Source organism: Phyllopteryx taeniolatus, chromosome 12 (assembly GCF_024500385.1).
Source record: "Phyllopteryx taeniolatus isolate TA_2022b chromosome 12, UOR_Ptae_1.2, whole genome shotgun sequence".
In the NCBI taxonomy this organism is placed as follows: Eukaryota; Metazoa; Chordata; class Actinopteri; order Syngnathiformes; family Syngnathidae; genus Phyllopteryx; species Phyllopteryx taeniolatus.
Window position 1 is genome coordinate 23222973 of NC_084513.1, and position 72089 is coordinate 23295061.

The window sequence follows — 72089 nt, forward strand, 5'->3', positions numbered from 1 at the left end:
TCTCAGTGTGGCACAGTGAAGTTGTGCACCACAAACTGAAGTGTCTGCTGAGTGTCATGGTCATAAAATTCTCCCACTGAGTTTATAATGAGCTCATCAACGTGTAGTTCTGCAGTTTGTTTCACTGGAGGATGCTGACTTTGCACTTATTCATCATCATTATTATTGGAATATGTCATCTCGTAGGACAACCATTTTGGCTCTTTAAGTGATGGTTTGTGCGCTCCTGCCTGCTGCGTCTCCCCTCATTAATGCCAGCTATTCGCCATCTTCCTGGGCTGTGAAGGCCGCCACGCCGCAACTCCGAGCGGGACCAAACGACTTGTTCACTTTCACGGCTCATTAACGAGCGGGCGGCTCACACCCTTCGCTCGAGCTGACCGCAGCGGACAAGTCGTCTCCCTTTCGGCGCCGTGCGGCTCACGTGAACGAATGTTACGCCAGCGGCTGTCATTGCGCTTGCACTACGTGTAACATCAGCTAAGTGACAGCACTGGTGTTGAAATGATAGTAACAAGAATCATCATCACCTTTTCACAAAATCAAAACTGCGGCATGTTCAAAGCATGACGGTTTCGAATATGGCTGGGCGGAAGTGATAGAAAAGGGCCGGAATAAAAACAAAATTCAAAACTGCAGCTTGAATGCTGATTGGATGCGGGTTGATTCACTGGAAAAAGTACAACAAAGCTGTCACTCGTTTCGAAAAAGTTTGACTTGAAATAGTTGAACATTTTTTGCTTGTGATTCAAATATATGTATATATATATATATATATATATATTTTTTTTTTTTGTTTGTTTGTTTGTTTTTTTGATGTTGGTAAGAAAGATGAGTAAACTTTGCATTTTGGTCATGTGACACTTAAAAGTCATTTCTGTTTTTAAACATAGCTGTCCTTGACTGGACACATTCTACACTGACCGTGATTGGCGTAATGACATTAAGTGAATGTTTAACAAGAAAAAGAAACGATACATACTGTATCCTTAACCGACTTTGAAGTTTAACACGGCAACAACTTCATGCAAAACCCAGTGGATCGCCTCACGAGGGCCTGGAGACTTATGCATATTCCATTAATTCTTTTGTATCTAAAAGTGCACAATCAAAGGGATTTGTTCTCTATGGGCAACTAGAGTATCTTTGTCTATGTTTGGGGACTCGAGTCACTCCAAAAACAGATTGAAGCGCGCCGCCAAATATGAACTGCGTTTTTATTAACAAACAATTGTATTAATAAACAACACAATGGAGAATATCCGATTATGACACCTGCTGTGATCAGAGACAAGAAAGTTGAGATTAAAAGTTTCATTCTTCATCTTTTGCTTTCAAGTTTTCTGCAAAGCAGCTCACAACTAAATATGTAATGTTCATTAGAAACCTAAATTAAGGCACTGACATTTCCCCGTACATTTGTAGACATTTCCAGAAGCTTTCCGTTTTGTTCAGTTGTAACAACATGAGAAATAATGTCAGCAAATGTAATTTTCCTGTGTGAAGTTTGTATGTTCTCCCAATGCCTGTGTGGGTTTTCTCCAGGTTTCCTCCCAGATCCCCCCAAAACATGCACGTTAGGTTCATTGAAGACTCTAAATTTAAAAAAAAACAAAAAACGTGAGTGTAAATGGTTGTTTGTCTATATGTGACCTGTATTGGCAAACAAAGCTCACCCTCGACCTATAAAAAGGACGGATTGATGTACCTCTGTATGTTAAGGCTGCAAGTTTTTTTGTGTGTTCAGTGAGTATGTGTATAATAAATCCATCTAATTGAAGTTATTATTATTTTTTTAAACATTGCATTTTGTACGTTTCCATTTTGTCCATGTTAATTCCTCTAAATACCCTTATATTCCTGGTATTTACTATGAAATTGTTTTCCATAATTTTGACTATTGCATTTTTATTTACTCATACAGTATAGTGTACAACCAGTGACTGTCCAAAAAATATTCATGTATTGTTTTGTTTGTAACTTCACAGTGAAAGTTTTGAACCTGTCTTTTCTTTTCTCTTTACAGTGCTGGCAGGGCAGCGCCACAGCTAAGCCAGCTATTGGTTGAAAACAGCCACGTGACGCTAACGTATCCGGAAGTAACTCAAGCCGGAGCGTGTCCGTTTGTTTACATCCCCCAGTGTTCCGTCTGCACCTCGACGACGAACCCATTGGCGTTAAAACTGCTTCTCAGTTTTCAAATCAAATATTTGTATAATTTCCCTGCAATATTAACGCGTTTCCGTTGCGTTTGTCTCCTGACCAATATTAGGGTTAGAATCGTCCGAAGAAACATGCTAATGCTAAAAAGCTCGACACTTGCACGTGAGTAACCCTTCCTAAAAGACGAATTATTTCATTTTTTTCCCTCAATAGCCAGTTTTGATGCAATGTGTTTGCATAACTGCTGAGTTCAAGGGCGTTTTATGTTCGACTTTAGCTTACTGCCAACGAAGCTAACGCAAAGCTGTTACCTGTCACGAAGCACCATAAAAGATAGGTGAGAATTTAACCGTGCATTTTTTTGCCTGAAACTCGTACATTATAATTTTGTTTTTGTTTTTATACTAATAGATGATTTAGTCCGTTGACCAATATGCGCCCGACAATGTTCTCCTCAGGGTTCTGGACGATGTTAAGGAATGAAGGAGGTGCCGGTGCATCATGGCGTTTTCTGAGGTGGATTGGGATGAGGAAGTCCCGCTCCCCAGGCTCGGTCGGGTCCAGGCCCGGATCTCCGTGGGCCTGCTGGCACTGCTCTGCTTCATCAACAGTTACGATGGGGACTTTGTGTTTGACGATTCAGAGGCCATCCTCAACAACAAGGTGTTTTCTCGCACTTCTTGAACTATTGTAGTAATTATAATCAATATTATTATTAATAGGCTTTCAATTGTAAAATATGTTCCTTGGCTCCATAAAGGTTGGAAATCACTGCTCTAGTCACATCGTATATTCTAATCAGTCAGGTCAAACCAGCATTACAACATGACAGAAATAATGGGTGCTAACTTACTGTAATTAAATTACTTTATTGTAATTAAATGACTTCGCCCACACCGAAACTTTAGAGCATGATTCGACAGAACGGCGGCATGTTCCCGCACAACCGTTCGTGCTAGCACTCGCTTGCTAGGCTACATAACGTTTTTGTTGGCTGCTTGCGAGCCGTATCGTATTCAAAGTACGGGAACATACCTCAAGCGAGCCTTAAACCGACGTCCTCTCCTGTCCTGAGCACCAACTCACGTTTTTCCCCATTTTGTACTCATAATACAGTGGGCGCGATCCACTCTTGTTGTCGTCGCCGCCACGGTAACGAGTGTATACTGTCGCATATGAGTTGACAAGATAGAGCCCAATGATGGTAAAAAAACGGGATGCGGTGGTATCGGAATACAAGATTAGATTGCAGTAGTCTGCAATCGTGAAAGAGCAAATTTGTCTTGTAGTCTGATCCGGGCATTACGTGTTAGCTGTCTCAGACGTGTTGTCCGTTCCACACCGCCGACATGTTTTTTTTTTTTTTTTTTTTTTTTTTTAATAACTTTATTGGCCGTCAGATATTTACAGTCCTACGTCAAAAGACACGCGACAACGCTAAAAATAAACTAGCTTTTGGATTCAAATATACTGTGCACGATGGCGACGCGGAGTAAATGTCTTTTGCGCAGCCGATCAATGAATTATGACATTAAAGCCAATCAGCATAAAATGCTAATTATCGGCCGATACCGATCAGGCCGACAAAATCGGTGTAAAGTCCAACTATTAATAATTATACTCTCTGTAAACGACCTTGAGATGCAAAATTTTATGGGCAGCGATGTCTATAATTCTTGTTACTTCAAGTAATTTAATAAAGGAAGTCCACAACCGGCATTGTAAAAATCAAATAAAATATGAATAATGTCTCCTTTAACCCTTATTAAGTGTATACGTAAGTTTGCTATATCATTAAAGCTTTACATTGTGTACTTGCTATAACTGTATGTGCCTGGGAGGCGCGTCTCCTCACATTAACAATAAAGGCAGTCACTGAGCAGCCTGCAACAGCTACAGATGATAACCATCATCACGTTGGAGGGCATTTGTTACATTGAATGCACACGTTAAAGACCAAGACGTAAATGTGTGTTGTTCTTTTCATTTGTGTGTGTCAGGACTTGAAGCCAACAACACCCTTGAGCAACATCTGGAGCAACGACTTCTGGGGAAGCAACCTGAGTAGCAACTCCAGTCACAAATCCTACAGACCGCTCACTGTCTTTACTTTTAGGTTTGTACTCTTCTGCTGCTTCAGCATTAGTGAGTTTAAGCAAATAGAAAATATGCTTAGTTCTGATTGGCTAGGCGACGTCTGATAATATCAGTCAGCTTGCCGCATGTTTTGAAAGCCACATTGATTGCACTGTTCGGACATCTGATGTCATCTTTAAACACAAATTCTGCATTTCTTCGTAGTCCCCCCCAGAAAATAAAAATAAAATCTAGAAAAATGTGTCAATGGTAATAATGTATATGGTATAATACATTTATTATATCTATTTGTTTTCTATTACGCTTATGCTCACACGGGTCGCGGGCGTGCTGGAGCCTATCCTAGCTGACTCCGGGCGACTTATCAAAAATATGTATAATAAAAATAAAGCAAAAAAAAATGATGCAAAGTAACACCAATTTATTTGTTGCTCTGACCGAACACTGCTAAAAAAGCATGTATGGTATCTAAAAAAATTGTGAGTTTCATCTGAATATCAACAAAAAATAGCTTTTTTTTCTGGGCAAAAGGTAGGAAAAAAACACTAATTAATAGATGCAGTGCATAACATTTTTGGAGCATTTCAGCAGTTCTGCAGTTGGGGAATAATATTTCCATGTAATTATTTTGCACTTGATTCTGAATTGGAAATTAGGACATCTTCTCTTATAGAATAAAGCTTTTTTATGTAAATTGTTATTCCATTGTTTAAAATTAGGATTAAAATGATCTTCAGTTTTTGAATAACAGTATGTAGTTAATATAAAACTAATTGTATGCACAATAAATTCCAACTACATAATTATACATGCAGTACGTCTAAATGTATTTAAAAAAAAAAATATATATATATATATGATAATGGTCTATCTGAACGCGTATTTGACTTCTTCAAAGTTTCCTTAAAAGAAATGAAATACATTAATCCATGTATTAATTGTTTCTAACCTGGTTGGCAAACTCCAGTTGTGTTTTACCAGTGGCCAATCAACCATCAGCTATCCTCTATCCACCTCTATCGCATCACATTCTACTTTAACACGGCTGCTTGCAGGTTGAACTACATGTTGGCAGGCGGCCTGCATCCTGCGGGCTTCCACGTGCTGAACGTCGCCCTCCATGTCGTCATTTCCGTCCTGATGGTGGACATGTTCGCGCTGCTGATTGTCGGACTGGCCTCCGACGACAGGACTCGCATAGTGCGGCGTGCTCCCAAGACCTCCCTGCTGGCCGCGCTCTTCTTCGCCGCGCACCCCGTCCACACGGAAAGCGTAAGTAACAAACTGGAGTAAGTTGACTTTTTTCCCCGAATGGGGGCCTACACTCTAATTACCAGGCACTCCGGCTTCCTCCCACATGCCAAAAACGTGTTTGCTAAGTTGATGGAAGACTCTAAATTGTGTGCCCTGCGATTGGCTGGCGACCAGTTCAGGGTGTACCCCGCCTCTCGCCCGAAGATAGCTGGGATCGGCTCCAGCACGCCCTCGAAACTAGTTCGGAAAATATGGATGGATAGATTTATATTTGTTTTATGACCTTCAACATTAAAGTGGGGAATCTATGCAAAAATATATCAATTTGAGAAGGGGGCCAATACTTTTTCACAGCACTGTAAACTGGTAAAGTACAACGGTTTCAATTTGTATGTTAGAGCTCCACGGTCTGGCCGTCTGCTAACCCGCCACATTAATTGTCGCCAACGGAGCGAGCTCCCATTCGCCGCTTTGAAGTCAACCAGGAAACGGTCACCTATGGAGACGCTGTGCCGCGTTGCTTTTCTATTTTGTGGCTGTAAACTAACAAGACGGATCGCCTGCAACAGCGCCACGGTGTCCTCCCGAGCTTTTCCACACTAAACAGTGCAGTGGTTCCATGCCAAGAACAAACGGGCCGTCTCAGCTGGGCGCGTCAGGCCCAAGGTGCGTGCGGACACCGCCAACGCCTCGCTATAGGATGCTTATTGACCTGCCGCATGTGCGCGTGCGTGTGTGTGTGTGTGTGCGTGTGTCGGCTGGGAAGCGTAGCAGGAAGGCGCCGGCTTCCTCTCCCGTTTTCTCTTTAATCATGCAGGGCGAGGATGGTGTGACGGGCACACGGTTGGCTCGGGCCTGCTGCACGTATCAAAGCAGGCGACCCCACGATGCTCACCATACTATACCCACACGCTGTATGGACTCACACACTAACAATAATGAGAGAGCATTTCCTCCTTTTGTGAGAGCATTTCCTCCTTTTCAGTTGGAACTCAAATCAAAAGCATACATGGAAATGGCCAAGGCAGTTATTGGCAAAAACAAAACAGAATGACACTTGTAGCCCCTTTTACACTGTCCGTGTTGCATTTCTGATCACTGTGGAAAGGGAGTACGGAGTCGACGTGGCAATTTTCCAGCGTTGCCGGTAGTAACAGAGCCATAACAGTGACGGTTCCGCGCCTGTAGCCCTTTCTGTTTTCTTTTTTTGCATTTTTCTGCCTTTTCCCCCATGTTGCTGTTCTGCGGGGGACGAAATTGATCCCGCAATTATCCGACTTCATAAGTAGTATTAGGGTCATAGCGGAGGTGAACTAGCATCAATACCCGGTCTCTTCTCTTATGTTGTCTGTAAAAAAACGGCTTTTCTTCACCAGCCCATTTCCACGCGTCTGTTATTTCTTTCAAAGTCACTGACACAAAATGGTGAGGGATGAAGTTGATCCAGCAATTTTCCTGCTTTGTCGGTTGTATCAGAGCTGTAACAATGGTGGGCTAGTGCCCTCCTTTCAAAGCCAGTACTGTTCTGTATAAAGAGCACTGACACAGAAGGCGGGTGAGGGGACTAAGTTGAGTGCAATTTTCCAGCTCGTATTAATCGTAACAGAGGTGGTCCAGCTCCTGGAGCCCTTTGTACATTTCCTGTAAAAGCCGGCTTTCTTTCCACCTGATCCTTCCGTTTTCTGTATGAACTGCACCGAATAGAGGTGAACCCTGCAGAGGTGGGGTGGGCGTTTTTTTTTCCCACATCTGTATTTTCTATATAAGGCACCGACACAGAACAGGGGGCCGGCATGAAGTCGACCCGGGTCCCTGCCGCAGAGTAGCTTTGGAACTATCTCAGCGACTTCAACCCCAGAAAATCTGCCTCGTCGGTGGAATTGAGGAGTTTTGGGAGGTTTTTATATCAGTGCCGACTCTTGCCAAAATGAAAAAACAATAAAACCACGTAAGAAGAAACATGATTTTTTTTTTTTTTGCTCCAGTTAGACCACATCAAATGACGTGGATTTTGCAGAGTTTTGTGTCAACGGGATTTTGGCCAATCCTTGGCGGAGGTAATGAGATCTGTCTGCTCCTTTGCATTTCCTCCACAAAAGGTGGCGGGCATCGTGGGTCGGGCGGACCTGTTGTGTGCGCTGTTTTTTCAGCTGTCCTTCCTCACATACTGCAAAGCCTTCAACAGAGGTGAGTTTGTTCAACCGGACCTCACTCATTCCGTTTGACCAAACACGCCTTTGTCTTGTTTTGTTTTGCTTTGCCGTCCTCAGGTGTGGACAAAGATGGCGGCTTCTCTGTGTGGTGGATTGCGGTGAGCCTCTCCCTGTGCGGCGCCGCCATGCTTTGTAAAGAACAAGGCATCACCGTCTTGGTACGAAATTTGTACATCTTCAAGAAAGTTTGCAGCCGTGTGATACATCATTTTTATATAAGTAGTCATCAGTAAATAGCCATGTTCTATTCCAAACAGTCACAAGTCAATTTCAAAAGATGATCTATTTCTGAGAAATTCATTTATTTACATTGCACCAAATCACAATGTAGTTGATATGGTGTTGTGTGATTTCAACTTTCCGAACATGACGAGGAGAAACAAAAGTCATAATTCGTTGCTGATAAATGTGAAAATTCCAACACAAAAGTCAAGGCGACAAACAATTTAAGAATTGTTACAAATACATTGAAAACATTATCAAAAAAGGTAGTAATGATATATCAAAAATTGCAGAGTTACAAGAATAAAATCCCATTTTTCTCTTGAAGAAGTCGCATTCTGAGGGGGGGAAAAAAGTCATTTTCACCTCATTTCCAAATTCATACATGAACAAAAACGTAACAGTCTGGGACCAGAAGCTCTTTGTCTTGGGACTGTATAACCTTCAGGGAATATTGTATCATAATTATTAGGGCTGCACAATTAATCAAATTTTAATCGTGATCACAATTTTGGATGCCGCGATTGAATTATCCTGAGCGTCAGCAATATTTACATTTAAAATACGGGCTCTGCTAATTAAGCATTTTCTCAACCAGTAGTCAACCAACCACCAGGGGGCGAATGCATGCTTACGGCTTCATTAACCTGCCTAAATAACAAGCGAGTAAAAGGGATCCAACGGAGTTGTCTGCACTTACTTATGTTTGGGATTCAGGGTAAGCGATGTTAAACAAGATAATTGAGATTTTTTAAATTGTTGGCTCAATTATATTTTTGGAAATTCTTCATGAATTTTGAATTTATAATTACATTTGTTTGAAAGTTTCATGAAAACTGTTTACATATTGTTTGTTGAACAATAGTGCAATAAGAAAAGTTGTTTTCCCAAACATGATGAATAATTGTGACTAATGATCATGATTTCAATATTGATCAAAATAATCACGATTCTCATTTTGACCATAATCGTGCCACCCTAATGATTATTATTAAAAGCGATCGTAATAATCAGACTCTCTTCTCCTTGGTGTGGAAGACGTTAACGTCAAGCCCATCAAACACCTTTGGGATGAACTAGAATGAAGATGGCGACGTGGTCCGACATCCGTTTTCACGTCCGATATGCGTAACCCAATACTGTAATTGGAGCTAATGTGCTCTTTGTCACTGACCTATATAATGAGTTTTAAATGTCCCTCTTGCATGTCTTTGCGTTTTCCCTCCAGGGTGTAAATGCAGCTTTTGATGTCCTCCTTATCTGTAATGTTGACGTGTATGAACTGAGCCAGAGGCTACTCCTCAGGAAGACCCCTCGTAATGTGAGTTACAGTGCCCACCCTGCTCTGTCATAAATAATGCTTCCACTCGTATGATTAACGTCACATTGCATACATTGCGTATGCAAAGCTGCGTTAATTAGAGCCCATCGATCTGGGCAGGCTCACACGTGCACACATGCGTTATGTATGTACGTGTGTACCGTATAGGATTTACGTAATGGTTTGTGACAGGCACGCGAGATGCTGCGGACGGGCCTGCCGACGCGATTGGCCCTCATGGCTCTGGGCGGCTTCTTCATGCTCTACGCCCGCTGGAAGATCATGGGAACTGGGCCGCCGGCGTTCACTGAAGTGGACAATCCCGCCTCATTTGCGGAGAACGTGTTTCTTAGAGTGAGTGTGTCAGACTAGAGCTGGCTAGCCATAATCGTGTCCGCATTGATTTAAAGTTCTTGGAAAGTGAAAATAAATGACTTCTAAATGTGACACACCACAAAGAAGAGTGTTAACATCCCTGACACATTTGAATGATGAATATAATCGCCAAGTATGTAAATGGGGCTGTAAAATTGTGACAAATCAAGTCTCCACTCTCAGAGACTGTGGGCGTGTCTGCTGAAAACAGGCCCCGCTCAACTGTCCACTGTCAATCAACTACCACACTTTCTTTCTTATGCCTGCACACCCCGACGTGTTTGAGTCGCTAATATATATATCTACTTAAAGCCCCGGTGGCTGGAATTTAGCCCATCGGGTCGTCACGGGGCTTTTCCTTGTCAAGACAAAAGGTGCTAGCCACCAGCGAGCTCTTGAGCTAACCTGAGCGCCTCCCGACTGACGGATGGGCAGCGGGCTCGTCCGCGGCGTCACCTCCAACTTGGTTCTGTGTGGATGTGTGGGTCCACATAAGAGTGACATTTCAGGGAAAGTCACCTGTTTGTTTAACTCAGCGGCACACACGCTACACGACTTTGCATTGCGACATATTACGGTAGCCTCCAACAAAATACAAAACACTCTGTACAATGGTGGCATCCAGAATAAATGCATTATTCTGGCCTAAGCATAGCGAACTAGTTAACTGCACACTGTAGTGGTAGAAATGGGCCAAATAATTACAACTAAGTGGGGGAGGGGCGGCTCATGCCAGGGCCAAAGGATGTCACTTAGTCCCGTTTTGGCCACGCACAAAAAAGAAAAAAAAAAATAGTAAAGCTGAAATATATGTCCCCCATTGAGTACTATAGATCCATTTTCTTCCGCTTAGCCGAGGTCGGGTCGCGGGGGGCAGTAGCTTTAGCAGGGACACCCAGACTTCCCTCTCCCCGGCCACTTCATCCAGCTCTTCCGAGGCGTTCCCGGGTCAGCCGAGAGACTACGTCGTCCCCGGGGTCTCCTCCCGGTGGGACGTGCCCGGAACACCTCACCGGGAAGGCGTCCGGGAGGCATCCGAATCAGATGCCCGAGCCACCTCATCTGGCTCCTCTCAATGTGGAGGAGCAGCGGCTCTACTCTGAGCCCCTTCTCACTCGTTCTCTACTATATAGTTCTGTCTTTGCAGGTTTTCAGCAATTATCTTCAAACCTGTATAATGTATTTCGAAACAAATCCCTGAATTCACATTAGCCTCTGTTGCTGTTCACAAGCATACCAAGGTTTGAACATGGACTTGCATCCATGTTCGCCATTGTCCATTAATATGCACAAGAAATTACCAAACCATGCAATCAAACATCTAAGTTCATGTACCCCCATAGTTTTCAATTCATTTTTCCTCCTCCTTTCCCATTGTGGTGATTGACAGGTGGTGAACTATAATTACTACTACGCCCTGAATGGCTGGCTGCTGCTGTGTCCCTGGTGGCTGTGTTTTGATTGGTCCATGGGCTGCGTGCCGCTCATTAAGTCGACCAGCGATTGGAGGGTGGTGTGTCCGCTGCTGCTCTGGTGCGTCCTGATAGGCTTGGTAGGCCAAGCCTTGTGCTCAACAGACAGCCAGCAGCGAAGGTAAGCGAGCGGAACCGTATCCACCTCGAGAAGCGCGCTTGATTATGAAGACTGTGCCTTCACATCCTTGTTCTCACTAGACAAGATTTACTCGATGAAACTTGGCCTCTCTTTAGCGATCGAGATCCTTGATGGGATTTTTCTTGTATGTTGATTATGCTTTGACATTTGTCTTTTCTCTCCTAACCAGGACCCTGAGCCTGGCCCTGGTGCTGCTGGTGGTCCCATTTCTGCCGGCCTGCAACATCTTCTTCCGGGTGGGCTTCGTCATTGCCGAGCGCGTGCTCTACTTGCCCTCTTCCGGATACTGCCTGTTGTTGGCCTGCGCCATGGCACGCTCCTGCCACCGCTGGGTCAAGTACAAGGTGGGAGCATGTCGTGCCCAAATAAAGCGTATCAACATGATGTGGGTGAAGCGTCAATGTCTATCTGACTGAGCTCTTTCTCTTCCGTCACTTATGAAAACCTCTATTGGCTTACTTTGCCAGTTTAATCACTTTTAAAGTTTTTAGGGTTGGATTTTTGTCTGCGTCGTTTTGATCAAATAGTGTTCAAGCAGTTGGATCATTACTAAAAAGTCTCAAACAGCAGGCAAAGTGATATTTTACATATTGCGTCGATGTCCATAGGGCGGTCCAGGTAGTTAGTGCATAGCAGGTGTATTTTTTCAGGCAAGGATGGGCATTTTAATAAATCTTTAATCGATCATCTGGGAAATTAGCTGTCAGTAATTCATCATTATTTTTAGTTGCTGAAAACACCTGGTAAAAATGTTCCAAGATAAAGGGCTGCAGAATGTTTGAGCATGCTAACTTTTCCTGCCTGCAGAGCCTCACCCCGTTCACTTGACTTCATATCGTTATGTATTGCTCAAGGACGACACAATGGTAGTGTATCCTCCAAGGTCGAACATCATCTCGTCTGTGACATCCGTAACTGTCGTACAAGGCCACTGTATAACCAAAATAAAATCAAGTAAAACTACTCACCATGACATACTTGTCCGTTAAAAAAAAAAAAAGACATTTTGAAGTCTCATTAGACTTGCTGACGTCACACACGACAGCGCGTGATGGGGATTTCTAAGATGGAGGCTTGGTTATTTCTGGGGCTGCTGTGCTACATTTGGCGCAGGGTGTCTTGAATCTGTGAAGGGTCAAATGAAATTTCAAGACTCTCATTCTGGAAAGAAATGTGCTGCCGAGTGTTTCGAACCCCGATCTAAATCCTATTGAACATCTGTGGAAGGATCTGAAACATGCCGTCTGGAGATGCCACCCTTCAAACCTGACACAACTTAAGCAGTTTGCTCACGAGGAGTGGGCCAAAACACTTGCTGACACGTTCAGTAGTCTCATTGGAAGTTATAGAAATCATTTGATTGCGTTGATTGCATTTAAAAGGTTGCGCAACAATATACTTAGTGAAGGATACCATCATTTTTGTCCAGGCGTGTTTCATTAGTTGTTTCTTTGCAAATGATTCTGTTTAAGCACAATTCAAAAGCAATGTCTGTTTTTCAATGGTTCATTTTCATTAAATTTGTATGAACTGTATTAATATTACTTTTGTTAGAGTCAAGTCATTTCAGTGACCATTGTTTTGTTTTTTTCCCCCATGAACAGAGGGGTACCAACCATTTTGTCCATGTGTGTATATAAAATGATAATATGTAGTAGATGTCGTTTAGAGTGCAATTTCTCTCTTTGTCCCCACAGAAGCTACTGTGCATCGCCATCTTCGCCTTGATGGTCACATTTATAGCTCGCTGCGCTGTCCGTAGTCACCAGTGGCGGTCCGAGGAAAGCCTCTTCACCAGCGCGCTGGCCGTGTGCCCCCTCAATGCCAAGGTAAAAGGAAAAGACCCACATTTCCCCCCCCCAATGTTGTTACATATTGAAATCATCAATGACTTGCTGATCGTTCAGGTCCATTACAATGTCGGCAAGAATTTGGCCGACAGAGGCAACACCACAGCTGCTATTAGCTATTACAGAGAGGCCGTCAGGTTAGTGTTTACTTTACACTGGCACATTCCTAGCCATTTTTGAGAACTCTGTGAACGTCTTACAGGCTTCATCCCACTTACGTGCACGCCATGAACAACTTAGGGAACATCCTCAAGGAAAGGAACGAGCTGATCGAGGCGGAGCAGCTGCTATCCAAAGCCGTTTCCATCCAGTAGGTTGTCAGCAATTGTCAACAAATTGAGCAGTGCCCCCCTACTGACAACACTTTTTTTCCAGACCGGATTTCGCTGCCGCTTGGATGAATCTGGGTATCGTGCAAAACAGTCTGAGCAAGTTTGAGCAAGCAGAGAGGAGCTACTGGAACGCCATCCGCTTCAGGAAGAAGTATCCGGACTGCTACTACAACCTGGGACGCCTGGTGAGACTTTAGCCACATTTCCACTTCAAGTTCCAGGACCTCTTTTGCTCTTGGTGCATTGCTTGGAACTAATGGCAGATGCTCTCCCAAAGGTTCCTGGACCTTTTGAAAGTATCAACAGGGTGTTGTTAATTTACGCTGGAACAAAATTTAGACGATATTTCTCACGGTCCAAACACATATTGGTCCTCCAAACGTTCCGAGGGCATTTCCTCCACAGGATAATTCACTGCTGTGCAAAACACACATATTGGGTTAAATGGATCATACATGCAAAATCCTAAAAACATATGTATTGATCTTTTGCTTTAATCCTGCCAGTACGCAGACCAGCAGAGACACCTTGATGCTCTGAATGCATGGAGGAACGCAACGGTGCTTAAACCTGATCATAGCCTGGCATGGAACAACATGGTCATTCTACTGGACAACATTGGTATACACGCACACACACACACACACGCGCACATACACACTCACCTAATATACCTCAAGCAACACTAAATAAAGACATATCGGCTGTTGCATTTATGAAATCAGTAAACTACTACAGCGAACACAACATTTCATTTCTGCATGTAACAAGAACATTTCGAACTGAAAAATTCAGTTCATAATGTTTTGTTTATAAACTTTAAATACAACCGAACTGTATTTAACAAAGGTACTGATTGAAACAATAAAGTTGAAGCTGTAACATGATGCGCAGTTTGAACATTTTAATTCAGTGATACTTTCACATATCACACCATACCACGCTTTGAGAACCCCTGCGCTAGGCTGTTGTTTTCGACATAATTGTTCTCCGTGTGGCCTCAAAGTGCAACCGATTGGGGCATTTATACTTGAAAAAGAAGGAAAGCAAAAAATCCCCACACACAAAATAAATATTTGTCCCACCCGCCTTTCAAACCAAAGTTACTCCACTGCTTATACGAATACTACATTCCATGGGTCTGCTCTCACCAACCTCTCCTTTTTCTTAATCTGAAACTACTGGACAACTAGAAAGGTAACCCTCGGTGTGTTCCACTGTGGTTATTGCAACAATATAAAAACATATTTTGCCACAACACAAATTCAAAACATAATCAATAGTAGCCCATTCCTTAAAACTGAGCGTGATGCACTTTGTACAGGTAGAATGTTAAGTATTGGATCTTTTGAGATGCACAGGTGTGCCTAATCATTTGGCCAGTGAGTGTATTAACGTATTCTGTGGACTTTAAAGCGAGGCCTTAGTTCTGTGTCCCAGCGAGGACGTGCAAGAGCTGTCGTCGTTTTGTGTCTTCTGGAAGCAAATCAAAACGGCCCAACAAGATTAGAGCGGAAGAGCGGGAATCACCAATGCTTGAAATTTATGTATTAAGGCTTTTGTCTGGTGAATTTCTCAAGGCGCTCCTCCCCGCAGTGTGGAGAATGCTCTGATTTCCGAACGCTTCGGCCATTTTGTTGGGGAGGTGCTCCCGTGGGGGGGCGGAGTCTCCCAGGAGGGCGCTGCGGCCGTCCATGTTTGCTGATCAAACGTGGGCGAGCACAGCCAGAGCAGTGGCCCACTAGTGGAACCCACCCCCCCCCCCCCTTCCCGTCCACAAATGTGACTGCAATAATCATAGCCTTCTCCGCTGCTCGCCGACAAACAAACAAAAAAGGGAAAAGAAGAACAATGGGTGTGACTTTCAAATGGAAAGTGGGAATATTAGCTTTTCTCTGTGGATCTTTTCCCCAACATAAGTCTCATGACTCGGGGGCTGTCTGCCTGCCTGTTCCTCCCCCATATTTTATTTTTTTATTTTTTTGCCCAGACACCAGACGGGTTGGTGACAGAGATCAATAACCCAGTCGGGCCTTGTGTTCATCCCTAATTAGGGACCAAACTGCTCGTCCGTGTGTGCACAGGGCGAACGCTCCATCCCCAAAATAAAAAAAAAGATGACAGTCAATGTGTCTGTGAACCAGCTTTTATTAGCCCATCATTACCACGTATAAGAAGTTTATCATGAATTGTGACTGTCAACACACAGCTCAGCAGTTTTTATTAATTTCACACGGCACAGTTTCATGGAATTAAAGAAATATATGTAACCGTTGACAGTTAACAGTTTTAATTTGAGCTGACACCAAGAAAAACTTTAATGTTACACATACCTACTGTATAGGGATGGACCAAATTCGAGTCGGTACTCGTTCTTGAAAATATGTTCTGATACTATGACACAGGGCTGGGCAATTAAGCAAAATTTCATCGTGATTTTGATTTTGGCTTCTCACGATCATAAAAACATTTATAATAGAAGAAAAACGGATTAAAAAAGGATTACGTGTTCAAATAACGTGCTTAATTTCATAATAAGTCTTTGAAAAAAAACGAACAAAATACAGATAATACTTCATGTTTTGGTCATTTGGGTAGACGCAAAATCATGCATTGTAAAAATGCATTGTACATAGGTAGAAGGGTTTCCAGAATTTTGAGGTCAACTTTGGGGTGCGCATTATACACATGAAATTACGATACATATCTACATCTTTTTTTTTTTTGTGATGATCATTGAATTGCTGTATCCTTATATTATCACAAGTGTTGGCCAAATATAGTGAGTTAATCCGCAATTTCTACCTTAAAAAATGTAGCTGACATTGTGAATGCACCTGAACAGCGTGACACTTAAGCTCCTCCCTCTCAACCAGGTAACTTGGGTCAAGCGGAGCTGATTGGACGAGAAGCTTTGAGGCTCCTCCCAAACGACCACACCATCATGTTTTCACTGGCCAATGTGCTGGGCAAGCAAGAGAAGTACAAGGTCAGTTATCATACTTTGGAGTTCAGACAAAAATCCTTTCTATTGGAAACAAGAGTGACGCAATTATACTGTAATTGTTTTCATTTTAAAAAAAAAATATTTGTGTCTTCATTTGTCAGGAATCAGAGGGCGTCTTCCTTCACGCTCTCCAGATCAACCCGAATGCAGCTGGTTGCCATGGCAATTTAGGTGACGGCAATTTCCCTTATTTTGAAACTTGATTGTTTTTGCTTTTGTTTTTTTATACAAAAGGTAAAACCATTATAAACATTAGTGGATGTGGAACCTCAAAGCAAGGCAACTTGTGATTGGTTCAAATTGTTTTTTTGTTCTTGGGAAATCTTCATCAGGGTGAAGCTGCGCCCATAATAAAACATGCAAAATCAATAAAATTGATTTAAAAAATAAGGCAAATAGACATGATCTGTTCCAGTATAAAACAGTGGTGATTGTAAAACATTTAATAATTCTACAGGTCATTTTTAAATTGTCATTCCTACCTGTCATACAAGTGTAAAAATAATTTAACCTGTTTGTGTAAATTTTCTGTACCGCTTCTCCTCACGCGGGTCGCGGGCGTGCTGCAGCCTAGCCCAGCTATCTTTGGGCGACCCTGAACCGGTCGCCATCCAATTGCAGGGCACCTACAAACAAACAACCATTCGCACTCACATTCACGCCTACGGACAATTCAAGAGTCCGTATCAATCAAAACACGTATAATGAATTAACGCAAATGAAAACCTTCTGTTCCAAACTGTCACAATCAAAACCAGTCAAACGCACACTGACAGTTCATCCTTTGATCCTCGCTGACCTGAGGCCTAGTGACGTACACTGATATTGCACGACACTGCTTTGAAAGCAACCCTCCGCACCCCAAATTTCAGTTGGATTCCACTCTTTTACACCCTTCGGCGGTCGAAGCATTGTCGACGCTTCCCTTCAGAGTTGTACAATTTCCTACTAAATTCCCGTGAGAAGATTTGATTCTCTTGCTTACGAGCCCAAATATGCTAAATGAAATTCTGTGTGCGTGCGTGTGGTGAAGCTGTGTTATACCATCGCTGGGGCAAGCTGGAGCTGGCGCAGAAGCACTATGAGCTCTCTCTCAAGTTGGACCCCGAGGCCCCGGGCACGCGAGACAACTACAACATGCTGCGACGCAAACTGGACCAGCGCAAACGCCACTCACCCTGAGGGTACGCCCGCCCGCTGCCCACATCAAACACTCTTCTTCACATTCCCACTGATTTTCACAAACACGCGTGCATCGAAATTAAAGGGCCGTTTCATAGCCGCTTCCCGTGTGATGTATTTTAATTAGATTTTCATGTGTCGTACGAGATGCAGGTGTCGGAGTCCGTGTGTGTGTGTGTGTGTGTGTGTGTGTTTGCTGTTGTTGTTGCCGGCCCGCTCGATGAGCACCATGCGGAGCCCGTCGGCCTCCGCACGGTGTTGTCTCAGCTGGACACGACATCGCCACACGTGTGACGAACGCAAAGAATCCTTATTTGGATTGACCTTTGTCCTCCAGAGTTAAACTTCGTCCAGGGCCAGAAATGGTGTCAGTTACAAGTTATGACCATTTTTGACATCCGTTCGATTTCAATCCAAAACCAGTATTATGTTTACGATTACGTTTTCCCTAATTACAATTGTATTATATTTTAATAGTTGGTTATTTACCAGGATTACACAAAAACTGCATAAAAACATGGGTATCAGTTTTGATGCAGATCTGGATAAAGGTGTGGCTTAAACGTATCTTTCATCATTTTAATCACTCGTTCATAACGCCTTTGTTGGTAACTAATTTATTTGATTTCATTTTACTTTTGTGGGAATCTTTGCTTCTTCTGAGTTCTCTTCTAGTTGTTGTTAATGTTGTCAGTATCATCTATAATGTGTAAAACCCAATTTAAAACATGACATTTTTTTAGAAAGGGGAATTAAAAAAAAGAGGAAATAATTGGTTATGCACAAGTATGCACACCCTCAGAATTGACCAGTCACATTCAAACTCATGTTAAATGGAAGTCAGCACACCTGCCACTGCTGATTTGTATTTATTCATTTAAAAAAAAAAAACAACTCCTACATTGAGGAGGTTTGTACCATCGCCATTTTTGTACCATTTGTATTATTATTATTTGATTTTTTCAAGTTCTTAATGCGATGGCACTTCCCGGCAGCAGCTCCTTAATGGGAGAAAGCTGTTGTTGTTTTTTTTCTTTTTTCTTTCAAGTGTCCACATGGAGACACAAGGTCAGATAGGACGGGAAACCGATGGCGGAGTCTTCATGAAAACACAGCGGCTTCAAAGAAACGCGGGGACTGGGGATGCTCTCCACTGGGGACAACACGCACGCACACACACACACCGTGAAGAACACCGCAGAGGGTTCAGGCGACCTCAGTGTGAAACATCAGTCAACAAGCATGCACCCGGGTTCAAAGGTCAATACACTTCTATTTTTTCACCTGCTTCCTCCAGCCAGGCGAGGAACGTTTTGATGCCGCGCCGGGGCTGGTTTCGCTTGAAGGTTTGTTTGCACTTACAGTACAATGCGCCACTTGTTACTTTGATGCTCTCAACGTCTCATCTCCATGGGGGGCGGGGGCGGGGGCGGGGGGGCATTTGATATGTGATCTCCCTAAATATGCAACCGATAGCGGGATGTCGACCATATGGACAAAAGTCTCGGGACGCAGCTCTTAATTAAATAATGAACTCAATCAGCGGGTGACCGAGACCCTCTCAGTGGCCTGCAAAGCCATCATCACGAACGAATCAGTTGCTGGAGTGATTCCGCTCAGTATGTTGACTATAAAGAGTGGTTCATTTGAACGAGTGGTTCGTGAACAACGCAGCGCGACTCGAGCCCCTTCTCCCACTCTTTCCCACTCGTTTGTACGCAGGCACGGGGAGAACATGCAAACTCTACACAGGCGGGGCCGGGGATTGAACCCCGATCCTCAGAACTGTGAGGCAGACGCTCTAACCAGTCGCTCACCGTTCCGCCCCTATTTAATAACAGTTTATTCAAATGAATGATTTATTTTTGCATTATTTTATGGTGCCTTTCATGAGCATATATTCCGCTTCTGTCTCTTGCTGTGCTGTCAAGCGCCTGTTCCAGAAGGTGGCCTCTTTTTCAAGTGTATTTACAAGTGCAAAGGTCACCACGGTGTAAGTGTTCCACGCGACGGAGCAAATGCAGACAGAACAGGATCAAGTGGTGGCATTCAAGACCGAGCGCTTCTTCCTCGTATTATTCTAGTCGGTCACGCGGCGGCGTCATGTAGGAAGTGTCGCGCGGCGACTTTTTTTTGTTGTTTTTTTTTTTTATGTACTTTCCCTGGCCGCTTCTCTACTTTTTGGCAGGGATCATTTTCACGCGCCGCCTGCTGCTGCACAGCTGTGCGTAGGCATCAACGGGGGGAGGGGCACACTTTTATCGTCATCAATCTTTGAATACCTTTCATTATAATCAAATATGTCGGGTATTAAAGAGACTGAGTGACCGGCCCAGCCGCCGACATCTTCATTTGCCATTCTGACTGAGAGGGAGAACTTGAGACTTCCCAGGGAGGGACATTAATAAAAGATGCGATACTAGCGCCTTCTGAAGTCTTCACCTTGTACTCGGCGCTGCACACCTTTTACCCGCTCGGATTGTCCGTCATAATGATATCAGCAGATCCGCTCCCTGGTGGACTTCTTTGTGGAACTCAGGGGGAAATCACTCCATGTATAAAAGACAAATTTATTTTCAAGGTGACTGTGTTAGGAAGAAAAAAATACTTTTTGTTGCAGGAGCATATTAAATAAGCGCGTGTGTGTCTGTCTGTGTGTGCGCGCTTGGAGGGGTTCACTTATTTTTGAACTCATCTCAGAACAGCAGGACTGCTACTTTGCAAAACAGTCCCAACAAAATAAAAGAAACGCACAGTGGTGTCGTGAATTTAATTACCTCAAGCAACAGTTTCACTGCAACTTGGTGAGTTTGCTGTAAGTGCAAGAATCGTTACCAAATCTATGTAATTGTAATCCGTTCCATTAGTGGGAGAAAAAAAATGTAACTAAATTACAGTTACTTTGGAAAATTGACATGATTACAATCTTAATTATATTTGAAAAATAGCTGCAGAAGCTCAGGGTTTTTTTTTTTTTTTTGCATATCACTTCCTTCTTATAAAGCTGACGCTTGTGATTGGCGCTCTCTGGTCATGTGCCATTCTGCTGTCATCTCAAACATAACATATTTTTCCAAATATGACCTCTGGCCCAATCCATTAGTTTGAGATTTTGAAAAGGTTTGATGCAGTTACATTTTTGAACACAAAAGAACATTGACTTTTGAAAAGTTTCATCTTTATAATTTTGGACCTTTTTTGGAACATTTACTTATTTGATTTGTCTTATGAAACAATATTGTCTACAATTGTGCACATTTGTCATTAAGTCAACATGGTATAGTATGGTGATTTTCCACATGCTGAACACATATAATGCAACAAGCAATTGTTTTATCATGTTTGAGCAAATAGGAGATTCATTCCAAAATAATGATCGATGTTTTTAATCCACTTTTTTCAAGGAAACATCCAAGGGTGCTGTTGATGCATTCATTCAAAATAAAAAAATAAAAATCGCTCAAATGTCACTTTTTGAATTGAAATAGCTAACTTAAGCTTTTGTCAAGCTTCTAATTTCTTAAGATGTACCTGTATGTGTTGTATTTCCAAGAAACACGCTTAAATCTTTTTACTTAGCTTTACTTCGGAATTTGTGACTCCCGACCGCTGAATACTATACAGGGTTTACACTATTGTGAAATGAGGAGCTCTCTGAAAATGTCAATCAAAGCTGTGCATGATCTTCTTTGTAAAATCTTTTGTATTGGACCTCATTAGATTGTGCAAGGTTACCTAATCTCGTAGTCCGGGGAGTGTAACGCCGATGTTGTCATTTTTTCAGATGTTTGCAGGGGATTGGAAAGCACAAATGTGCAATTGTTCTCTTTTTACAACCCCAATTCCAATTAAGTTGGGACGTTGTGTTAAACATAAATAATAACAGAATACAATGATTTGCAAATCATGCTCAACCTATATTTAATTGAATACACTACAAAAACAATATATTTAATGTTCAAACTGATAAACTTGATTGTTTTTAGCAAATAGCCATTAACTTCGAATTTTTGGGCTGCAACACGTTCCAAAAAAGCAGGACAGGGTCACGTTTACCACTGTGTTATATCACCTTTTCTTTGAACAACATTCAATAAACGTTTGGGAACGGAGGACACGAATTGTTGAAGCTTTGTAGGTGGAATTCTTTCCCATTCTCGCTTGATGTACAGCTTCAGCTGTTCAACAGTCCGGGGTCTCCGTTGTCGTATTTTACACTTCATAATGCGCCACACATTTTCAATGGGAGACAGGTCTGGACTGCAGGCAGGCTAGTCCAGTACCCGCACTCTATTACTACGAAGCCACGCTGTTGTAACACATGCAGAATGTGGTTTGGCATTGTCTTGATGAAATAAGCAGCATATGAAAAAGACGTAGCTTGGATGGCAGCATATGTTTCTCCAAAACCTGTATGTACCTTTCAGCATTAAGGGTGCCTGCATGTGTAAGTTAGCCATGCCATTGGCACTAACACAGCCTCATACCATCACAGATGCTGGCTTTTGAACTTTGCGTCCATAACAGTCCGGATGGTTCTTTTCCTCTTTAGCCCGGAGGACATGACGTCCACAATTTCCAAAAACAATTTGAAATGTGGACTCGTCGGACCACAGAATGTGCTCGGGCCCAGAGAAGCCGGCGGCATTTCTGGGTGTTGTTGATAAATGGCTTTAAAGTGTTCCTGAGCCCATGCGGTGATATCCTTTACACATTGATGTCGGTTTTTGATACAGTGCCACCTGAGGGATCGAAGGTCACGGGCATTCAATGTTGGTTTCCGGCCTTGCCGCTTACATGCAGTGATTTTACCAGATTCTCTGAACCTTTTGATGATATTGTGGACCGTAGATGATGAAATCCCTAAATTGCTTGCAGTTGTACGTTGAGGAACATTGTCCTTAAACTGTTGGACTATTTTCTCACGCAGTTGTTCACAAAGAGGTGAACCTCCCCCCACCCCCCATCTTTGCTTGTGAATGACTGAGCAATTCAGGGAAACTCCTTTCCTACCCAATCATGGCACCCAACTGTTCCCAATGAGCCTGTTCACCTGTGGGATGTTCCAAACACGCATTCCTCAACTTTCTCAGTCTTTTTTTGCCACCCGTCCCAGCTTTTTTGGAATGTGTTGCAGCCATCAAATTCAAAGTTCATTATTTGCTAAAAACGATAAGGTTTATTAAAGTTTAAAGTTAAAGTTAACTTCATTGGAATTGGGGTTGTAGATAAATACAAAAAGTGAAAAGTCCCCCCCAACCACAACAATCCTAATGGACTCTCATGTGCACTTCCCTCTTGCTTGTCTAATTGATCTCAGTGGTGCGCACTTGACGGCGTCCTCGTGGCCACCCCCTCCCTGTGTTTGTCCCGTCGGAGTGCCGGGGGTCCCTCGTCCAACGAGGGAGCCACCCCGTCCGTCTCACGTAGATCACGTTACACGACGCCGCTGCAACGCGAGAGGCTCGACAACGACAACAAACGCAGAGCCCCAAATACTTCGTCCCTTTTGCCTCCGCGACATCGCTCTGTCCGTCTGGCTCGGATCAGTCTGAATAAAAGTGCTATTGAACATCTCTACTTGAAACTTTTAACCCGAGCAGAAATGGAACAAAATGTTTACCAGTGTAAGTTGAAACAAGCGTCGCAAATGTAAAACTAGGTAACCACAGTAATACTGCAATATTAATTGCTGTGTGTGTCATCCACATGAGCAAATAAATGTCACACCCCTGAACAGATGCCTCCTTTCACCCCTTGTTGAAAAAAGCCACTAGGTGGCGATAATTAGCTTTACTAAAGGCCGTTTCACACACCAAATCGGCGTTTCACCGTGCCTTTCAGAGACAACTCACCGAAGCGTGACATTGCAGTGCCGTGCCGCGCCGCGTGATCTCACAACCGTTGCGGCCTCGCGCATTCAGATAGTTAGCTGCACGGCGACGTGGTGGCCAGCGGCGATTGTTTTCAACGTGAAGGGGGCGTCGGCAATGAATGTCGGCCGTTCGACTTCACGCTGGTCGCGGGTGCCGTGCCGTTCCGCCGCCGATATTTCACTGTTAGCTTACACACGGGAGTTGGAAAACGTTGTATGCTAATAGATGTGTGGTACTCTCTGCTGTCGGGTAAATCAACTCCCCTCGGCCGCTACAGGAGGAAATCGAGTATAGTTTTAAAGCGGTAATCGAGGTAGTGTATAGTAAGAGTCAATTGCTGTCCCTCAAGCTTCAGTCCACATTCATTTTACCCCGTAGGGCTCATTATTGACTACTATGATGACCTATTATATATTTTCCAAGAGAGTCAAAAGTTCAAGGGTACACAAGCAAAACCTTTGAGGTTACCCCTGCAGTGACAAGCATACAGTACGTAATCATTTTGCGGAAGGGGTGCCAAAATTGTGGCCGGGCCCACGAGCATAATGGACATGGTGGTGCCAATTTGGCTCCCTGACAAAGCCTGCGAGATCCCAAAGATTGATTCTTGTTACTTGCTGGTGGAGCCCCTCAACCCCTGGAGGGGCTTAGGAGGCACAATGTTGAAGATCATAGACAAATCATTGACGTGTATTTATCTTTTTTGAAGTAGTCCAAGAGAGAATGAACATTTCCGAAGGTCTTTTGACTGTCTTCAAGGTGAACGCGTGTGTGTTTTGCCTTTCGGTAGCACCGTGAGCCTTATTCGAAAAAAACAAGCACAACGTACAGTGCAAGGAGATGGAAATGTATTACCTGGCACCAGCTCGTGTGTGTGCCTTAGTCATTTGCAGCGAGCATGAAGAATGAATCTAAAGAGGTCTGAAATTGCCGACGTGCAGCCCGACTGCACCGCGAGCCGCTTCGTTTCATCCTGGGAGGGGGGGGCGGCGGACAGTATCGGGTCTTGCCGTAACAGCTGTGCTGCTCTCACGGGGGCCGAGGGGGAGGAGCTGCTTGGGACAGATGGACCTGCCCCCTGTGCCATCTCCCACCTCTCACCCTCGACTTCCACAAACAATACAGCCACACGCTGTTTCGAATGTGCGTCAGTCCAGCGCAGACCTCCACCAAGGAAAACCTTTGGATCCACACCGACTAGTGCACTTGAACACTTCTCCTGCGTATGCACGAATTCTCTGATTAATAACATAGTATGATATTCTTCGAAAAAATACAAATTAATTCGGGAATTAACACAAAGTGCGCCAAAACAGAGTGGGTCCGTCTTTGGCAACACACCCTACAAATGGATTTTGCAGAAGCATGCAAGAAAAACAAACAACCCACGGCAAGTAAAAATGGATTTATTGTTTGATTAAAAATGATGTCTTTGTTCTGGATTCCCCAAAAAAAATCCGATTGAATTTAAAAACATTCTTTTTTTTTTTTTTTTTTTAATATCCACTAACCCAATTTCAGTGTCACCTTCAGTGATATCATGACTCTGGCATATGCATGAATTATGTCTTTGCGTATTAGTCACTGAGAACATTTCCCAAAACTCCACAAATTGTTAACATCCAATGGAAAGCATGTATTTCACTTTGCATCTTATCTGAAAAACAAAGTTGCCGTTTGAGTTGTTTTCACCTTTATAATCCTTAAAAATAATCCGTGGCCTTCTCCCAAGCACGCCACAAAGTTTCATAGAAATCCGCAATGCACTTTTTGCATCTGCTTTTTAACATTTTAACCACATTCTAATGCGACAGACCCCCCACACGTGATGAGGAAAAAAACTTTCTTCGACAATCGTGAGTGTGTTGTAGTACTGAGACTGACCTGTGAGAGGCAGCGTGGAACCACGGCCGTATAATACAAAGAAGAGCAGTAGTAGAAGAAGTAGGCTAACCCTTTGCTTATTTGCTAGCGACCAATAAATTATGACGCAGTTACTGGTTAGTCCTGTAATATTTTCGAAAAACTGGGAAAATGTTGTTCATTGTTTTCCACAGTAAAAGCAGATGTTTGCAAATGTCTTATTTTGAAATCGCTTAATATTTGTCGAGAGGCTGAGATCAGAGGATTTATAAAACTTTAAGTTAAACAATAGCTCTAAACACTTCATCGATAATCAAAATAGTTATCGATTAATTGTGACAACTTTTAACACACCCCAGTGACCAGGATAATCGATCAGGGAATCTTTCAGCGGCATCTGGGAATCGGGCCTTTTGCCGCTTTGGATTAGAAAGCGGGAATTGGGCTGGAAACGCCGATGAAAGCAACGTGTCACCCGGCGACTACATCTGCGCAACTTCCTCCAAAGTCGCCCAAGGATGGTGGTGACGTGGCATCGTTTTTCTGCCGCTGACTCATCTTGCGCCTGCCCGCCCGTTTTCTGCAGTAGGCGGCGTTTGGAGCGGATGTGTGCCAGCGGCATATGGCCGGCCTCTGCGCACTACATCCATACCGAAAAAAAGAAAAACAAAGCAAGACAGGCCCATCCGTCATGGCGGCGCTGGAAAGAGCGAACGCCACAAGCTCTCCCTCCAGAAGTGGACTTTTCGCAAATAGTAAATATGAGCACGGGAGCCGGGGTCAGGCCTTGGTAGACCAATTAGCTGCGAGCATCTGCTGTGAACGAGTTTCCGTTGCATTTTGAGGCGGACCAATGCGTCCGAGCTTCTTGCGTGCTCCGAGCTTGCAGCAAACGAACGCATCCTTCGGGGATCCGGCTTCTATTTGGCCAAACTGCCATGCGTGCCTTTTGTTCTTGCCCTGGTGTAGGTTCCCCCCCCCCCCCCCCCCCCCTGGCAAATTTAACAGAAGGCTGCGAGGGTAATAAGGGTCCAGGCCGCTATCACCTTGCAGCGAGCGGAGAAAGACAATCAAGCTTGCTTGAACCCCGCTGTCTGCAGCCGGCGCTCCAAAGACGCTAATTGGGCTTCTTTACACCGCATTTTGCGCACCGTTGCCGGATCATGAAAAAGCAATTAAAGCCCACAATTCAACCTCATTTTTTATACTTTCACTGGAAATCTGAAATCACTTACGTACGCGTGCGTGCGTGCTTGTGTGTGTGTGTGCGTGTGCGCAATGTGAGAGGAAGCAGCTGTCAGCCTAAAGAGTGTCAAATGGAGATAAATAGAAAAGAATAGGAAGGCTCTTTGCACAATCAAAGATCTTTTAAACTTGATGCATTTGTTCCAAATGCTCTCATGCACTCCATCGAGTGAGATGAGGCAGCAGTTCACAATGTGACCTCTAGGGGCAGCGCTGCCCACAAAACGACCAGCAACTGCAGGGGGGGGAAAAGCTTGCAAACGTGCAGAAAATGCTTTGATAATAGATCATAGAATATTATTGGAAATATTTAATGAAAAGAACATCTTGAGAATTTTCATCATACTGAAAAAGATTGAACTCTTTTGCATGTCTATTTATTTTCAAGTAGTCATTGATGACTTAAATATGCAATAGCTTTTATTTACCTTGTACCTTACATGTCCAACAATGACACACGAAACAAAATCCAATAAAATAAGGATTACTAAGTAATTACATTGTAATGCAATCACATGTTTTTAAATCTATGGTTCCATTTTATTCAAGCAAATATATTGTTGAAAGACAAATGACCCATTTTGGTGATCAATTTGTAATCAAATCAAGTCTTCAAGTAATTACATAACATCTAATAAATTATAAGAAGCTGTATTTAAAAATATACAATTGTGTGCTTATTTTCGTGCAATTTGTGAGGAACAAATACAAACAGTATCTTTTCGTTACGATGGCTTTGACAGAAATTCCATTTTTCAAAACATTGGAAGCAATCCTGGAAAAAGGTGGATTCAGAAACAACCCGTTTAAGAATACCACATACACCTTATTATAAATTAATGACTCCCCTTGAGTCGAATTGATGGAATTAAAAGTAAATCATGAAAATCCTGACATGTGCACCACTTCATAAAATCACTTCTCATAATCTCAGTCTCACACACTTTGATCAAGCAATATGAACATTTCATTTTCACGACCAGTTTAACGTCTCTCTCGCTCTCTTTGTGTCCTCCGGCCACTTTGTGATCCCCGAAACTTCACAGGGGTCCAGGCACCTTGCTAAATAGTTTTCCAATGCTTAAGTCAACAGTCCGTCAATCGCATGACAAAGTTCCCAATGAACTGTTGAATTTAAATAATAAACTGATAGTTACACGTTTACTGATTTCAATCGTCGACACAGGTCGTGGTTTTACTTGGAACCATTTTGGATTTAGAACACGAGTTGAGATCTCAAAAATGGTTGCTGCTGCAGTTACGTCAATTTCACATATTCCATTTTTTGCCGGACAGTGCATTGACAGCTCAACTAAAGTCAAATTTACCAACTTCACCACGAGGTAACACTTCACTGCGACGATCCTTGCAGCCCCTTGTGCGTTTAAATTCACGACAAATTCAAGAAATATCTGCTGTTGTTGGTAAATAAGCGCTTTGTGGACTGCGCTGGTTTTGTCGGATCGCATTGGACGCCGGCTCGGAGCGCGTCTTGTCTAATTCCTGGAAGTTTACTGCAAAGACCACTCATTGAAATTGAATGGAGTGTGTGTTTGCAGTTCATGTAATTGGCGCACAGGTCAAACACATGCGCACAGTTGAAAGGTTTTGGCAAGAGTAGTGCAGCTGAAATATCAAAGATTCAAGAAGAAAATATCTTCAGTTCTAACATTTTTTTGAAACAATGTGTTGATGCCTAAAAAAAAGTGTCATTTACCAACTTCACCAGTACATAGTGCACTACACTTGAATGGCGCAATCATCAACTAACAAACATTTCTATTTTTTTTGCTGATTTTGGAAAGTTCAATTAAAATGTAACTTCAACTGAATGTAATGTTACTGCTATCAGTCATGTATTATTATTCTATATTTTGTTCATGAATATTCAATTACATGGAATAAATAGAATTATTGAAATGAATTTGAGAACACATTGCAATATTTAATTTTCATTTATTTATTTATTTATTTTTTTATTAGAATTTTGTTGTGTCTTTCAAAGCAATAGGCGGGAATGGCCTCCAGGGGCAGAGTTTAGACACGCCTGACTGAGTTCAAGGACCATAGAATGTAAAGAAGAACAAAGAAAAAGTCAAGAAGTAGACAGAAGTGTGTCCGGTTTCATTCCTGGAGGTTTGGCGTACAGACGAAGGGTTTAACTTGCACTTAATGTGTTTTTGCAATTAAAGCCATGCAATTGGCGCTGACAAGCAGCGGTCGCACGCACACACACACACACACACACACACACACACACGCGCGTGTGCGTTGTGTAAAGACGGCGCCCAAAGCTGCAAAGGGCCTCATGCAGGCCTGGGCTGACACGGACGAGGACCGGAGGGCGTGGTCCTCTTTGAAGCCGTCTGCATTTCAGCGGCGGGGCCGTACGAGCGCTCGGCCCATTTCACCTCCAGACCGCCAGTGTTTACTCTGGACCGCGTTTCAGATCCGGTGTCCGGCCTTCAAAGCGAAAGCTCTTCGCTGCTCGTCAAAGGCCACATTAGGCAAAGTGGAGCAGCTGCGGACACGTGCAAAACAATCTTTTCCCTTTTCAGAACGCAACCTCAGTGCAGGAGGAACTCGTTGGGAGAAAGCCAACGTAATGGAGAAATGACGAGCAAATAATTACAATTATGAGTCATAAAATGGAATAATGTGGGGAATAACGGCGACGCAAAATGAAATCCCCTTTTTAGTTTTGTTCCAGTGTATTCGCATGCAAAGCCAATATTATTCTGCTTCAGTAAAGTTTCGGGTGTAAAGTGAAGGGCAATGGAGCGCGGTCCGTTCAAGAAGGCGACCTCTTGCCATCGGTCTGCTTGTGTTGCGTAACTTCAGGATCGCATTGATGCACACGTGACACGTTGTACATTTTTGGCTAATGAATTTGCCAAGGCGAACGCATTCCTCTCCTGATCAAGTGTCAGAGGAGTTTTGAAGCAATCGTCGAGTATTGAAGTTCTTTTTCTCCCTGAAGTTTGCCTGCAGGACCAGAAGATGGCAACATACCGCCGGCTGAGACCAACCTGCACATCCCGTCCCGTTCCCCCCGCCCCCCCATCTCCCCGCTGCTCAATTAGCTATGCATGTATTCCCATGTTGGCCCTCTCGCTTCATTTATTTATCATTTATTTATCTCACAAGCAAGCATGCAACAGCTAGCATGAGAAGTAAGCAAGTAAATATCGTCAATTAGTCACTCGGGGCTCCGCCGGGTTGGACTGCAGGCGCGCGTGTGTGTGATTTGGGGCCCCTCCCCTCACACAGGGCCCCTGCGTCCACTCATGCAGCTGCAAAAAAAAGGCCTCTTTGCGACTCTTGACTAATATCAATAGTGAATGTGTTACTACTACAACATTCATTTGTTGTGGTAAATAATGTAATATTTGCTGCACTATATTTACTGTGAGCCTGTTCTTCCTTTCCTTCGGTTTACTTGCAGCCAAGCATCATGTCTCGCAAAACAAGTGAGTCAATAAGCGTGCTTTTCTTTTTATTTATTTCTTGATTTTTGGAGGGGGCTTTTAGCTCCCCCCCCCCCCAAAAAAAAAAAATGAAGTACAGTGATCCCTCGCTAAATCACGGTTCACTTATTGCAGAGTCAGTGCATTGTAGATTTTTTTTGAATACACTATATAGGCCAGTGTACCTGTAGCGCAGTTACTCACCTGCATTTCTCTGATACAGTCGTGGAAGCAGCGACTCGCACGAGGTCAGTTGGGCTCTTATTCTTTGTTGAAAATCAAACCTTACTCAACTGGTGAAAGATTGCAAAAAAATAAAAAATAGCAACTAAATTCATCCCCAAACCTTTTGATGCTTTAACTTTTTTTCCCCTCTACTCTCTCCACAATATTTTCTTGTTGGAAGTCCTCCTAAAATCGCCAAAGCATGGACCTATTATTGGTCATTTTGGAGGTCAAACATCTTCAACAGTCTTTGTGCTGGACAATTCACAGTAAGGTTTGCAGGCAGCAGATCGCAACAATAAACCGACACAATCATATTTCCAAGGGGGTCTTATTGACATGCATGCTTGGCGTTTCGATTAGAACTGATTCTGCAATGAGATGACTCCTCACTGAAGACTGATTTGGAAGACACTCCATGTCGACATCAAACTGTTAAATCTCTTTGTTGGGGTCCGTTGCCATGACAATGTGGTGGGCGGGGGGGGGCGGCGGCGGCGCGATGGCGACCGAGCCCGACCGTTGCGCCGTTTGGCTTGCCGCGCTGAATCAGCGGGACGCCACCAGGCTGCGTGAGGATATGCAAACGCGAGAGTGGAATCTCACAAAAGTAACATCTTCGCGTATGGATCATATAGTTTTATGTTTTGTGTCATTGCCACGTGATCTCATCAAAATGCTACGGTGGCATGGTTATGGTATACATAACATACCACATTTATTGTTACAACCTCAACATGTCAGTCTTCTAATTGCATTTCATTTTGGGAATTCTCAGAATAGCGAAAGCATCTTCTATTTTCATGATCTAAAAATCGTCCCGGGCGTTTTAAACTTTCACGTTTAGAAAAACATCATCTGAGAATCCAAAGTTGTCCGTCTGTGTATTTTAGTCACAGTTTTCTTTTACTCACATGCATCTTTGTGCGTTTAGTACTTGAGATCTCCGCATTGGTCGACAAAGCCGAGTGTCAGACCCCCAACCTCAGAAGTGCTAACCACTCAGCCGCCGCTGGATGACTCATCTGCAAATATCTTGTGAGCAGAGCGTTTTGGTTTTAAGATGAATATACTGCATCAAAAGTCTCCCTCTAAATCCCAATTTGCTATTTGTCTTGACAATAACGAATGGGAATATAACGGTTACTTGTTGTACCATTCCGACAAAAAGATAAACGATGAAGAACTCGCTCTTTGCCGGGACGACGTTGGCCTTTCGCAGGGTAACGTGGTGACTTGAGGTGTCGGTTTTCCTGATGGATTATTAATGCCGCTACCGTGATGGCGAAGGCGCAACAATATATTATGAGCTCAGGAAATCCTTTTCATTTTCACTCCCTCATCCCCAGTGTCTTCAAAAATGATTGAAACGCCTTGGATTTCATTTGTTTCTTTCCCGAGGTACTCCACGTGTGACTCGGCATCTGTTCCGCTTAGCTTGTATGATGAAAGTTTGCAAGTGGTATTTTGGCAGCTTTCAAAATATCATTCTCCATGGAGCGAATCAAATGCTTTAAGTCCAGATGGATGATCAAATGGTGGGGGGAACAAAATGAATCTAATGACAAAAAGAAATGCACATGCTAACATTAGCCTGTAAGCTGCAGAATTATGCTCCACAGTCTCCGCTTTGCAGCAGCGCTCCCGTTTTCTTGCTGCTTACAGTTTCTACAGCGAGCAAATTCGGCGAACATTATGACCGTTATTGTTCCCCGTCGTCCCGCGTTTCTCTTTCTGACTCATTGCGTTCAGTGCGGTCTGGTTTGCCGATGGAAGGCGATTTGCACAACGGGACACCGCAGCGCATTATTAATTGCCGCCATCATGATGGCGATGATGAGATCAAGAAATCATTTGCATTTCTCGGTCTCTCTAAAATGATTGAAATTCCGTCAATCTTGTTTACAAATTTTTGTTTGTATTTGACAACATGTGTTGTCCGGCATCTGTTCCGCTAAACTAGATGTTTTTGAGTAGTATTTTGGCAGGTTTCAAAATGTCATTTAACATAGAGCTAATAAAGCACTTCAAGCCCAGATGGACGATCCTAAAAAAAAAAAAAAAAACCTCACAATATGATAGAGATAGAATTTAAAGCGGCACTACATTGTGTACAGTGTACACATCTGCCACTTGTCCAGATATGTACTATTTGGGGATTTGTCATTGTAACGTTTGAAAATATACGGCGAGAAACGACAAAAAAACAAAACCCAAAAAACCACATGTGCTGCAATTAGCTTTAGCCTGTAAGCTGCTGTTCAGTGGACCCGCGCTATTCGCAGGGGATAAGAACCGGGCCCGACCGTGAATCACAAAAATCTGGGAATAATTGAGGCCAATTATAATTGCATTGGGAAGAAAAATATTTTAACCGAAAAAATACGCAATAAGCGGGGACACACCGCAATAAGCTTTTTACGCAAACAATGGGAGTTGCTTCCCCAAAATATATATAACCAAAAAAAATCGAATCATTTTCATCTGAAATAAAAAAAGATTTTGTATTCTTTTTTGGCGAAGCCAGGCAAGCACGACAAACCGGTCTCTGCCTGGATCTTTTTTGCTGTCCAAGTTTAGGGAGCTCGGGGACGACTCAAATGAGGCACCATTCAAATGTTGCTCATAGTTTGAAAACTGCTAGTAAGAGTCAAAGCCAACCTTAATCAAGCAAATTTGGTTCGTTGCTAATTCGGGCAATGAACCTTCGTAAAGTTTGCTGCCATTCTAGAGCAGCTTAAGTGTGCACTATGCACCCCCTTCATAATGGCCACGAAGATGGCACACCCCTCCCCCCCCCCCCCAAGATATAATCATGTTTAATCATGCAAACATGATCAAAACACTCAAGGGGGGAAAAAAATCATGTTAAGCAACATTCTTGAATCGGCGCACACATCACAGTATCGGATTGTCATGACGGACAACAGTCATCGAGAACAGGTTCATATTTTTTACACGCATCGTCTTGCGTCTGCCGACGGTGGGAAAGGATTCGATCAACAAACGCGCCCCGCTGACTCGCACTGGACACGTGTGATGAAACGTGACCAGAACCGAATCGTAGCGTGGCTTTTCACAGGATCCCTTCGCCGCCGGTAACACGATCCGCCTTGTCCAAAGCGACACCCCGCTCTGCCGGCGCGAGTGAGAAACGGGATAGTTTTCCAACTGAGTTCCCACACGCGGGAAGGCCGTGGCTTTCCCACAGCAAGACGGCACCCTACCATCCTCGTCGCATCGAACAAACTCGCCGGCCGTGGTCGGCTCTCGGGGCCGGCGAGGCCTCGTCCGCCGGTTTGAACGATCTTGTTTGTTCCATCAACTTGTATTCATTTATTTCCAAGTCGTGTTTCTCTTGGCAGTACGTGTATTTGGATGTTGGAATTTTTGTCCAATCAGATTTCAGCATCTATATGTTGTCACCTGCCCAAGGGCCTGCACAATAAGTACCGCTGTGCCGGCCGATGCCGATAAATATCAAACGTGGTCGATCAAAAAACAAAGCAGACTATTCTCGAATCATGAATCCGTAAACTGTGACGTACGTAGAACGGATTGTAGCCAATCAAAGAAGCGCCCTAGACGGACGAACACGGACCGTCCATAAAGAAAAACACGCTTCATCTTTAAGTTTGGGAGATCCCGTGTGATCGTGTGAGATTTCGAGATCAGCCGTGGAACAAAATCTTTATGTGTGGTCTTCTTGTTGCGATTGTCGGAGCACACCACACGCAATATGACCCAAACTGTTAAATACCAAATTTTTGGATCCCCGTGTGTGGCAGATAAAAACTCTTTTAAGGTTTGAAAAACGTTCCTAACGTGTGTCCCCCACCGAAGGCCCAGGTACCAAATGCGTGGCCCGCTACCGCTCGGCGGCAATACTGGAACTTCTCGTTTGTACGGGTGGAAACGGAAATTGGATCGCAAACGTGATGCTTTGAAGAAAGCCGGCGCGTGTGCAACGCAGCGCGGCGGACGACATCTGCCGTGAGCGCGGCGCTTGACAACTCCATCAGGCCGGTCTCGAGGTAGCCGTCAGTCAAAAACCATCGTCTCATCCCTCGGCGCGGCGAGGACCCTTCTCTTCGCCGCCGCTCATATGACAGCTCCCTACAGCTCTATTTACACAGCGCACGTTAGCGTAAGTCAAAGACAAGTTTGGGAAACGGAGAGCGTTCGCATCCGCTCGCCTACTCGGGGCGACGCTCGCGGAGGCCGAGGCTCATTTTCGGCAACGTTTAATTAGATGAATGTGACGACGTCATAGCACAACGCCGAGCCGGCCGCGTCCCCGGGCGTGCGCATTAGCCGACGGAGCGCAACTTCCAGGAAGGCACAGAGCGCCGCCAGCATGGGCGGATGGGATCTCAACCTCTATCGATGATTTAAAAAAAAAAAAAAAAAAACACGCACAAATCAAAGCTGCAGTGAAAGCAGAGACTAATAAATCCATCAATCTATTCATCTTCTGTCCTTTATCAACTGTACTACAGACAAAGGTAACATTTGAATGTTAACTGGCATACAACAGTAAAAAGAAGTTACCCTCAAGTAATATTCTTAAGTTAAAAGTTAAAAGTTGTCATTTCCAGCTGCACGGCAAACCTTTTTGTGACCATCAAAATTCTGGTGGAAGATGAAGAAGGCGAAAATGTTTGCGGACGCCAGACGAAAGCGCAGAGGAGCACATTTGCGCCGGATAAACAAAGGAAGCCATTTCAAGACGTCTGTGAGCGTTCAGGGAGCGCTCCCGAGCCCGCTGTTTTTCAATGCAGATTCCCCTTGTCGGGATTCATTTATTCAAAGCGAGTTCTCCCAGAGCGCGGCCTGCGGGACCGAAATAGTCGCAAGCATTTGCAACGCTAATGCGCGTCGAGAGCGTGGCGTTTGTGCGCCCTCGTGTTTGCGTAAGAACTCGATCCAAGCGCTCCCTTTGGCTTTTGGGCCGAGGGAACGCCGTGCACACACAAACGCGCGCACACACAGGAGCACGCCGACGCTCCTTTAAGTCTTCAATCGTTGTCATTTGTTCTTGGGAAGGCCGCCAGGAATGTTCACCACTGGCATCCACCTTACCTCATTAAAAGCCCAAAAGCGTGTCTTGCGTGAAATGTTTACGTTTGCGCCACGTAGCATTTGCAGGTCACTTGCGTTTATGATCCCTCCTCATTCGTCATTGAAATTAAGAATGTATTTAAAGACACCCTTCCACTCTAGAGTTGCCCACGGTGAGCAGGTGTGGGTATACTTATTGCCCCCCGGCTCGGCGCCCGTACGTTGGGGTTCACCCCATTGGACGAGAGGGTCCTGACTGTTGTTTGTGCCTATGCACCAAACAGCAGTTCAGAGTACCCACCCTTTTCGGAGTCCTTGGAGGGTGTTGCTGGAGAGCGCTCCCGCTGGGGGACTTCAATGCTCACGTGCGCAATGACAGCGAGACCTGGAAGGGCGCGATTGGGAGGAACTGCTTCCCCGTATTTGGGTCAACTTCCTCTTGCCTCCAACACCACAAAAACCTGCAAACTCTGACAGTTCCCTGCGATTGCTCTTATCAGCAGCGGCGGTTGATGATGATGATGATGGCAGCACAGGCTGTGTATTGATTTGTCGCAGCCCCTCGTCGGGGTTCACAACACATGGCACTTTTTGCCTCGTCTTTAATCAGAGCAGCCGCCATCTTCTCTTCTTCACGAGATGTGCTTGTAAACTCCCTGCTAAGAAATGCTCTGACCTTTACAGACATCGTTTTTGTGGGATTCTGTCAAATGATGGCTCCGGATTGGGAGGGAATGGGCTCAAGATCTGTTTTGCATTCACTCAGGTGAAATCACCCTCTGTGGGAGTGGGAGGGAGCGGGAGTCAAAATCCACTCCCGTGTCGGCCTCTTGTTGTCACTGCTTTGCGACAATACCCCCCAAAACTGTTAGGAGTTCAACTATCATTCGTTTGTGACGTTATACACAAACGTGTTCTGAAGTGGATTTATGGGCTTGTAATTAGATGATGACCACACAAAACTGTAATGAATTGTTCTTACGGACGCCGTTTTCAGTGGATTGTGACAATATCAAACAACAAATCATTATACAGCGAATTCCTGTGGAACAAAATTGAACAAATCCGAGTTTGGCAAGCATCCCAAAGTGAAGTGGAGGTTCAAATGGATGTTCATGGCAGGATGAAAACAATCCTTGATAGCTTTGAAAACTTCAGAAAACACACACACGCGCACGCACACACACGCACAGATGAAACGTGTCACGATACGAAGACGGCCCATGCTTGAGTGCGTCCCTGCAGACGAGCAGATAATCAATGCGGTCTTGCAGCAGGGGATGGCCAGTAGGGGGCCGTGACCTGCCAGGTGACCCGTGCATGTCTCCACTAGTGCGGGTGCGCGGCCGTGTGTGCGTGCGCACGCGTACGTGTCTATTAGCGTGAACGTCAGCTGTTCGGCCATGCGAGTCCGCTAGATTTCAGTTAACAACTTTTATGGAGAGTTGGGACACAATCGAACAGCAGCAGACGACAGGTCAATGCAAAGTAGGCGCCCCCCCCCACCGCCGACCCCCCCGACCCCCACCTGCCCCCGACGACGCCCTCCGCGGCCGCCTCTGTTTACAGGCGCTTATGACAGCGTTTGGGCGCAAGGTGGAAGTCCCGTCATAAAGCAAATCAGGAGAGTTGACGCTGGGCCTCGTAAATCACGGCCCTCGCAGAGTTGCTGGGAGGTCTGGGAAGTGAAGATTTCCTACTTTTTATTCTTAGGAACACATTGCCCCCACCCACTCACCGAACCCAGGTCACAGGAGGTCATGACCTTGGGAGCGTCGTCGTCGTTGTGTCAGTAACTATGGCGATCAAGTGCGCCCCACACAACACGTCCACGCGAAAGTGTGATATGCGACGAGCCTCGAAGACGTCCGTGGTTTGTACTTGCTGCTCCATCACCACTAATTTATCGGTTTTTTTTTTAACAATTGGCAAATCGTTATCATCTGATTATAAATATAGTGGTTCAAATGTTAAATGTGACCCAAAACATTGCCTTTAAACGGCCTGTACATAAAAGGTTTGGTGAAAACTATTCAATTCCATTATTTTCAATGGGAATCATTTTCTTTACCTAATTTGTAAGGTTTATGTTTTCATATTTGGGCGATTTATTAAGGGGAGTCATATATCAGTGTCCGTTCCTGCAACGCCGTTAATGGTCCAATAGAGTTTTATTCCTCAGATGTCGGAGGTCAGTAAACACACCGTCAGAGAGGGCACAGCAACAAGCGACCTTGCAGGAAATTCCAATTCACATTCCCGAGAGGACGCCTTCATTTGGGATTGACTGGCATGTTAATCAGCCTCCTCCTTTTTGTATTCTGCACGCATGCATGTCATAAATAAGTCGCATTTCACCTTTAGCATTTGTAAAGTTCCCTGCGCAACCTTCCCCCTCCCCCAAAAAATAAACACCAAAATGTCTTGCGATGACTTCTGTTCCACTTCTAGCTCTGCTAACAGCCATATAGGTCGCGCCAAATGTGCCCAGAAATAAGCCGAGGCCCCCCGCCGTCTCCGAGATTGCCCGCCCGGGACGTCTGGCGCACGCCACGGTGAGCGGGAGGCCCTCCAGATTACCGCAAGACGCGCAGTAGCTCATAAGCGAAAGCTGCCGTGCGCGTTTGCCCCGGCCGCCGTCGTGCGCACTACCGACCTCACGGAGAGGCGATGAGGCCGGTGTTAAATCCCACGCAAGTAGGAGACAGTCGAGAGCAGACCTCCACCAAGGTCAAACGCTCCTGAAAAGGAACACTTGTGGGGCGATCGAGGTGATGACTCTTTGGGCCCTCATTTCGTGACCGTCGTTTTATGTATAAAAGTGGGTTCCTCGTACAGCAAGAAGTATTTTCCGAAGCAAGTCGTTTTTGGAGAACATCGCCATTTTTCAAGGCTCTCGCAAACATTGGCTCCGTGTTTCTTCTTCTTCGGTTTTGTGAGATCACGTGTGACCCCGCGAGACTTGGCAATAGAATCTTTACGTGTGTGGTCTGGAGCAGATAAAAAATCTTTTAAGAGTGGAAAAATCTTAGTGTGTACCAGGCCTACGTCTTGCGCTTTTGGGGCTTGGGTGACTTTATTTTTCTGAGCTGAGATGAACTTTCAGTCAACCGTCAATCTTATTAATTGACTGATTAACAAATGCCACTCATTAACTTTCATCTTGAGCTTTTTTTGTGCTTGGTAAAGGTAAAAATAGAGCCCCTCAACACATCCTTGCACTGATTCATTTCAGGCAACGGGGATCGCGGCGGTCACCAGAAAACAATAGCAGAACTCTTAACTCGCGTGGTTAAATAAACATTCAGCGGTGTCCTGTATGGACCCACCACATGGTATCCGCCACTTTCGCTCTTCATCAGCACAAGCTGTAATTAATGGATGGTTGAGGGGAGGCTCGAGGTTTTAGGGGGTTGTCTGACCTGTGGTTCAGGGCAGTGGAGAGGAAACCCAGATAAAGTTGAAGGCCATTCAAGGGGGGAGGGTAGTTGACCTCTGAAGGGAAGTCCTGGTGCCTAACAAAGGTGCAGGTGGGCCTCGGATGGCGAGTCGAGGTGCACTTCAGCCACAGTTAAGACCGCCAGGTCACCGCCTAATTACATCGCAGAGGTCCTCTAAGTGGCTCGTCTACCAATACCTTCGGCGGGCGCAGGAATCGAAGTTCCAAACAATGGCCCATATGTGCCGGGGAGTGTCGAGGGAGGGGCAGAGGAAACCAAGCGGACTGCCACAGATCAGCCTGGATGAGAAGTTTCAAAAGGAAGGGGAAGAGAAGAGGGGGAACATGAGGAGACGCCGGACGAGAGTTGCAGACTAACCTGTACTTAACTTGTGTGTTGCCGAAGCTCGGAGCAGATCAAGGCGGATACAGTGACACTTAACACGGGCGGCCAACAGATGCACTCCAGAACATAGACAAAGACGACCGGAGGACATCGGCTAACCACAAGTCAAATGCGTCCGCCTCACTAACACGCTTCTGGAATAAGGAAGTCAATCTCGCAGAATTGCCGCACGAAAGCCGTAACGGAAAATCCGCTTGCGTCTAGAAGCCAACAAAGCAGGATATTGTGGCTGTATGCACTTTCACATAGCGACGTGACGTCCTACAATCAGAAGATTAGATTGAAAAAATATGCAATATTTGTTGGGACAGTTTCGACAATTGCTCTCAACGCAATAGGGCAGGAGCAGTGAGTGAATAACACTCTTGTGCCAGTTGTGCGGGAAATTACCGGGTTGACCGTAAGCTCATTTTGTGTCAGTGCCATTGACGCAGAACCGCCTCAGTGGAAAAAGACGGGAAAACGTTAGGCCTGGTACACGGATAAGGATTTTTCAAATCTTAAAAGATTATCGGTAAATCTGTGACAGAAAAAAAAAAGATCCGAACGTTGAACAGTTTTGGTCGTATTGTGTGTAGTGTGCTCCGCTAAGTTCAATACAGAACGCCACACACACACAAAGATTCTGTGGAACCGGCGATCTCGGATCTCACAAAAGTGAAGAAGGTTTGTTTCCCCAATGTTCCGAAGGTTACCGCAGCCGGGAGCCTTGCCTCGAACCACTTTGGAAAATACTTCTTTTCCGTCTGGGGAAGCCACTTTTATACAAAAACAAAAAACAACATTGGAAATGTTTGTTTTTATTCATGACCTTTTCCTTTTGCTGAGTCAGGGCGATTCTGGATGGGCTACATTCTGTTCCACATCACGATTCACGGCGTCATGACTCAGGAGACGTCGGCGTTTACCTTTGGTCGTAAATATTGAACACATTCGTTCTTTAAGATCGTCAACCCCGACCTGACAAATCCACTCTTGACGCAGCTCAGACCTCAGGACACGCTCACGGGTTCATCTTAAAAGTCAAAATGGCACAAAAACAGCCCGAATGTCTTGATGTCTTCATTACGGGACAGTTGTGACACTTGATGCAATTTATTTTTGTTAAGAACTTGTCCTTTTCTACCAAATAAGTACATTGACTTCCACTTCTTATGGATTTGTTTTAAAGTGTGTCACTTCACCTTAATCCGGAATTGAAGAACTTTTCAAGATATTTCCATGCTCATCAAGCCCATTACACCTTCAGTGACTAGTTTTCACGTTCAAGCTCATTTCGGAATGATTTGATTACTTTTGAAAATCTTTCAGGACAAAACATGCTTGTTATCGTATGTCGCACACTCGTAGGAGTGTGTTATTTGATAACTCTTCAGTCACTGTATTTCACGCGTGATGCGTATGTGTTCTACCATAGTTTCCCATGGCCTTGGCATGTATTGATGCAGTTGCTTTGTGTGTTTTTTTTCCGCACACGGTGGCAGGTGCAAGTGCGCCCACTGCGACAACGCCATAAATTCAGAAAATTCATGGGACAAGCATCATCAGCACACGGCAAAAACAACACAAATGTCAGCGCCGCCCCGATTGTTTCTGTTGACACAGTGACATCAGCGACAGCGCTCGCTGATGAACGGCCCCGACGGGCCATTCTTAGGCGTCGCGGCGGGGTCGCGACCTTGAGGAAGGAGGAAGTGGCTTTCGGCGGGCGGCGAGGGGGGTGATCGACCCGCGTGGGTCACCTGTGACTAAGTCGCTGGTCTGCCGCCATCATCTGGAGAAGTGCGAGGGGGTCCTCCTGAAACCGAAGCCCCTCCTGAGCAACGTGGCCCAAGAGAACAATAAAGCCGTGTGGGTTTCTACAGGAAATCGGAGACGACGTGAAAGAGGAAACAATCGGTTCACAACAGGACACAAGGCGGCCGCGGAGGATAACCTACCTTCAAAGATGCTGCCCCAGCGCCGAGCAGAATAGTTTGGAGGGTGGCGCACTTCAAAAGCCCCCACCAGGCTCCCATAGTGAGCCGTTTTTTCCTGCTATTCTTGTGGCTGGCTTTTGCTTGGCTATAAGTAGCCCGCATCCTGTCCCTCTGTGGTCTCAGGTGGATAGGGCTTGTTTTTCTAGCTGGGCCCGGCCGGCCCCTCTTTAATGGCTCCGCCGGGCTTCCAGCGCTTCTGTCGGCAGCCGCGATTGGCTCGTTAGCGACGCGCACGTACTGCGCTGAACGCGGCAGAGGGCTGCCAAATGTGGAGCTCGCTCTCATGGCGATGGAGTCGTGCAAGAAACAGGCCGCTGACATATTTTGTCACTTTTGAAAAACTTTTTTAGAATTCATTTTCATTGCGTTTGTTCAGAAGGTCAATCAGCTGCACGATGCTGGAAAAGCCTAACGAGTCATCTTGAAATGGGCCTATTAAAGATACACATTGAAGCAGAAAATCTGTTTTCCTTTGATTTCTTCAAGTTTCTTCTGCTTTGATTTGCTGGAAAAGCCCGAAAAGTTATCGCGTGTTCGGCCGAGAGTGTTTGAAGTGAAAGTGTACATACAGCCAAGTGACTCAAAGTACTGCTAAAGCACTCGAAAGAGCGTAAAAATTCCTGTTTTACACAATTCAATTGGCCAACTTATATTTTGCCAGGTTAAAAGTGCTTGAAATTTAGACGATTAAAGTGAAAAGTCTTGAAAAGCAAAAAAGCTTCACGTTTTGCGGCTTCAGTGCTTCACCAAAATATTCCTAAAAAAAAAAAAATACAGCCATATGGGCGGCCATATTGCGGAAAGACGCGTTGTTTCATGTTGATGCGCGCGAGAGAAGGTTTCCCCGCACGCCAAACAAAGAGATGAGTTGTCTCAGCGACTCTGCACATGCCCGTACTGTACGGGCACTCACACAAGGCGCGTGATCGCTTCCCGGGGCGACATCGACCAATGAGAGCACGAGTGGATTTATCCCGTGAGCCGATTGGCCGCGCATCCTCGCAGCCTCACCCGGCATCTTCCCTTGTTGTGTCTCGCCAGTCTCTCGTCCACGCTGTTGTGTCCGCAATAACTTTTTTTGTTTAAGCGATCATATTTTTGGACGAGTTAAGCACGGCCTTCCAATGCCGCCGAAGCGCTGTGCCCCTGCGGAAGCTTCTTCCGGGGCGCCCAAGAGGAGGAAGAAGATGCTGACCGTCAGCGAAAAAGTGGAACTTTTAGATTTGATCAAAGAGGGCCGAAGTTATGCATGTGTGGCACGCCATTAGGGCGAGAGTGAATCTACAGTGCGGTACATCGCTTTTCGCGGGGGGTTCTGGTCCCCATGAACCGCGAAAAACGAGGGAACGCTGTACTGTACTAACCCTAACCCTCTTGCAGCTTTACCCATGAATGTAGTTCCTTCTCTTGACAGGTAACACACAAAATCATTTTGCCTTGACAATCTCGCAGGGCCTGCTTATGGACTGACAGGTTCTCATCCCACTTTGACTGTACTGTCATTCGTTTGGAGCACAGGCAAAATCATTCTTTCCTCAAACGCTTGTGTCATCATCGGCGATCGCAGTCCCAACCTGTGTTCTCCTCTCGGAAATGTCTTTCCCACAAAGCGTTTGACAATATCTTCAATCGGATGATTCATCGTCATTCCCGTGTTTACAGATTGACTGGGAAAATGTAAACAAGAAGCCGAGTCGATGAGCGGAATGGATCGTTAGCCGGCTCGCTAACGACGGCTGTAGGTTGTGCGTGATATGCGCATTAGGAATCAAAGAGCGTTTGGGAATAATGGGAAGGCTCGGAGATAATGTACTCTCGCGAGGGGGTCTCGGCATTAGCGAGGGCCCCAGCGGGACTCGCCTGGCACGTGTGTCCGCTATGCATTAAATCCAATGACAAAGGATGCGGCCAAGGTAAATGTAGCAGCCGTGTTGTTGTCGCACAGGACGCCCTATTGTACGATAAGCCTCAGGGAAATAGTACAAGAGCCAGAAAACCGAAGCCGAAGAGGGGAAACTTCAAATCGTAGCGCTTGTGCTGCACAACGGGAGCTGCGCAAGCATTTAGCAGCGCTTTCTGTTGTTTTTGTTGTCAGTTTCCTTAAAACGCCACAAATCACCCTCTGCAGCCTCCCCCGAGCGCGGGGCCACACTAATAGCGCCCCCCTCCTTCATTAGATATTAATTTATTCATGACATGTTAACTCTTGACAGACCTTGGAGGGGAGACGCCAGGTGACTCTTCCTCATTTGGTCCCCGCCGCTCGCTCCGCAGAAAAGAAATAAATTAAAAGGAAAAAAAAAAAAAAACGGAGCCGGGCCTACAGACACGTAAGGACTTGAAGGTGGGACGCTGTCGTCATTGAATCTGTAAAACTACAAGAACAAAGTCAGGAAGCGCACTTTTGTAAAGAATATCAAAATCCATTTTTTTTCCCAAATGAGTCTGCGACATGGTTAAAGGTCGACATCAACATTTGTTTGTGGATTGAACGCAAAAGTCAATAAACGGCACAAGGCTCGCAAAACGGTCGGATTTGAAATTGGAAACTACGTCATCGTGAGGCAGTTTCTTCAATGAATATTCAATGACGTGCCCACTCGGGCTTCGGTAGCCGCCAACCTAACTCGGCCGAACGCATTCCCGGGAGTCTCAAGCCATACAAATGCGGTCCATAAAGTATACATACGTTGGGTTTTACGACAATATTTCACGATACTTATCATTATCACGTTCCCCATCGGTGGGCCGACGCTTGGCAACGACGGTCAGACCCCACATCCAAAAATCCAAACGCGACGTCCCTATGAACGCTTGGCCGCCACAGGCGACATGGCGCCGTGCTATCGCCAAGGACCAATCGCAGCAGAGCTATTTTCCATATTTCAAGTCGAAATAACAGCAGTCCCGTCAGAACAAAGCTTATTTTACATATTTACATATCGACTAATCACATGTCTCGGCGACACGGTGGCCAACTGTTAGAGCGTCAGCCTCACGGTTCCGAGGTTGCGGGTTCAATCCCCGGCCCCGCCTGTGTGGAGTTTGCATGTTCTCCCCGTGCCTGCGTGGCTTTTCTCCGGGTACTCCGCTTTCCTCCCACATCCCCAAAAACACGCGCGCTAGGTTGATTGAAGACTCTCAATTGCCCGTAGGTGGGAATGTGAGTGCGACTGGTTGCTTGTTTGTATGTGCCCTGCGATTGGCTGGCAACCAGTGGAGGGTGTACCCCGCCGCCTGCCCGATGATAGCTGGCATAGGCTCCAGCACGCCCGCGACCCGCGTGAGGAGAAGCGGCTCAGAAAATGGATGGATGGATGGATGGATGGATTTTAGCAAATGGCGGCAATATAACAGAGAGTGTCCTTTATGATCTCATCTATTCAGCTATCAGCGGTTCATCTTTCCATCATGCCCAGTTCTCCATCCATCCATGTATCTACTAAAGTTTGCACTTCAAATCAACATGGTTGCTTGGTTTTTGCTGGGTTTCAAAACAAATAATAATCATCATGGAAAAAGCTGCAAAATGATAGAGTGAGGCAAAAGAAAAGTACTAGCTATCAGAAGAGTCAGTGGGGATAAGAGAAAGTTGAGGGAGGGGGGCCGAGGGACTTTGTAACGTCCGGAATCTTCCGCCGGGCCGAGGCACATCAGAGCGAGCGGCGATCCCTCGGCGGCGCGTCAATGACGGCAAATCCGCGATGAAGAGCGACGCCGGCTAATCCGCGGCTAAGCGACACGTCGGCTCGCTAATGCCCACGCCGACCGCACGAGTCATCTACGCACGTACGCGCCGAAGCTTTTCAGCCCAGCTCAGAGGCGGGTTCGGGGTCGGACTTGAAAGGGCCCGGGGGTCCGTCGCGGGCCTTCGGTGCGGCACCTAGCTGCTTAGCCGCTGAGGAGAAAGCCTCATTGTGTGCGGGCGCCTTTGATGCCTTTGTTGTGCTGCGCTGAGGCTCAGGCCGGCATCTGCACCTTTATTCGCTCGCAAGGAAGTTGTAATCACGCCCCAGCTCTTAGCGCCAACTTCATAGCAAGGAAAAAAGAGGGCGTTCGGGGCGGGGGGGCGAAGAAGTAAACAACGAAGGTTGTAGGGGGACGGCGGGGATTTGGGTGCAAGGGTGGTCGCGGCAGTTTGAATAGAAACGCTTACACTTTCCTTCCTTTCCTGCCTCCGATTTGGACGTGTGCACTCTTTCAATGTGACATAAAGCCGGCCAATGATGTTGCAGTAAAAGCGGCCCTCCAAAAGTGAACAAAATATGTCGACTTCACGTTTCATCAAAATGTCCCGTTGGGAATATATAGAAGCAGAATAAACAGAACTCTGTTTGAACGTGTCGAACTTTCATAGAAGTGTAAAACCAAAAAAAAAAAGTGGATCCCGTGGTTCCTCAACATTGTTTGTGTGGCAAAAAAATCCAAAGAAAAAGTTCGTTCTTGAATCTTACTGAACTGGTTTTGCTGTGGTTAAAACTCCAACGTTTTGTATACATTGCAAGTCTACAAGTTTCCTTGTTTTGCATCATCATTCTTGCATCACAAGAAGGAAAAAAAAGTCCGAAGAAAAAGTTCCGTGTGTGGAGTTGATCCTTTGTTGAACGGAACTCTCCTGAAATATGCTGACATCTTAAGTGGCGTCAGGCATGATGAATGCGAAAGTTTTCACGGAATTGACATGCATATGTTGCGCCCCAAAATTTGTTTTCATCAGGTTTTGTCACCCCAAATAAAGTAGCGCAAAAAAAGATAATTACGATTCGCACTTGAATATCCGACGTGATGAGTGCAACTCACATTTGAGTTTCAGGTTTTCTTGAAAATGTTTTGGCTCGAATTACATCTCGAAAGAAAGACGAACAAGCAGATGGAGAACACGCAAATTCCTCACAGGAAGAATTCAAACCCGCAACCTCAGGAAGTGTGAGCCGGCTGCGCGAGCGTTTTTCTGATCGCAATCCGTTTGTTCGATGAGTGCGCGACTTTCAAAAGTCGCCGAATGTCCTTTTAAGAAGAAGAGACAAAGATTGTGATTTGTTTCGTTGTCTTTGGAAAGTGTGAGTTTGATGCGCTTTCATTTCCATATAATTCCACTTTAATGGGAGTCTGACTGGGCGGGCTAAGTGGCTCGGCCAGGCGGCGGAGAGACCCCCACGCCCCTCGGATGCGAGATGGCGGGATGCGGGCCTCGTTCCATCTCCGGCTAATTAAACGAATCAATTAAGAGACCATTTCCGAGCCGCGTGAGCGATGCGACGCGGCGGCTAAAATGCTCCCGCGAGACGAGGAGGCGGGGCCTCGGACCGACGTTACGCCCTCTCCGTGTGAGAGCACCGTCGGCACTTATTTGCGCCTCGCTGTCATGTGGTGGGAGGGGGGAACATTATGGAAATTGGAACGCGAGGCGGGGGCTCGACATCATTCCGAGAAGAAGCAAAACTCCAAAGTCCCTCAAAGTTGCCTAATGGAGGCAGCGCGTCCAGCTGTGTGCGTCGGCTCGCTTAAGGTAAGGGGTCGCGCAATTAGCATAGCCCGCCCCCCACCCCCCACACCCCCTCGGCAGCCGTCGATGCAGATGAATTAACATACTAGATTCGCCCTCCTCGCTCCGACTGATCGGCTCCCAAATTGTTTTAGATGGCCCGCCATTAATCCTTAGCATAGGCTAAGTGCTTCGGCGACGCGCGTGATGGCGTCGGGGCGCCTCGGGCCAAATTAACGGAACGCTAAGTGTCTGAGGCCCCTGTCGACTCATTTGCAGTATCGGGACGCAATTAAAGGAAGAAGAATGAAGGATTGTGATAGCCTCACCGTGCGGGCCGTGCTCGTATTTAGTTAAAGGCTTTCATGCTGATGTTTACTTAACTCCATTTCCCCCAAACTAGTTTGCACTGCTTCGATCCGATATAAAGCGCGACATATTTCCGCATTTGGCGAAACGGGTCGAAGCGCTTCCTCCCGGCTCGGGCGGCGGGACTGTGACGAAACCCCGCAGGGAATTGAAACGTCTGCAATGTATTTTGTTGAACACAAGATGTCACCACGAAGCCACCAAAGATGACAATATTCGACGTTTTAAGTTTTGTTCGTGTTCACATATGTCATATTTGTGGAAATAAATGATTGACAAAAGTGATTCAACTTTTGTACAAAGACACTAGCCATAAATAAAACAACAATTTAGCAAGTTCGGCTTCAAACGATCATGTCGTCAAACTCGTAGTCCTGCCCATTAGCGTAGCATACACAGGAAGTTAGCTAACCTGTTTTCCGAGTTCGGTCACGTGATGTTCCACATAAACGGATTGCATCGGGGATATTAAAAAGACAAAAAAAGTAATACATTGGAGTAAACGAGTAACGTTTCAGCTGTTTATCTGCGTTCGCCAGGAGACCCATAAAACACAAGAGCAATGAGCACGTTCACGCAGGAGCTGCCGTCGATCACAGCTCACGCCCAGACACTCACACGCAAACTCGCTGACGTCACGTGCCGGCCCCCCGTGCCCCGCCTCTTAAAGGCACATGCATGTACAAGTACACAGACAATACAATACTTACAGTATATGGTTTTTCTTCTCATGTTTAAGAGAAGTTTATCGGCAATGTGTTCAATATTGCCGATTTTCAGCTATTGCAGGTTGGTCTGAACAGTCCCACAAGCTCCTCGTTCGCAGCGTCAGGATTTCATTATAACGCTGGAGAGAAGAAGAGTCGTCGATTGCGCAAGCCTTAAGCCGGTCGTCGTGAGAGACAATCTAAAAAAAAAAAACGTAAGAAAAAGGGGCCCATGTCCTTTGGTTTCTACCGCAGCCCGTTTAGCCTACAAATGAGTTTGGCTTACTAAAATTGCTAAAATTGTTCATGGATTTTAAAATGGTGACAACGTATCGGTTTTGACAACAATTTTGTAATTCATGCTGCAAGATTTTTTTCCCAGTCACACTTTTCCTCTGTGCCACCACTGATAGCGTTTTGCGGCGGCATTCTTAAAAAACAAAAAAAGCCAACCAAAAGTTGATCTTACAAATGCTCAGTGGCAGAAAAAAAAAAGCTTTGGAACACTTTTCCAGTGGCCACAAGAAAGACTTGTCAAAGTTGTCGAAATGCGAATGTTCCTTCTCAGATGAGAGGAATATGTTCCATCCCAGCCGCTATGAATATCCTCGCGCGGGATTTCTGAAAAGAAGAATTACGAGGACTCGCCAGAGAGTCCTGTGTCATTCCTTTGTGGTCTTTGTAAAGCGAGCTTGTTTGTTTAGGGGCCGACGGGGCCGCGCCGGCGCCGGAGCCGGCCCCCGAAGTCAAGTCGGCATCGGGACGGCGGCGTGTCGCTGGAACCACGTGTGCGCTTCAAAGCCTCACGCACGCACACGCAATACATATTCAACGGCTCCATATGGTTCGACTTCAAGTAGGTGCAAAGAAAACGCAAGTGGACAAACGTAGTGGAAAACAAGGAGAAGCTTCAGAGGAGCAATCTGAGACGGGACTCTACTTTCTTTGCTGCGGGGTATTTGAGGATCTGCGTCGCCACGGTAACGTTGAGTGATTGACATCAGACTGAAGAAGATGTCGAGCTTCTCGTTTAATGAGGGCCAGAGCTCCTCAATACAAGTTGAAACACACTTATTGGATTCTCACATGAGCTTACAACAAAGTGATACGGAATTTTACAAAGAATGTTTCGACCGGATTTTTTTTTTATTTATTTTTTTTAACAGTCTTTGAACAAATTAGTTGGTAATCTTACAAAATGTAGTTGGAAATGTAGAGAAAATGTTTGCACAGATTTTCAGTTCTCACAGTAATTTCGTGGATAATCATACAAAGAAAATATTCTCTTATTTTCACTTTTTTTTATTCAGACACTTATTTGGGGGTCTCACAACAATTTAGTAGATAATCTTACAAAAATGTTGCGTGACATCTCACATAAAAATGTTAGTACGAAATCATATATATATATTAAATGCAGACACTAATCTCACCACAATTTAGTAAAGAATAATAATATATAATTATTATAATAATTGTTCAAATCTAACAAAAAATATTCAATATTACATGTATGCTAGAGTTGTGTATGCACGCATTTTGGATTTCATTTCGACTGGATTGTTTTATTTATTTTTTTACACATTTTCTGGGATTCTCACAACAATTTAGTCCATAATCTTACAAAATAAACAATTTTTTTATTTATTTTTTGTTAAATACAGACCTTTTGGATTCTTCCAACAATTACGTACGTCTCTCAAGTTAATATTGCAAGGATTTCTATTTTTTTTTTGGTCAGAATAGGCAATATGTAAATAGAATTCAAACAAAAAAATGTTGTGGAAAAGAGCTGAGATTGTAAAGAGCAAACAAAGTGCCTGCTTGACTCAGGTTATTTATTCCCAGATGTGCCGCTGAGGCCCCAATTAATTGTCCTTCATCTGGCCGCGTGCGTGTCGGGACGTGGACAGCGCTAACCCCATGATTCTGTCTTTTCGCCCCGCTTATACCCGTCATCTGGCGAGGCTAACCCCTGTTAGCTCCCTGCCAAATGCTCGCGCTCCAGCACAGCCGCACACACACGTTGCACGCCGCCGGCAAACGGTGTCAGCGAATCAGCTGGACGGTCTCCGCCCCGAGAATAACCCCCGCGACAGACAGCGCTAGTGGCCTCCCCTTGTCAACGCAGCCTGCCGGCGATGCTGACAGCCAGGGCGCCGGGTGGACAGGCGTCCGCGAGCGCTCGCCGCACGGGCCGGGCCCGAGACGCTACGAAGCAAAATATAGGACCTGCGGTATGGCTCGTGGGGATCGTGCGCAGGTGCTGTGATGTGCTTCATGGTTTACATGCCTGTGAATATTCTCATTCAGCCAGGTCGTTTCATTCTCAGGGCATTGAATTGATGGCAACTGGACCGTTCTGTTCGTCTTAGAAGACGTTTCGTCTCTCGTTCGAGCAGGCTTCATCAGTTCGTGCAACAAGGCTTAGTTAGGAGGCACTAGCCAGTGTTTGTGTGGAAGACTCAAATATTTGTGCTGCACCTTAGTGGCCTGCCCCACCCCACGTATGGGATCATTCTTTTGCGATGCAAAAAGGGGGGAGAGCCGTTAAGCCGCCTGGCCGAGAGGCGGCTGTCCGTCCAGCAGAGTTGTAAAGTGGTCGCGGCGTTATCAAAGGGTCGAGGAGGCCGTGCTGTTTGTTGGGGATCGAATTGAGTTTCTTTGGAATGAACAAAAGGACAACATTGTTAAGTAGGCGATAGGTGATGCCGTAAGCCCCCTCCTCTGTTAAGCGATGTTTTTTCTGCCTTTGTGTAGAAGGCCTCTCTCACCCCTGTCCAGAATATCCACATTTTTGTCCTCAAAAGAGTGTTGCAGGTAGACAGCCGACGTTTGCCCGCCCGTGTTGTGCCGTGCGTCTGCTCAGTGGTTGCTTGCTTTCCCCAACGTATGTATGTGCGCATTCCTGATTGCACTTGACCGCATGCACCCGATTGGTTTTTGTGCGTGTGCGGGGTCCGGTCTTTGGGGTGTACCAACCGTTGTCTCCGGGTTTTACCAGGTTTTGAAGTCTACTGGAATGTTGTGTTGGTTGAAAATCCTTTTCATTCAATTCATGGTTTATGAATATATAGTGAATCCTAGCTATATTGTGGATTTTGAAGTGATAATACAAAATTAACTTTTAGGGGTTTTTACAGGCAAGTCCAAATTTAAAGTTGGGCACCTTTATTGCGGTGCAACGTTGTTGTGTTGTGCAAGGACAAATCAAAAGACCCGTGTAGAGTTCATCACGGGAGGCTTGCCGAGCTGAGGTCACGTGGTTACGCCTGATGGCACTTTTGTTTGACGTGAGAGATAAATGATGACGTCGGCCACATTTGCCTGATTTGCTTTTCGACATTTAAATATAGAAATTAGCTAACCACTATTGATATGAAGACATCAAAACAATGAAACACTCGGTCGTAACTTTAATGCGAGGGTAAGTTACATCGCATCTCGTCATCTGTTTTTTTTTTTTTTTTACATTATTATTACCTGTCACACGTGAGTGAAAAGAAATTAATTAATGTTAAAACAAACGTAACTCTTAAGCTTAGCTTTGAAAACTTGTCCAAAAATTTGGTGACTAAACTTTGGTAACTTCTCGTGTATATCCTTTGAGAGTGTCAAAAATCGAAATGAAGTTGCAAAAAGCCAAAGAAAAAGCTAAACACACCGCTCATCCTTTGATGCTGGTCTTTAGCAACATTTCCGAGGACTGCCGGACATTCGAGGTTCCAGGCAAAAGTGTACCAAAAAGTGTGAAGTCCTCGCAGCTCCCATTTTCTGCTCGTTGTTGTTTGGCGCGACCTCAACGCAACTCTTCCGCAGCTTTTTCTTCACCTTCAACACAGCGTGCCTGAACTTATCCAGGAAAGGTTTCCATCTCCCGTTAAGCTCATTATGTTTGTTTTGCAAAAGCCCGACACTGTTGTGCGTTTTCAGGCACATTGTGCCGTTTTTTTCCTTTGATGCTTTCATCACGTTTCCGCTCAAACTCGCATTGACGAACGGCAACGATCGAGCCGATCGAGTCCAACTCTGTTATTAATACAGCGGGAGACGAGGGTACACAAATAAAGGGATTATAATTAAGTGGGCTGCTGTCAAGGTTATGGCAGGTTTGGTGTCGAGCACTTGGCTGGCACAGTGCACTGGTCAGTCCCTGCGCGGCAAATATTGAAAGGTTTGATTTGGCCATTAGCCTGCTGACTGTTTTTTTTTTGTTGTTCTTTCATCGGGCCAAACAATTCCAAATGGGCACGTTCAAAAAAAACCCACCGAAGATGGCGTCTAATCCGAGCACAGTGTCTCCGGTTACTTTGCCGCCCCAAAACTTAACGATAGTGTCATGATTACATCTTGAAAATCAATATCAAGGTAAATACAGCGGCCTACAAATATAGAAATCACAAAACTGCAATCGACACAAAGAAAATAAACATCACTTGGTCTTACTTTGGCTATTGATCCTAAAGCTGTGTCGCATCTTTTTATGAATATTCCGCCGAAAGTTGTGGCGGGTTGACGTGTGAGAGGAGCATAAGGTACAGCATGTCCGAGCAAGGCAGAGCAGAGAGCGCTGGGACTATACCGCATAGGCCAAATACATATTTATGAGTCACGCACACACACACGGACGGGGCTGACTTTTCAAACCTCACCAAGCTCGGGAACACATGCGGGCACACAAGCTGGGCAGGGAAAGGGCATGCTTTGGGAGTCCGCCCCACTTGATTTCTTCTCCGCTAGCGGAATCGCAGTGCGACCTGAGACGTGTCCTTCCGTAACGGCTATCGGAAAAGGCCGTAGCACATTTCCCCGCTTTGCTCTCGTGACCGCTTTGCCTCTTCAAGGTTATCACGTGAGATCCGGCGAGGAAAAGCGGCTCGGGTAGCAACCGGGCGGCGCGGGCTATCGACCGGCCCGTCCGGCGATTGCCACGGGCGCCGCAGTTTGGTCTCCTTCAGCCACTTCTTCAAGGCTGCCTTTAATCGCTCCCCGTGCACCCCCGATCCCCTTTGATGTGCCCGTGCCCCTCTGCGGCTTACTCACTATTTGATCCATCCCACTTCATACGAGCTAAATCCAGTGGCGCTGGATTCACATGGACGAGGCTCTCGCTTTCTTCCTCGTCTTCTTCTTCCCGTTCCCCCGTTGTGTCACGCTTCATTCGCACCGGGCCTTATCCGCTTTATTCAATAAATGGCCGATGAGGCCGATCGATTTTTTTCCGAATCAAAATAGTACGGCGGGGAACTGCCAAAGGAGAATGAGAGACCCAAAAAAAAACAATAAGAATGAATGTATTTTCTAAGTCCCCACATAGGAAGACAAATTTGGTCCTACTGCAGATGAGACCGCAGCTAACAACAGCGCCTGTTCCGCCATTCAGACTTCGATACTGCCACCAAAAGCAGAAAATGTGCACCCCGACTTAGGCCCCGTTATTCCGCGTCTGTGCTGTCGATACAGGAAAGATTTCCAGCTTTAACCGGCTTTGTTATGCTATAGTTACATTTAGATAACGACCCGAGCGCTTACTCCCAACTCCTGTCATTTTCCGGAAGACATCTACCATATGGCTTTGCCTTCTGCATGTGCATAATTACGAGCGTGATGTTGCACGCAGGGCGACAGATCAACTATCAGAAACAACAACAAAGAATTCAACTGGGGAAGCGGTGAATGATACCCTGTGTTTATCTTATATGCAGTACTCTAATGATTGTAGAAACACAGATTTGTCCTCGCTTGTTAAAGGCAATCAAAGATGGCTTATTAGCGAGCAGACGGTTTGCGTAACACTAAACTCGAACCCTCTACTCTTGTGTGCCGCATTAGTTCCACTTAGTTGGCTCCCAATGACCTATTCTATGTCAATGTACTAACTAATAATGAGTGGCGGACTGCGACGGCGGCTCTCTAATGGCGGCCGAGTAGAGCGGTCCTATAGCTATAATTGGAGCGTGGGGGTGCAAAGTCCTAATGTTGAAGTAAATGGGCCACGAGACAGCCAACAGATAAACTCACGGGCAAAGGGCAATTTGGGGGAATCCCTCAGTGGAACAAAATGCATTGAAGACGGCCTCAACCGAGCACATCCACACTTGCGAGGTTCTTGTTGGAAAACACGTGACTGAATGGAATGGACAAATTCGATGCATTGAGAAGACGCTAACAGTCATTTTTGTACCAGGCCAAAGGAGGTGGTGGGCACATGGATACATGAGGTTACAACAAGTGCATGAGTGTCATGGACTGAAGGAGCCATACCTTTATTAATCCTGTGCAGACATGCCCGCCGCTCCCTTTTCTCAACGCATCGGCATACATTTGCTGCAAATTGTAGCATTACGGTTTTATGAAGTGATACGAAGTAAGAAGCCTTTTTCTGCAATCTGATCACAACACAAGATGCACCTGCAGACCCGGAGGAACAACTCAATTCAGAATGATGCCTTCACATAGGTAAAGGGATGGGCAACTGGTGGCCCGCAGGCTCTGATTGGCCCCTCAATTAATAAAAAAAAAAAAAAGGAATCATTGGGGGGAGTTACAAACGTATTTTCTCGAATAAACTTGATCAGGTTGAACTTGTATTAGTACCATTAACTGCTAAGTCTTTTTATCGTCATTATGACACATAGCGATATTTTGTAGAGAATCCCGACTCGGAGGACACACAGAAATAACAAATGAGAACATCTAAATGTGTACACATACATACATATATATCTATAAATACATATTTACATTTATACTGTACATACACATATACGTACATACATGTACAGATCAAGTTTGTGACACACAGTGCATTGCCTGCGTGTGTGGAGTCTGCTGCGACACGTCCGGCCTTCCTCCGGACTCGGGCCTTGCAGACGGCAGCCCGCGATCCCCTGTGCTGTCCTCACCAGCCGGGCCAGGTACTTCCCGTCCGGTGCTGTGCAACTGTCATACTACACTGTCACACCGAGACACCGGGTGTCCTCAACGGTGGCTCTGTAGAAGTTTGTAAGTAGCTGCGAAGAGAGTCCAGTCCGCTTCAGCTTTCTGAGAAAGAAGAGCCTTTGTTGGGCCTTCTTTACCAGGTGTGAGGTGTTCACAGACCAGGAGAGGTTGGAGCACATTTGGACGCTGTCCAAGAACTTCATACTGTCCACTCGCTCCACTACCTCGCCTTGTCTGATGAGAGGAGCGTGCTCAGTCTTCCTGGACGTCCTGTAGTCCACTATGACCTGTTTGGTCTAGCTGGTGTTCAGGGTGAGGTTGTTCGTGGAACAGCACTGTGTCAGGTTCTGGACTTCTTCTCTGTAGCGCTTCTCATCGTTATTGGAAATGAGACTCACCACGGTCTCTGACGTACTTTCCAGCCTTCTATGCCGTGCCATCTTGTTGTCTACATCTTCAAAATGGGCGCTCTTCACCAACTTCAGCTTGCAAAAGAAGGAAAAAAAATCACATGGAGCCAGGTCGGGTGATCCGGGAGGTTGCTCCAGCTCGGCGATGTTCTCCTCCGCCAGGAACTGTCAGATGCTCAGGGCATTGTGAGCAGGTGCGTTGTCATGGTGAAGCAGCCACGAGTTGTCCTACCACAACTCGTCTTTTCTTGTGCACAGAATGAAGCAAACGCCGCAGGATTTCTTTGTCGACGGCTCGTTGATTGTCTGGCCCGAGGGAAGAACTCGCGCTGGACGATAACCCGCATATTGAAGAATGCCATCAAAATGACTTTGAATTCGGCTGTCTCGCTTTGTTCGGCCTCGGCGTCGTGGAACTAATTCACTGAAGGTCTCCGACGTTTGGTCTCCGGTACATGAAGATCCGTGACTCAGCATCGGCTTTAACTCTCGCTAGTAAGTCTGGTCTCGTTGGTCTTGTCGTCACGCACTCTATGCATTGCTTGACCACCTGATACAGAGGTTAGGTTTCATAGAAAAGCATGTGTAAAAAAGAAAACAAATGTCAGTTATAGACCCACGGATGATTACATTGAAAAGGAAAAAAAATCGTAGTTAGTAGTTTGGGTTTGAAATGCATCTTTTGTGACACCAGCTCCAGAACCTTTCTGACACAGCTCGTATATTCGTTTGCCTGCATTGTCCTGCTCACATTTGACACTGGGGGGCAAGACAGGTGAAGAGAGACATGAGAATTCATTCTCTTGGTCAGTTTGTCCTTTCTGCTTTTTTTTTAAATATAAAAAAAAAATCGGGGAAGTGGGAGTTGCAGCAGTTTTTGTATAGAGCTTTTCTAGATTTGAAAAACAAAGATCATGAATCGCAAAGGTTTGCCTTACTTTCTGCTCCATGTCGAGGTCAGATTTATTCTGGTGGGTTACAGGACCGCTGCCACGCAAACATCTTGAAAAATCCTTGATTCCTTCGTAGCTGTTTTGTAAAAAATACACAAAGACAATAGATCAAGATAATTACTTTGCAAATTTTTAGCCTCACCGATGGATTGGTTTTAGCTTGTTAAATGTGAGGAATGTCAAAGCGACCCTTGCATCCTTCAATTTTTTTGCGTGCAGCCCTCGGAAGAAATACTTTGGACAACCGTGCTTTAACAAGTTCCAGAATTTAAGATTGCGCTAGATTTGGAGCCCGTTTGGTCCTAATGAAGGAGTTAGGGATTCTTGGTGGTTTCTTGCCTGTTCATTCCTCATCGACTGTCGATGTACATGACGGTTGTCGCGTTGACGAGGGCGCACCCGCGGGTCCTCCGGGTGCTGTTTGACGCAGGGCAGCACGTACGGGTGCCAAGTTCATCACGCCGCAACCGCTCGTTCTTTTTCCTCGTCTCTTTAGACTGTCATGTCGGCACCGTTACCTCGGAGACAGACACCCGGCACGTCCCGGGTTGAGCTCCCTGTTACCATGTGGCAGCCATTGGAAACAGATGGTCTCCAAACAGCCTGTCATGTTTACCGCCGCCGCCATAAAAGACAAGAGTCCAACGATACGTTCCCTCAGGAGCCGCTACGGGATCACACTAAGCAGCTGCCAAAAGGCGGGAGGGGGGGTGGGGGGGGGCGCGCTACCACACACACCTTGAACTGACTCCTACCTTAACTTCCGCCCCAAAATAATTCTCACATACCAGCACACAAGGAAGGAGGAAAAAAAAACAAAAAAAAAACCGACAGGCTCGAGGCCCAAATGTCCTCCGCCGAGCTGTCCGGACATGCTACATTTACTGCAATTAAAACAAGCAACGCCATTTGAATATCTGATGACACCTCGCAACCTGCTCGCTGGGCTCTGAAGATAATGGCGTCCCAGCGGAGACCCCCGGAGAAATTGTCCATGTCACAATTAATGAAGCGGATTTGCATTGGTGTCTCAATTAAGGGCAGAGGAATAATCAAGCGCACTTCGGAATTAGTGAACGGAGGAAAGACGCGCTCGCAAATTCGCTAGGCCACCGTATTGGACCGCGAGACGCAATAATGTCTGAAGGTAGCAAATAGAAGAGTTGCATGACAAATTCTGCCTTTCCAAATATAATCGATTGACACGATTCGAGAGGTATACATTTCACAGAAGGTCTATTAGTGTGGCTGTCGTTTGCTGCACTGAGCATTGCGCCAAATATCGCTATAATGTGAAGCGACCGTAAAATGGAGTGCATTTGGGCACCACCGCAAACTACAACCCCCCCCCAAGGAAGAGGGAGGCCACAACTGTACACGAGTAAGAAATATGTGCTATGAGCAGATGTACTGTATCTAGCAAAACTAGCCAAACTGTGCACAACAAATATATTCGAGCACCACCCCAATGTAACGTTGCCCTAAATGAACACCCTTTGGTAATAATTAGACCACAATGGTTATTTATTGATTAGGATGTCAAATTATAGTTTTTACTCTCATCCCTTAAACAGAAAAAAATTGTTGTCGTGGTTAAATGTTAATGTTAAATGTTGCCCAATACATTTGTGACGCACTCCATGTGGAAGGAGTCTTCGTTCAGAAGATTTGAGATTCTTTGCCTACTGCAGAGTGTTTAGCGCCACCCTTTGGTACCCCACCATTGTGGTTGGTCCCCAAAAGGGTACCAAAATGAAATAAAAATGTGTTACTGTGGAATGTTAAAATGACATTTCAAACATTGTCTGTGCAGTTTGAAAAATGTTGATGATGGCCACAGCTCCGATAAACAGATTACATGAATTATGTATAATGTACAATCATATATATTCGCATTGTGAAGCATATTGACTTACCTTTTGTATGAAATGCACGATATAAATCAAGCGGCCTTGCCTTGAAATCTGAACTCACATCTGATTGTGGTGCGTCTTTGAGCATTGTATTGTTTTTGTTTGGTTTTTTTTAGATACTCACAGTAAAGACACGCTGTATTTTGGATCATCAGTTTGAAAACCCTCAGCTTTGACACAAGAGGATAATGTGTACTTTTGGCTCCCCAATGATCTACTGTGACAGTTTGAAGTGGCTGCTTTGCTTCACTCTAAGGGGAGTGTGTGTGTGTGTGTGTGTGTGTGTGTGTGTGTACATGCACACACACGGTGCTCTTGTGCTGAAGGGGCCTCCGATGGCCAGTTAATTATTTCCAATGACTCTCATTCACACAAACACACTCACTGAGTGAGGCCTCTTAAGGTCCTCGTGCCAAACGAACCAAGCGTAGTCAGTCACAGTAGTACTGTATGTGTGTATTCATTGCTCTGTTTCCTTACAATTGCAACTGGAGGGCATGTTGGCAACGCACCGCAAACATCGGAAGTAACATGACTTGTTCCGACATTCAAACGATAAAGGTGGAAACTCAAACTGTGCAGTGGAACCCGAATGAACATACAATACACATGTACAATGACAATGTTGTCATTAACATTTTAACGTTCCTGACTGTCATACTATTGTACAAAATATGTTTGTTTTTTTACACTAGCAAGATGGTTACGAATCGTAAAATATCACTTTAATTGTACACTTAATAGAAGTTTAGTTATGACAACCGTTTGGCCCTGGAACGAACCGCTTCACTTTACATTGGGCTTAATCCCTGTAGGAATGATTGTTTACCAACAAGAACAACATGGAATTACAATCTGCAGGTTTTAATGTGTTGTCAAATTTTGACCCAATATAGAATACAATCAGTAGCAGTAGTAGCCATCATCTTTACATATATCTTGCTGGGAGGAGGGAAAAACGAAGACAGAAGAGCCAAATGGGGGAATAAATCAAGTGAGGGAAGAGGAGGGCGAGCGAGGGAGGAACTCCAGAGTTCAACGAGGGTTAAGTCCAAAAGGGAAAATAACATCCGCAAAGTGAACGCACTTGTCAGTAATAAAAGCTTCATTAAAAGGTCAAAGATCTCGAGAGGTCCCTCGGAAAGCTTCTCCCCACTTCTCAGAATTGTCTGGCAACACTGGCGTCGCGTCGCAGCCGCTGATGCGACGTGGCAACTTCAAACAAGCGCTTTACATTCAAAGGTCAGCGGGGGGGGGGGGGGGGGGGGGGGGGCGGAACATTGAAGAGCAAGCACGCAAAAAGTCGCCCCCCCCCCACCCCACCCAAAAGTGCAGTCATACACATGACTGTAGCAAGTAAATGCATACAATGTCGAATCTGTTTCAAAATAGAAAATGTAGCCAAGCACAAATACCAAAACAAGCGCAGTCTGCCTCCAAAGGTTAGTGTGTGTGTGTGTGTGTGTGTCGCCCCCCCCCCCCCCACCCACCCCAAAAAAAAATTTTTTTTAAATGTCAAACAGTTTCAGATGAAGATAAAGTGAATTTTCTGCAAATCATTTTACTGACGGGGAAAAACATTTTTTTTTAAAAGTTTGTTAGCAAAGGTCGTTCGTCTGACCTGGGATGAACAAAGTGCTCCACTGACGACTTTTACTAATTAAATTTGCATTAAAAAAAAAACCAACCTCATAATAAGATGTATGAAATAGATGTCATGGTCCAACATCGACATGTGCTTTAATTATGTGTGTGTGTGTGTGTGTGTGTGTGATACCTGCATCACCCCCTTGACGCCGCTTTGAGCGGCGGCTTGATTAATTCTGATGCTCCTAATTAGAATGTTGACGGCTGTCATTGAGCGTTATTGACTGATGGGTTCATTAAGTTGACACGTCAACAAAATGAACAAATGAAGACAAAGGAACGAGCAGAAGAAGATGGACAGGCCAGCGGCGTTGGCATTTGAGGAATGTTTGTGACATGTCGGGGCTGCATTGAGGCCCCTTTTTCGTTTTGTGATCCCACCAGTGGGAGGAACGAGAGCAGAAATATGACTCAGTCATAATTATTTGCTTAAAATGAGCACACCCAAAAACTCCAAAGAGTTTCGGTTTGGGTGGGGATTTGGGTCAGGGTTCGGGATGATGGTTTTGTCTTAAGGCGCTGAGGGTTAGGCATGAGTATTATGGTGCATTCGCAGCAGATGCAAAGCCAACTTTCACCTCGCGTTACTCGTGCGGGTTTGCCAGCGGGAGTTGTGTACACAACCCGACGTGAATTCGCCTTATTCGAGCCGCACAAACCGGAGAAGAGGATGTGCTTCCTCTCATCATTTCTATATTTAGAGACTGTGTCAAGTTGGAATTTTACAGCTCACGCGAATCGGTGAAGAAGCACATTTTCGCGTGTTCAAACGTGTCGTATGTGTCGTCCGACACAAATTGACATTGACTTTGTATGTACAGTAAACCCCCGCTATATCGCGTTTTTTTTAAATATATGTTTTATTATTATTGCGCAATACCTTTTTTCAACCAGTTAAGGCAATTAACAGGACAGGTAGTCTCTCTGGGATGTAAACACCTTCTTTTTTCTACTGTATGTGTTATTAATTTTGATATTTTTGCCATTTTTTTTTTTATCCAATGCTCTTGGTGTCTTTCTCTCAATATAAATATAATATGTTTGTAATGTGTGTATTGTTTTGAAAGTGTGTTTAAAGACCCTAAAACAATTTCAAGTCAAAAAGAAATCCAACATTTAGATGGAGGGAGTTTTCCTGTAATCACATCGCATTCGCGTTTGGGGTCAACGCAGCATCAGGGTGGAACTCGCTGCTTGGCGTAGACCGGTCTGCCAAATTGGCAAACGCACAGCGAGCCCTGCGCTTGGATACGCCAGCATTTGCGCTTTAGGAAAACGGAGCCCGTTGTGTCGGATCCAATTGTCCTGATGCTGGCACAAATGTCAGTTTGTGGGAATCTGAAACGTACGTGTCAATAAGCTCCTCACGTCGCCGGAACGGCCTCATTGTGAGAAGGCAGTTTGAGAGAGGTTTCGAGTTTTGTTGTGGTCTGGTTCAGGGATTAGGGTTGAGGTTTAGGCAGTCCAATTTAAGGTTGAGGGGTATAATTTCGGGCAGTGATTCCCAACTACAGAAATCCTCACGGGTGCCACAGGAAATGATTCCTTTTCTCTCAATTTGTCAATTATGACAAATATTGAGTATGGTATTTATGAATTACAAGTACATAATTGTTCCTCTATCTATGCCAGTGATGTCAGGTGACAGGCAGACAGTGAAATGCTCTTCCGATCGATACAATAAACCTTTGGAACCCCTTGTTGCCATTTCTACAACCGGATGTAGGTTTTTGCTTCCACCTGTTCTCGTTAGCCCTGTTCCTCGTGTCTACCAATCGTGTCTTGTCCGGGTGTGCCTCGTTGTCCTGTCAGTTCGCTTGTATTTAGTTCCCTGCTTTCTTTCAGTCCATGTCTGTTAGGACTGGTTAGTCCACTGTCCATCCTCGCAAAGTGAGCGGATTGCAGGCCTCATTGTCACCTCCGCGCATCTCATCCAAATCCACTTAGTCACAATTGCGCTGTCCTGATCATGTGTCATTCCGCTATATTGCTTCGGTTCGTTGGGCGGAAAAAGACACAAAATCCCAAATATGATCATTTCGGGAGCGCCCACTCACTTCTACCAAGTCAACGTGACACACAAAATAAGCAGGGACTTGAGGCTTGCTTTTTGTTTGGGTTTGTTCACAAATTGAGGTTACGCAAACAGTTATTGGTGGTACAAAAACACTCGCAGGTCCCACATTGTCACTCCAGTTTGGACAAGTATGGGAAGATGCTCGTAATCCGTTCCCCAGCGATTAACATCTCGGAGTAATCTCGGCTTGGCAGCGAGGCTCACGGGCGCCGGCTCGCTGCCAGGCGGGCGCTGTGACTCGTCTTCCCGCAGACAGAGAGATGAGTCCGGGACGGGACGGGAGATGGACGGACGAGATGCAGACACAATACCGGCAGCGTGACAACACATCGGGGATCATCTCGGGCGCCCCGACACGCTCCCGCTGTGGTTATGAGACTTCGTGAAAATGGCCGCCGCCTCGCCAGACTGCAAGTCATGTCTGCGGACTGAAACGGAACAATTGCAAGCGGCTCGTCTTATTCAACTGACGGGCTTCTCCGTCAGAGCGAAGTGCAACCCGGAGAAAATGCACGGCACAAAGCGAGCTGGTTCGAGAGCTCGCAAGTCTTTGGTCAGGCTGTCAAGCGCTGCGCCGGGACCATCGCTCGCTTGTCTCAGGCTGCGTTCACACTGGCGGGTCAATTCCGATTATTTTTGCCCAATGTGACATGTCATTGTTTTTGTTTTTTTCATGTCAATGCGAACAGTATAATTTCTATTTGTTTCATATCCGACCCAGCAACATTTAGCTACGTTCGTGACACGCAACAAGACTAAGATTTGCACAAAATGTCAATTGTTAAAAAACCGGCTTTAACATTGTGACCCGAGCCCCAATTTCCCGATGATCTCGCCACGTTAAATACATTTGAAACAGCGTATTTTGCAAGATCGCGTCAAAATGTACTTTAAGGTCCATTTTTCGAGCGAGCGCCACGTTGATCGCGCATGACTCGTCAATGATAATCAAAGGAGCTGATAACCGAGGTCTCGTCGCTGTCGAGTCCCCGCTATCTGCCGTCTGTGTTGTGTTCAGAGAGCAAGTGAGACGTTTGCACATGAAACAGCGTTAATAGCGGTGATCATTAGGGGATCTTTCCTCATAACCGGCTTCACAGGGGGGCCAAGGAATGATCAAGAATAATGTGTGGTGCTTTGTAGCTGCCGGGTCGCCGCCAGCATACAAATTCGCAATGAGGAGGCGAGGCAGGGGAAGGCCGAGGGGGTCCGACGGACGGAGCGGCGGCGGCGGTCTGGGCGAGGATCTCGGGTCATTTCTGAGCGGGCCAGGAAGGGGGTGTGGCTTTTGGTGCGGGGTAAAGCTGCTCCGAATTGAGCACAACTACAAAGCTGGACTCCTAGGGTTCATGAATAAGGCGAGGAAATGATCAGAAAAAAATAGAAGGGAAAGAACCCTGAGAGATGTTTAGACAGATGGCGCACTTAAAACAACGGCAGGGTGGGGGGTGGGGGGGGGGGGGGGGGGGGGTCAAGCCATTTTAATGATACTTAGAATTCGGAAAATAACTGATCTCCGTGTTACCTCAAACCAAAAACAATAATCCTCGAGAAAAAAAAAAAAAAAAAAAAAGAAGTGAGGGTTACATGTGATGCCGTGCTATCATTTAAATGAAATGTACATTTTGAAAAGTGTCCGCGAATCAAACACGTTGGGAGGAAGTGTGGCGCCAAATAAAATACATAGCAGGGGTCTTCTCCTTTAAGGACAGCCTTTGAGCAGCATTTTTAGAAATCCAGTTCATTTGATGGGATTCTGGCAAACGGCGAAACTCGGAGGCCTTAGATGCACTATCAAATGTCACTTGCAGGGGACGATTCTTCTCTTTGATTTAGCAGGAATTAATTATTCATGGACAAATGGCGAGCAAATATCTTGAGTTGGACATGAACTCATTATTTAACAAGGGAGATCTTTCTGATGAACACAAAAGAACTCTGTGAGTTTTTTTTTTAAACAATCCCCACTGCGCCCCCTACAGTTGTGGTGTGTACTTTACTTTAAACTGAGTCGGTAATTACAAATCCACACGAACCAAATCAGAATCAGAATCGTCTTTATTTGCCAAGTATGTCCAAAACACACAAAGAATTTGTCTCCGGTAGTTGGAGCCGCTCTAGTACGACAACAGACGGTCAATTGACAGAGAACACGTTTGAGACATAAAGACATTGACAAAAAACAATTGTGCAAAAAGATGCAGCGCCCTCTAGCACTTAGAACAGTTCGAATGACTAATATCGCAATAGTCCGGCGCAATGACCATTGTGCAAGGGGCGCCGAGACTTCAAGGAGTGGATGCGGTTTAAAGTGACGAGTAGTGCGATCATCTGGGACAATGTTGGCTGTGCAACTGTTACAGATGCTCCTCAAACAGTGTGCAATGGAGCAGATGCTACTCTGGCATGAGTGGCCACTATATGCAAATAGCGCAGCACGGCGAGACAACTACAGTGAGTTGCACGAGTAATACATCATTGGCCCCACAGAAATGTGACAACGAACTCAAGTCCCAAAAAAAAATTGCCAGCTTGTTGTAATGGAATTATAGGTTAGGTGTTTAAGAAGTTGATCGCAAGAGGGAAGAAGCTGTTGGAATGTCTGCTAGTTCTAGTTTGCATTGATCGGTAGCGCCTACCTGAGGGAAGGAGCCGGAAGAGCCGGTGACCGGGGTGCGGAGGGTCCGAGAGGATTTTGCACGCCCTTGTCTTAGTTCTGGCAGCGTGCAAGTCCTCAAGGGTGGGTAGGGGGGTACCGACAATCCTTTCAGCAGTTTTGATTGTCCGTTGCAGTCGGAGTTTGTCCTTTTTTGTAGCAGCACCGAACCAGACTGTGATGGAAGAACACAGGACCGATTCGACGACCGCTGTGTAGAACTGTCTCAGCAGCTCCGGTGGCAGGCCGTGCTTTCTCAGAAGCCGCAGGAAGTACATCCTCTGCTGGGCCTTTTCGAGGACGGAGTTGATGTCAGTCGCCCACTTCAGGTCCTGAGAGACCGTAATTCCCAGGAACTTGAAGGTCTCGACGGTTGACACAAGGCGGCTGGACAACGTGAGGGGCAGCTGTGGCGAAGGATGCCTCCTGAAGTCCACGATCATCTCTACAGTCTTGAGCGTGTTCAGCTCCAGGTTGTGTCGGGCGCACCGCAGCTCCGGCCGCTCCAGTTGAAATGAAGGCGATTGCAGTATTTTATCAAATAGTGGTTTCCCACGATAAATAAATGCCACCCCCCAGACACACGCCTCCGTTTATTAGTTTGTGGGAAAAGAACGGGTTGGTGGCAATAGCTTATCGCTATGCTATGCTAAGCTGTACATCGACTGATAGCGTCGTGTGTCACGATACGCGACTTCACCGCAGCGCCCTGCAGATCAGACATAACGTCGGTAAAGTTTCAAGAGACAATGCTGATTTTCATTTCAACATTGAGCGAAAAGAATTCGCTCGCAAAAAATAGCTAATAATTCAATCGGAGTAAAAATGGCTATTGAGGAGAGTGCGCCTCGCTAAAGGGGGGGGAGAAAGCTGCACAGAAACGTTTATTTGCATTTGCAAAAATAAAGGCCTAACCTGCAAATAAATCTTTACTTTGTAATAGGCACCTGCTCCTCTCTTCGGTTGAGTAAATTCCTAATTCCCCTGGCAACTACCAGCTAACATCTTGTCTTGAAATGAACCAGATTTTGATTTGGAGTTTTCGGATCTGTTCCTGCGCTGTTAGCACCAATGCTAATGCAACGTCACAGTTGTCCTTGCTGTGTCCCCAAAACATTATTGACCACTACAGTAGGTGAGCTAGGGTCGTCGCCATAGCAACAACAGAGCACCTATCCTCCTCGTCACAAGCCAATGTGATTTCAAAGCTAAAAGGACTACATACTGTTGCTTTAAATGATAAAGGGAAATAAAAGCATGTTTTTCCGAGGTTTTACCACATTAGGCGGGTACTGTACATCCACACCAAGATGGCATCGCCGATCATAGAGTTTAGGCAGAAAGGAGCGAGAGCCTCCCGGTGAGCGCGTTGGCCACGTTAATGCCGCACATTGTCGGTCGGCGGGCCGCCTTGTCTTTATAATCGGAATCCATTTCCACTGCTGTCGTCCTCCGTGGCGAGCGCCTCCCTCCGCGGCGCCCCCCCGACGAGAAGGCGGCAATAACAGTGTTGGGGAGGCGCGCACGCGTGCCTCACCCGAACACACCCAGGCCTAATCATACGCTCGCTTTTCCCTCCCATGACACCGCCGGAAGAAAGAAAAACTGCAATCGCATTTACCGTGGTGACGAAAAGCCAAAACAGCTTGATTCCACGCATGTTGATGACTTGATGCAAGGTTTACAGCGAACATTTGATCGTTGATTATCAACCCCTCTGAAACGCCGATACATGTGAATGTGTGTGCGCGCGGGCGCGCGCGTGTTTACCAAAAGCTCCGTCTACCCGGCTCGGGGACTCGTTACCGAGTGACGGCGGTTCTGCTTGGTCGACGAAGGCCGCAAAAAGCTTGAAAAAAGGGGCTTTTCTGGATTCTGATTAGAACGACTCCCCCTTCAAATGTTGCACACTTTGGAGGACTTTCAACAGCTGCGATATTCTGGAAGGACTGAAATGAGATCAAATGAAGGACGTTGCAGAGGTTATGCACTGTTGCAATGTACATTATTTTCTTTGACAAATAAACAGTGCATTACATCAATCCATTTGAAAATAGAGAAATACCCATTTTTTTTTTAGGCCTTACTACGCCACTGGCATAGAAGTGGAAACAACTGGACAAGGGTATGTGTCCTGGCTGCTCAGTACAATATGGCAAATGCAGCAGTTAAGTTGACAAGAAAAATCGCAACAGAATGTAATTTGGTTTGACAGGACACTTGTATGTTTGTATGTCAGGATGTGATGACGCAGGCACATCTCATGAAATGAGAATCTATTTCTTCTCATTTATTGAGATGACATAGCGAAATAAATTGTGCAGCAAAAGCCTGCAGAAGACTATTGATGTGATTTGCTGGAAAATGCAAAGCCCCAAACAGTTCCACGACAAATTTGTGAACAATAAATGACATCTATAGTCATCTGCAGGCTTCTGTTGCACAACCATCACAATAAATGAGAATAAATATATGCTCAATTATTGAGACGTGCGCAAAGGCTGAGTCATTTTACTTGAGTTTTCTGTACAGTGGTTAGCTTATTTTTACATGCGTATGGCAATTCCTGATTTTTTTTAAAATATGCATTGCCTATAGAGTTCATCAAGGATTTCTGACTTTGATTCATGTTATTTCTGATGGGGGGGGGAGGGGGGGGGAATGGTTTCGAAACACAAAGGAACCGTAAGACATGTGATGTAACGTGATTAAAGGTGCAAAAACATTTGTTTGCACACCCGCATTGATTTTCATTTAAGTCTCGTCGCGCCAACCCCAATCCACAATATTTACCCTTCTCGCCAACAGGGGACACCCCATTGTCCGGGCGCAGCCAGATAGGTGTACTTTGCGGCTGAGGCACCTCTCCTTTGACATCTGCTAGCTCTCTATTCAAGCGGGCACAGCAGGGGGGCCGCCGCACGTCACATGCCCTCTCCGTTTGTCTACCGTCCTTCCACCTGCCCGGATAACTGCCCTCGCTTTCCCCCTCTTGACGATTGGCGTCTTTTCTTTGCGCGTAGGAATAAAAGCGACGTTTTACAATTAACTGTGGTTTGTGGGGAACGCGTGGTCGCGGCCCCGCCAGCAACTCCACTCAATTGTACGAGTGGAAAATGGAGCGAAGCGTACAAAGCGGAGTCAAGTGTCGCCGAGGACGCTTGTATGGCAGTTATCCAGGAAGAAGATAAATAAAGAAGGGATGATGAAGATGGTGCGGATCATCAGTGACGATGATATCGCCTGAAGTCAAACAGCATTCACATACGGCAGTTGTTGTTTGCTTTGCCACAAAGGACGAAAAGAACACAGTCACAATATTATGTCAGTAAAGCTGTACTATTATGTGGGGGGGAAAAAAACTATTTGCATAAAAACAAAGTCATCAAAAATATGTTCAATCGGTTTTTAAATCATCTTAATTTTACAAGTCAAAAAAAAAAAAAAAAAGAAACGCTCACAGGCATAAAAGGCATACGAACTAATTAGACTCGAAATGATATTAGAAAAATATCATTTTGCTATGTTAAAATCAAAATGGTAAGTCAAAATTAAGAAAGTAAAAATATTGCAAAAAAAAAAGTTCAATTACAAGCATTACATCATTAAAAACAAAACTGTACTATTTAACAAATTATATTCGAATACCATCGCAAAATTATAGAAGAAAATGTTCTATCATAATTTTACCAAAAGGAAGTCATAATCTTAGCAAAACACAAAATTGTAAAAGAATCAATGTGAAACCAGAAGAAAAAGCTCAATAATACACGAATAAAGTCATATTATTATGAAAAAATGATTTATAAGAATGAAGTTGTCACTCACTCATTCACTGAAAACTAATGATCACTTATGTGCTTTACCAAGAGGCCTGATGCTGTGCAGGTGTACCTCAGGTTACGGTTCAAGGTCCCTCTCTTTTCTAATGCAAACCCGTGAAAGATGCACTTCTTGACGGCACATCTTTTGAACCTGAGTGTTGTCTTCCAGAAAATCAATCACCGCGAAGAAACAAAGCCCGTAAAAAGCATGAGCGCGCAAATGTATACAGTAGTAACCTTCCTGGACGGCACATATTTTGCAGTGTGTGGCTGGAGGAGGAACATCGGATGCACAGCAAATTAGAAAGGAAAAGGCTAATGCACACTAAACTTGTTTTGTTTTTTCTTTATGTCGGGTAGAAGCAGACACGATTGATTTGAACACAGAGTGAAGGACAAAAGAGTGTGAGGTGCTTGATTTCAAATCAATGACACACTCCAAAATGCCGGCCATGCCCAGGCAAAGGCGTCCCGGATTAGTGAGTTTTCGAATAAAAGAAAGGAAAAGAAAGCTCACACGTACAACGGAACCTCACTCCAATCCCCTTGCGACGTGTCTAACGTTTGTTTTTCTTGCCATCATTTAGATTAAAAGCGGACGCCTCGCTATGAAATAGTGTGGCATGTGCAAAGAAGAGTGGGGGGGGATCCTATAGAGACCAAAGCAGTGGGTGTCATGGACTAATTGAGCGGGGCCTGTGTACTCAGACATCAATAGGTTCCATCAGACTGCACAGCGCTTCTATAATGGCGCATCCAGGCCCAATCAGAGCGCGACTAGCGCTGATTACACACCTGCACGTAGACAGACGCGCTCGCCAGCTCATTCCGAATATCATTTAGCATCGCAAACGTTTCCTGTGCAAGCATCTTCCACGTCTTGACGCCAATCAAATCGACAGTCCATTTAAAACAAAAAACAAACAAAAAGTCTACGAGAATAAAGTCTAAAATATGATGAGAAAAATGTTTGATTTCACAACAAAAATATTTGATGATTAAAAAACTTGATATTATGTCACAAAGTCATATAACAAACATGAGAATAAAGTCATAATATCATGAGGAAAAACTACTAGTAATTTAAGAATGCAGTTTTCAATCTATGAAAAAAATCATAACGCTTGAAAGAACTCACTCATAAAATATCAAGGGAAAAAAAAGTCATATTATTAGAAAAATGCTGATAAAGTTGTGATATGAAAAAATGTTTTTAATTATATTATAGTCATAATATTACGAGGGAAACTAACAATTATACAAGAAATGTTAAGTTACATTATGAGAATTTTTTTTTTTTTACAAGAATCCAATCCTAATATCATGATAATGAAGTGATGATATTATGTGAGAAAAAAACTAATAATACTATGAGGTAAAAAAAAATCATGTAATTTTTAAAAAATAAAATCATAATATTATAAGAAAAGTCATCTCTTTTTACAAGAACAGAATAATAATATTGTTACTATTATATAATGGAAGACAATTTCCTCTGCAGGCATTTACCACTTCCTGTGTCGACTCAAATTAATGGAGCCCACGAGCTTGTAGTGGAATTTACTAGATGCCTAAAAAGCAAGAAAAACAGAAAACACTATACACTATAGTCCAGCGACTAAAAATTAATATGTTTCACATGGAGCAATCTTAAATGAATTGAGCAAAGCTGGAGGGGGCGGCAGGGAAAAATCAATGGCGCTCGTCTGGCGGCATCGCAAATGCGATTTGCCAAGCGGGCCCAGCAGCCGTCAAATCGCCGACAGCGAAAGAATTATGATAACGCTGATCAAGTCTGCCAAGGCTTTTAGAGGCATTGCTGGAAAATTGTTCCGATGGAGGCAGAAACGCGCTAATTCGGCTGCAGCCAATCGGATGCCTTGATTTCGATGGATCTTGCGCGAAGCCACACCCCGCAAACGCAGAACGGCCAATCCACGAGCCGGCGCAAAACGGCGGTCCCACCGTGTCCTGCCAGCGCTCCGTTGGAGTCACTGATTAAAAAAAAAAAAAAAAAAAAAATTGTCCCTTTGTGCATTTCCAATATGTTTGTGCTCTTGATTGCAATAAAGTCGAAATATTTTTTGAAAATGTTATTATTTACCAAGATTTTACGAGACTCGTGTTGTATTAAAAGAAAGAAACCACTATTCTAGGATTCAAAAATTCGAATCTAAGGACAATTGTAATCTTAAAGTGAGCTCCGATTGAAATGACAAACACATTTCATTTTACAACTACTGATACAGCGGTGTATATTTATAATTTAAGTTAAAAAAAAAAAAGAAGCTTTTTTTAGACCATAATTTGATACACTGTCGCCACCATGTTTTAGCGTTCACAAAGCATTCTGGGAATGATGACGTTGAATGGCTGTTGTAAAATTATTACGTTGCTGCTCCGTGCGCAGCTAAGCTAGCCACTTGCGAACAACGTTTATCATCAGCGAAAAGAGTTAAAAATGCCGTACTGCGCCGCTTTTGGATGCAATTTCCAATCAGGACGGAACACAAAAAAAGGAGGTAAGCATTCATAGCTTGTCTTTGTAGTATATTCAATTGAATATCCATCCATCCAGTTGCTGAGCCGCCTTCCCTCACTAAGGTGGCGGGCGTGCCGGAGCCTATCCCGGCTATCATCGGGCAGGAGGCGTGGTACACCCTGAATTGGTTGCCAGCCAATCGCAGTCGATTGAACATGATTGACAATCATTGTGTTCTGTTTTTATTTATGTTTAACACAAAGTCCCAACTTCATTGGAATTGGGGTTGTACCATAAAGTGCTGTAAAATAATGATATGCTGTTTGCTTGTTATAATCGAAGTGCTAACCTTATGCTATTTAATATTTGTAGCACGGGCAAGATTAGACAGCCGGGCTAACGTTAAGGCTAGCTACGTGCTAGTCGACGTAAAGTCTGCTGCTTTTTTTGCTTTGAATAATTGTGCTGTAATAATTCCAAAGGTGCGCATGCAGCTGCGGGTGTGACGGGGGCGCGCTGTTAGCGTAGATAAGATGAGGAACAAGCTCGCATCATCTCGTTCTATGCTGCATTCAACTGAATAAAAGCTGACAGGGAACACCCCGGACGGTGACACCTGGGGAGCGGGAGGGGGTCAAAGTTCAGCAGCTTACCTGTCACAAGTGGCGTACTGATTAGAATAAATATACACGCTCGCTTGAGGTCAGCGCTGGCTCGCCGCAACGAGTGTGACTTAGCACTTGCTATGCTGCACGACACCTCTGTGTGTGTGCGCACGCGTTTGTATGTGTGTGTAACAATACAGTATGTCTTGGAGGTGTTCAAAATACAAACGCAGACATTTCCATTTTTGGTGAATTGAGTCAAATGATTTTTTTTTTCCTCTTCTGGTTTCCACATTCAAGGCAATCACTTTCATTTAGGGCAGGGGTCTCCATCCACCTGGCACAGAGAGACTGAAGTAAGATTTTGTATTTATTTTTTTTTCCATTTTGTGAAGGTACTTAATAGATTTCATCCTCAGCGTGAGTAGAAAGAAGCGAGGGTGGGGACACATCCAGTAAACGGCAGACTTGACTTCATCTCAGGGCTCAGCGAGCGGGACCCGGCTCCAAGAGTCGGGCTCGCAGCATACGCATCCTGTATGAAGAGCTGGGGGCTAAGCGCAGTGTGAGCTACTGTGGGGGGGGAGGGGGTCCAGGCCCAAAGCTACGCTGAGCAGATGGGGCCAAGCACGGTTAGCCCACGTGAGCATTTATTTATTTATTATAAGGCGACATTTATCTCCCGGCTAGCCGACAATGCTAATGAATACGCCAGTTGTCCACTGCAAACTGACCACACAAACAAATAATTTTATGTGCATGGAATATTTCATTTCTCGCAGGCTAACGAAGACTAATCGTCTTCAATTTGCATGTCATCTGTTTGCG

At 45.1% G+C, this 72089-nt stretch overlaps 1 protein-coding gene across 2 annotated transcripts; it reads left to right on the forward strand.

Moving 5' to 3' along the window:
- Nucleotides 1-2078: 2078 nt before the first annotated feature.
- tmtc4 (transmembrane O-mannosyltransferase targeting cadherins 4) lies at nucleotides 2079-23343 on the forward strand. 2 transcript variants are annotated; one of them, XM_061792653.1, is made up of 20 exons: nucleotides 2079-2325; nucleotides 2441-2500; nucleotides 2622-2826; nucleotides 4164-4279; nucleotides 5316-5532; nucleotides 7614-7701; nucleotides 7785-7885; nucleotides 9178-9270; nucleotides 9463-9624; nucleotides 11036-11238; nucleotides 11429-11603; nucleotides 12957-13088; nucleotides 13167-13246; nucleotides 13312-13419; nucleotides 13485-13626; nucleotides 13948-14062; nucleotides 16318-16430; nucleotides 16550-16619; nucleotides 17482-17632; nucleotides 22951-23343. In XM_061792653.1, the coding sequence occupies exons 3-19, from the start codon at nucleotides 2665-2667 to the stop codon at nucleotides 17628-17630; spliced, it is 2226 nt and encodes a 741-aa protein (XP_061648637.1). In that variant the 5' UTR covers nucleotides 2079-2325; nucleotides 2441-2500; nucleotides 2622-2664; the 3' UTR covers nucleotides 17631-17632; nucleotides 22951-23343. The 2 variants fall into 2 exon arrangements, with proteins under 2 accessions (XP_061648637.1, XP_061648636.1); XM_061792652.1 differs by lacking the exon at nucleotides 22951-23343 and having other exon boundaries at nucleotides 17482-17730.
- Nucleotides 23344-72089: the final 48746 nt, after the last annotated feature.

Excerpts from the sequence above, each read along its gene's own strand:
- tmtc4 (XM_061792653.1), top strand. The coding sequence starts at position 2,665 with ATGGCGTTTTCTGAGGTGGATTGGGATGAGGAAGTCCCGCTCCCCAGG. Across the intron at positions 2,827-4,163 it reads AGGCCATCCTCAACAACAAG|GACTTGAAGCCAACAACACC; the intron begins GTGTTTTCTCGC and ends TGTGTGTGTCAG. Across the intron at positions 11,239-11,428 it reads ACAGACAGCCAGCAGCGAAG|GACCCTGAGCCTGGCCCTGG; the intron begins GTAAGCGAGCGG and ends TCTCCTAACCAG.